This window comes from Gekko japonicus, unplaced genomic scaffold (genome assembly GCF_001447785.1).
Source record: "Gekko japonicus isolate JY-2015 unplaced genomic scaffold, Gekko_japonicus_V1.1 scaffold824, whole genome shotgun sequence".
Taxonomy (NCBI): Eukaryota; Metazoa; Chordata; class Lepidosauria; order Squamata; family Gekkonidae; genus Gekko; species Gekko japonicus.
Genome location: NW_015171528.1, coordinates 701,657 through 773,745, shown reverse-complemented (window position 1 = coordinate 773,745; position 72,089 = coordinate 701,657).

The following is a 72,089-nucleotide window of genomic DNA, read 5'->3' as shown; positions in this document are numbered from 1 at the left end:
GAGGGTGGGGCTGGGAGACTGTTGCTTAGCTCCTTGGTCTTTGATCTGTGGGGCCCAGCAATCTGTTTCTTGGCACAAGTCAAGTTGTTGGTGATGTTACCCAAATGGGTCTGTTGCCTAGTGTGCCAAAGTCCAATAATGAACACAGCCAGTTGGGATTTCCAAAAGCAGACAAAAACCTTTATTGCAATGAAGGGAGACCCTCTGGGCAGCAAAGGACTCCAACAGTCTGTAGCTTTGTGTTAACATTCACTTCTTAAAGCCATTCTTGGGCATGCGCAGATGCCCCATTACATCATAGTCATTTGATTTCCCTTATATCTAATTATGGATTAACCTTTGCTAAGCAAATGCAGTGGCAAGCATACATTTTACCATATATGCACTTTTGACCTTTTAATTCTTAGAAATTCCCAGTGCCTTAAATATCTTCTTCTAAATAATCGTCTATATCGCTGGTACCAGACTTGTGGTTTTGCTGCAAGCTCACAAGCCTTGCAGCTTGCGGTTAGCATATCCTGATTTCTTCATACACTTACTGTGCAGAGAAACTGAAAATAACTTGAGATACCATGGTCAGTTAGCAATTTCAGTCAGCAGCTGGCATAAGCTGTAATTTCTAATGTGTAACATGTCATGGCATAAATACTATTAATATTAGACCCCATTACCTTGGTAGACCTCGCTACCTGGTCTATCAGTAATGACCTTTAAAGACCTTCATGGCTCGGGAACACCATAACTGAAGGACCATCTAATCTCTTATGAACCTGCCCGACCATTGTGGTCATCTTCAAATGTGCTCCAGCCTTCTGAAATTAAGTGGGTGGCAACCCAGGAGAAAACCATCTTGGTTGTGGCACCAAAACTCTGGAACTCTGTTCCAGGGAGCCTCGCCTGTCCCCTTCAGTCGCTGTCTGCTACCAGCTGGTGAAGACTTTTGTTTCATTTGGTGGTCCTTCAGTGACCCCTCCTTCCTGTCTTGTTTTTAATTGTTGGTTTTATGTATGTGTATTTCATTGTACACTATGTGTATTTGAACTTTGTTTCAATTGTTTGAATGATGTGTTTTTGTTGTAATGGTTTTTAAGTTGTGTTTTTATTACGTATGTTTTTAAACTGTTAGCCACCTTGGTGACCCTGATGAGGGCTGGTTATAAATTTTGTAAATAAAATAAGATATTTCATGTTTAAAAATTATTACATTGTGGTAAAGCAAAGAACTCCCTTCTCATTTCAGATCCCTGTGATGAATTTGAAAAAACCTGGCTGATTAGAATTTGGTAAACAATTCAGCAGTTCATATCCTTCCAAGAGAGGTAATTCGTTCTTCACTTTTTCATGAAACGTAAGAATGGCTTTATATTCCTTGGTCAGATACAGGAGCTGTCAGTTTTAAATAAATGGCTCTGTGGTTTCATTTTAGATCTTCTCTGCAGAAAATGAACCATACATTCTGATAGAAATCTGCCTATTTGCAGGGCTATTTTTGGGCAGGAACGCACAGGAACAGAGTTCCGGCTGGCTCCCAAATTGGCCACACCCAGCAGGAACTTATTAGCATAACAGGCCACACCCAACAGCAGGAACTCATTAGGATTGGCTACATTAGGGGTGTGTGACCTAACATGCAAAGGAGTTCCTGCTCCAAAAAAAGCCCTGGGTTTTGACAACAAACAAGGTACACAGAATAAGAAGCAAAATGTGGGTGTGTCTGGATGACCAAACCTGGTAAGATGGGGTGTGTGGCCTAATATGCTAATGAGATGTGTGCTGTCATGGGTGTGGCATAATATGCTAATGAGTTCCTGCTGTTGGGTATGGCCTATTATGCTAATAAGTTCCTGCTGGGCTTTAAAAAAGCCCTGCCTATTTGTATTGGATTTTTTTTTACTGTGAGTGCTGCTGAACGTAATTCCATGACTTCTTTACAGAGACTCTGCATTCTTTTGTTGTCAATCTTTAGCAATGGTTTTTTAAAAAATCATTTGTCTATCCATCTTTACTCTCCTTCTTCTGGGTTGCAAGTAAAACTGAATTTCTCTGAACAGGCCCTTTCTTCTTTCCCTATCTTCTCTGCCAACTCCTAGTTGTCTAATGCCAGTAGATGATATGCTCTGAGATTATGTTGGGACTTGGCAGGCTCAGGATGCTTGGCCCCTCCAGCTGTTGCTGGCATAGCTATTCTGATCTCATTGGCAAAAAGGGGGCTGGGCAGTCGAGCAAAGTAACTAAAAGGCGATCTTAGATGTTGAATTGTTTGAATTAGTTCATGACTTTTGGTAAATTTCACGAGAATATCCTGAGCGTCATGTTCTGCATACATTATTAGAAACCGTTTCCATTTTCAACACAAATGATCAAAATGAATGTGAACTAATGAACCCAACTGGTAAATGGTATCCAATTGTGGATAAATTAACCTTTGAATCTTTCGATTGGAAAGCGATTAGTACAGCAAAATACTCATTGTTATTAATAAGCTAGCAAACTTCTATCAGTATTTGATTAAGTTAACTTGGAAGTCTGTATACTCACTGACATTTACATGAAAAATTGTTAAAATGTTGTTTGAGAACCTGTATTTATTTGTTATGTTCTAAGTTAAAATCCAATAAAATATTATGGTAAAAAAAAATGTTCTGCATACATTAATACCATAGTCAGGAAGTGTTTTGTGGCATAAGGCAGGCAAGGAGACAGCACAAGGCAGGATTCCTAACATCAGGTTTTATTCTTCTGTTGCTCTTATAGCCGCCTGCTCTATCTTTGTCCCTCCATTCTACTCTGCTTTCCTCCCTCAGTATAAAAGGTCCCAGGCTGTCCAGCGACAAACTGTGGTCACCCTAATGGGACAAACTTCTAAACTTCAACAATGAGATAACTTGTAAAATAATTAAAACACAACAAAGTGTTACCTGTCTCTGTGGGTGCAAAACAAAGTGGTTTCCAGGCCTTTCAAAATAGACAAGGAGGTAATATTTTGTATGTTTACATGCATTTAAAACATTTATGTGCTCCGGGTGAACATGGCTGCTCGCTTGAAGCACTCTGTGCTTTGTCTCTACCCCACTGAGGACGTTTTGCCATAAATGTTGGAAGGAGGCATCTTCAACCCCCCTCCCCTTCTAAGGAAGGGCTTCAACATGTGGGCTCATCTGGATTTCTTCCAGAACAGCTCTGATAATATCAAGACCATGGAGAAAGGGAGGTGTAATCTGCCAGGTAGAACCCACTTTTCATCACTCCCCTTTTGGACTTTCTCTGGCTTTTCCTATACCCTCCCTTATTAGGTCTTTTCCACCCACTTCCCCCCCCCCCTCTTTGTGTACAACAAGAATATCATAAAGCCATAAGTAAAGCGATTTAATGAAGAGCTACTCCCCCCATCCATTTTGTCTCATCTCCTTACTATGATGAATTGTACTATCCTGAAAGGGAAATATTTTTCTTTGGCTGGCGATGTAAAGAACCTGTAAAACCTTTTGAACTGAGGGGGAAGAGAACCAGATTAATGAGGCTGCTATCTTTAGTTAAAGCTTGCAACACAAATGAATGAATATTTTTAATGAACTTTCAATGCTTCGTTTTCTCAAGTATGCCTGATATCAGTTTGATCTTGGAAATACAGATATAAACAGACATAAAAAGTTGGTTCTACTTTCAAGATGACTACCCATCTTTAAGCATTTGATATTGCTACTTTTTATTGGACTATTGTGAATAAGCCAAAAATTGCATAATAGAATAAAAACCTGAACTTGCATCTTACAGGACCTGAAGGATTCCCCCCCCCCTCTTTATCTGTGGAAATACCTTGTCTTGTCTTTCTAATTTATCGACTGCATATATTACACTTACTCCTACCTGTGCTGACTGGATATTTTCTGGTCTGGATTAGACCCATATAAGGATTAAATTGAATTTTTCACCTTTATTTTGCTACTGGTGGTTCTCCATCTTTTCTGGGATAATAGCTTTGGCTCCTTGCCAAAACTCAAGATTGCAAGCAACACAACGAACATACTGAACTAACGAACACTGAAGACACCTACCGGCCAAGTGTTATTTGCATCCTGATCTTTTATTTTTTCCCAATTGACAGCTGGACAAATTTTGATACCCTCCTCTCTATAATATACTAATATTTAAAATGTGTAAATGTTGTGTCAATGTTTAAAAAGGCAAAGCTAACTCTCTAAATGTATAAATGAAAGAAATAACATGATATATTTAAAGGAAGAAAAAGGCTCAGGAAATTTAGAATGGTGGCTACCCATTTGAAGGATAAGAAAAAAACAGAAACTAGATGATGACCCTAATGTCCTTGACTATAGAATAAATAGGGCATAGTTTTCTGTCCTGAAAAACACAAAATGCTTTACATCTTACAACAGCACTACAGATAAAATTAGAATTTCAACAGCCAATCCATATGCAAAAGGACCTCCTCAGGAAAGCTCCTCCATTAGCATGTCACAGCCTGGGAAACTCCTAGAAGATGATGACTCAGCCCTACCTCACCTTCCTGAGTAGATACAAATTATCTGCCTACCATTTTTCTTCTCACATCAACACAGAGAGTACTCCATCTTTCTGTGTTATGCCTCTGAGGATGCCAGTCACAGCTGCTGGTGAAACGTTAGGTACTACAGTGCCAAGACCATGACCATACAGCCCGGAAAATCTACAACACCTAATGAACTCCAGCCGTGTAAGCCTTTGACTATATGGAGAGACTTTCAGAGTCAGTCTCTCAACAAATGCAAACACTTACTCAACAAATGCAAGCTATCACTCTTCAAATACAGCAATCTGAGCAAAATACACAAAACAAATTCAAACAAGAAATTAAGCAAGAAGCAGCAAACCTCAGACAAGAAATTGAGACAGGCCTTGCAGAAATTAAGATTCAGCTCCAAGAACACACTCAAGAAATTGGTCAAATTAAGGATGGTATCACCTATGTAGAGAAAGAAATTCAAGAACAATTTGAACTCCTCCCCCCAAAAAACTATATAAAAATATCCTTTAACAGTAAATGGAATGGATGAATATATTAAAGAAGCCTTAACTTGTAAATTTTCAAATGAAGATAGAGAAATTTTGAATCAAAGCATTTCCATTCAAGAGGTCTCACAAACCATCAAGAAACCAAAAAAGGATAAGGCACCAGGACCAGATGGACTAACAGCAATTTACTACAAAACTTTTGAAGAGAAGATAATTTGGTCCTTACAAAAAGTTATGAATGATGTAAGTGAAAATAATATATTGTCACCATCCTGGCAAGAATCTCATATAACATTACTATATAAAAAGAATAACGACCCAATGTTGCTGCAATCATATACTTATTTGCATATGCAAATGACCTCTGTGTTCCGAGGCAAAGGCCAATGAGACTGCATATGCAAATAACCTCTGTGTTCTGACTGACTATGGGGGGGGGAGGAACAGCAAAATGTTTAGAATGTTGGAGGTAGGACTCAGGCAAAGCAGCCAGTGGATAGGGAGACCCTCTGAATGACAGATCAGAGAGCAAACTGATTTTGGAGCGTGTGGAATGTTCTAGAGAAGTGCCACCATCATTCGGCTTTTATTTATAACGGAGATGTGCGTGTTTTATGGGGTAGTGTGCAAGGCATGCTGTAGTCATGTGACTCTTTTGATTGATAGTAATTGCAAATATGGCTTACCGGGAGCCATAGAATACGTACCAGTGCTTTAACAGAATAAAAGATAATTAAAAGAGAGCTATGCAATACAACTGAAATGTTTTTAAGGTCTCCAAGGTACTTTATAGTCCTATGAATTTAAGCAGGGCATTTCTTTTAAATGACACACAACTGCCTCCAACATTCTGAGCTTCCTTGAGCTTGCTCAGTCCTCATCTGGCTCTTTCTCACTTACTTATTTGCTTACTTACTTACTTATTATTCACAAAGTCATCTTCTATGCATAGCTGTGGAAACCCCTTCTTTGGCTGTGGTTGACCTTTTTGCACTGCCTTACTGCAGGTACCAACCGAGACAGTTACACATAGGGGTTTTTAAAAGGTTTTTATTTCTTTAATATTTAACATAGTTCAACAACATCAATAACATCAATAACATAATCCTTTTACAGCAGAGCATGTCTTTGATATTAATGTTTAAGTACACATAGTTGAGAAAGGCCTTGGAAAAATGGGCCTTCAACTTGACACTCTTTTGTTACAGTCCTTTGATCAGGTTAAATCTTTGGTTAAGCAAAGGAACTGTGACACGGAATGCCAGCAAGATTTAACAAAGTCTCTCAATTATAAAGGTTTATAAAGGATTCTTCATACTATAAGGTTAAAAAATGCATTTCTTTGTATTTGTTTCTTGTCCAATCATAAAAAGGGATCCATAGCCCAGCGGAATCTTCTTTCCTTTACCTTCTTAGCATCAAAATCAATTTTCCATGATCTTCACTGATACATCTTGTTCAACATATATTATTGGAGGGTTTTTTTTTTTTAAAAAAAATTACCAATAAAATTCTAATTACTATTATCATCTAAATCATAAATTATCTTTGGTTTTTGTCAAAATCATCTATTACAGAGTTCAAAAAGATAGAATTCTGATCTAAAAGGTAATAAAATCTACAAAGCTGTCTCATATAACCAGCAACTAATTAGCTTATCTTTATACATTTTGTGTAATCTATCTAATGTTAAATACCATCTGTAGAACCTCCTTTGCTAGTTCTCTTTCAAAAGAACCAATTTAGTCATTTTCAGGTTCACTCTCCATAATTTACTCCACTGTGAAAAAACAATATTACAGTCTAAGTTTTACATCCAATTAATCATGCAATCTTTAATCAGATCTTCTTCCATTTTACAGCATGTTTTATAAATTTTACATATATCTTATAAGTAAGTTGAATTGGCTCTATAAATCAAATCAATTTCTCTTACAATCTCCTCAACTTTTCTCCCTCTTCCAAGGCTTCATCTTCCATTTTACTGTATGCTTTATAGATTTCATATGGACCTCCCTTGGCAGATTATTTTTCTTTGTATATGTTGTATTGGTTCTATCAATCAAGTCAATTTCTCTTACAATCTCCTCAAACACCTCTTCCTCTGTGAAGGTTTCCATAATCACTGTTATCCAATCTTCTCCTTTTTCCTCAGAACCATTCTGAAATCTCAGCACATATGCTGCTCTCTCCATTTCTTCAACTCCCATTTCTACTGGTTAGATTTGAAAAAAACATTCATTTCCCTTTTCAATTCCATAACTTCTGTGTTTAAATTTTTAATTTGCTCTGTCAGCTGAGCCAAAACATTGTAAGTTTGTCCAATAGCTGACTGAAACATAGATGGCAAATTGTTTTGTAGGTCTGTCAGTGCTTCTTATAAAGGCGTACTTGCTGTTATTTTAAAGCAGGGAAGTCCAGAGTTAAAGGCTCCGGTATTAAACACAAATATGCATCGTTTCTTAGCAACGAGTCTCTCTGTCTAGTCTAAACAAAATAGTGGTGATTAACCACCACGGACCTTGCAGGGTCACAAAGAAAATTTCTTTTAAATTTGCCTTTATAGTCCCAAGCTCACAATTCCATTTAAAATAGTGGAAAGAGGGAGAAAGGAACTGTTAAAAATATATATTCTGCAATCCAGCACATAAGCAAGGTAACAGATCTTCAAAGCCAAGGAAGGTACTTACTTCTGATAAAATGAATCTAGAGGGATATGCAAAAATGTCCAAAAAACAAATCCTCTTTCTGTTTACTCTCTTCTTCTGAGCAACTATATCCAAATAATACTCCAATTTGGCTAATTCTGTCTCTGTACTCAGAATTCATGTGAGAGACACTCTTGGGGGGGTCATCTCCCCCTCCAAATCCTCTCTAGCTGTGCAGCTGGGACCACAATTAAAACAAAGCCAGAAGAGCTTATCTTAGGTAATAACTCACAGTTCAAAGCTGAGAAGTTAGAACCAGAATGCAGTTTTCAATCTGAAAGTCCACACTGTTACATTCCGGAGCCAGAGCTAACTGCTATGAATCATGGCATCTGCTTCTGCAGGGGGAAAGGGTTCTCTTCAGAGCATTCAACTCCTGGCTGCAACCAAGAGGAACGCCCCAAAAAAGGCACCCCAAAGCTTCCGAGACGCCCTCCAAGGGTCTCTTTAGGGTTTGGTAGATTCCAGACCTGCCCAACACAGAGTGGCTCAGCCCATCTTCAGGAGTTTTCTCGAGACACAGCTGATGGCACCACAGCAGACCATAAAAATGCATCTCACTGTGCTTTAAATAGTATGTGTACTTACCAGTTTTAATTGTTTGAATGATGTGTTTTGCTTAGTTTTAATGGTTTTTAAGATGTGTTCCTATTATGTGTGTTTTTAATCTGCTAGCCACTGCCATGGTGGCCCTGATGAAGGCTGAAAGGCAGGGTATAAATCCTGTAAAATAAATAAATTATTATAATGATCACCTGTGGACTATTTGTATGCCCCATTGGGACTGTTTTCAGGGGCAGTGGTGGTTTCCCCCCTCTATGGGTTAATTTACATTGTATTATTTTTTTCAGCCTGTGTGGAAGGTCACCCATGTATATAGAGACCATTACCATGTTGGTCAGTGGCCCTGTTGAATGGCATCCTTCATCCCCAAAGTGACCAGCTGGTATTGGAAAGATGGATGCTATGTGTATTGGCAAATTGCTGCTTTTTAATAGTATCCCAAAATGTAAGGAGGTAAGTTTTTTAGGTGAGTCAGCTCAATGATGCCTAATGACTGGTCCCAGTTTGAGCAGTTATGGAAAGACATCTCAAGGATGTGTGTTGCATCATTTTGTTCATTTGGCTCTTCCAGATCCTAGTTTGACACTTTAACCGCTATACCACACTGGTTCTCCACATGACTCAGAGTGCATTGTCACAGTCTCTGATAATGCTAGCCAGTCTTTTTGCAATGCAAACTAAGTGGAACTCATCTGTTTTCCAGTGTGGTTATATTATGCCTCTTTCACAATTTTGATTATTGGATTTTCAAAAAAGAAATAATGAAGGAATGTAATTGTACTTACACTTTGCCCTGCTGGACATGAAGGATGTTAATCGCAAGAGCAGTGTATACACCTAAAACCTTTCCATTGCAAAACCATTGCAAACCTAGGAGAGGCAAAAATCTCCAAATGTCCAATGACAGTTTGAAAAAAGGATGGTTATTGATTTTCAAGCATCTCCTTTCAAATGGTTATTTCTCGTCAAGCGAGTCCAACTGCTGTAGGTCACTAACGTGCTACTAGCAGAAAACTGAACAGCATTGTTCAGGCAGGGTCACTCTCTGGTATCTGTTAGGTTCACATACTAGCTGGGTGGGACTCAGCTGGAAAACATCAGGTTTTTGTTAACAAGCAATTGCCAATATTGAAACATACAGTATTTATGTCTGGCAGGGCCATTCATTTTGTGGGTGGCAAACTTTCCTCTGAGAATATATCAGGCAAAGTTTCTTGAGTTGTATTTGGTAAAGGGGATAAGGAGGAAGATTTTTTAAAAAAATCTTCAGTTCATGTATGTTTTGAAACACTTAATTGTTTGACTTGATCCTAGAAGATAGGGTGGAATAAAAATAGAATGTTATAATGAAGGGAATACTGGAAGGTTAAAACATCCCTGGAGCAAACAGAGCCAAGTGGCTCCTGAAGTGCAGGCGGTGCCACGGGACTGCTCAGTGCATAACAATTTTCATAGTTGCTGCAGCCCAGATCCAAGCTAAGTGGCTTTTGTGGGACTGTTAGCACTACAGCTAGGCTCAGCTTGTTCCTGTCACCAAAAGGTTCTCCAGGGCAGTAGCACACCAGAAACATTTCCAGGAAGTTAAAGGGCAGGATCCACCCCAGATTTCTAGACTACCCCAACAATGTTAGGCTTATCAGTCAGATGAGTTTTAAATCTGAGTCTTCCAAACATGCAGTAGATACTGCCTGCAAGAAAAAAAGTCTAGTTAAACCAGCAAAGAATTTCTTGGCATAAGTATCTTCACTGACCTTTTCCCGTCACTGGTCAACAAGCATACGATCAAAGATGTTATGTCTTTTCTGGGGTTGAGGAGGCACAGAGGGCAGAAAAAGAATGGTAACTGGGCCATCTGGGATGTTAAAACAGTCCTGGGATAACTGGTTAAGTAGTGGCTAGAGTGTTGGACTAGAAATGTGAGCTCTGAGTTCAGATCCCCACTCTACCATGAAGCTTTGGGCCAGTCAGTCTTCCTCAGCCTAGCTTACTTCATGGGGTTAATTGTGAGAATAAATGGCGAAGTAAAAACTGTGGGTGCCACCATGAACCCACTGGAAGAAGGGGCAGGAGAAATATGCAGAGAGAGGGAGAGAGAGAATTGACATGGGACTCTGGGCAACAGATGAATTTTTTCCCATCGCATGTCCTCGCACAGCGATGAGGTAAATTTACCCACAATGTTTTCCTGTCATCAACATCAGTGATGTGGGGTGAGGAAAGACATACCATGTTATGCCTTAAAGGACTGTGCACAGCACATATCATTGTCATGGCTCATGTGCAGAGAATAACAAACCGTATCACCAACAATAATTGGGTGTTTTCCCAAGCCTGGTATTTGCTTCTCAAATGGTAAACTACAGATTAGAGTTAAGTCATGGGGGAAGAGACTGTAGGGGCTACCAATCTGGAACAGTTCTTTGGTGTAGAGTAAGGCTCTGAAAGGAATGGAGACCCCTGGTTTACAGCATAAGATGATGGAGTGAGGGACTGTGGCTTGTCTGAGACTCTGCGCAAGGCAGAGATGAGATTTGAACTAGAGCCTTTACTGTTTGTTAGTCAGTGTTCCATGGTTATAACTTTTTTATGTCCATTAAAGTAAATGGGTTTAGAAGGGTATAATTCTGTTTAGGACTGCATTGTTTGGCTTTAAAAGGTGGTTAGACAGATTCATGGAGGATAGATCCATTGATGGCTACTAGCCAGGGTGAGAAAAGGGACTTCCATATACAGAGGCAGAAAACCTATGAATACCAGCGTGAGGAGGCAGCATAAGGGAAGGTGGCCTCTGTGACTTGTTTGGTCCTCCAGGGTAACTGATTTGGTGGGCCTTTGGTCTGATCCAGCAGGGATCTTCTGATGTTTGCCCCTAGGCTACGGTAATTCACAAAGCATATAAATCTTACCTATGCAATGTACATGAATGCTCACTCTCTGGAAGAGAACAATAGCTTTGTTGATGGCAAAGAATATATGTATGGCTGCTATGAGGAGAAACAGCAGTCTCCGCATGAGGGCCCATGAGACCTTCTTCACTCCAAAATGGCCACAGCTCTCACACTTTGCTTGTGCAGTGAACCAGTAGCAGTGGCAGCACAAAGAGCCATCCCCACCTGCTCTCTTCCTGTTTCTGAATGAATGTGAGGGGAGACGACAGGCAATGGCAGCAGTGGTGCAATTAGATAAGAAGGCCACCAGAGGGTAATTTGCTTGGGCCCTCAATCCTTGAAGCCAATCCTTGAAAACTATACAAGAAAATAATCATTTGAATTTGACAATATGATGGGCTTTTACATCCGCCTATTATTTTTCTATCATGACCTTCATCCAAAGAGCTCATGGAAACAGTCTTATACCACAACCCTGAGAGAGAATGGCTGGCCCAAGGTCATCAAGTGAGCTTCCAAAAAAGCATGGACATTTGAACCTGGGTCTCCCAGATTCACACAGCTTTCTAACAGTTTGTCGATAATCTTCCTTTGTTTGAATAATGCAATGCACAATAGGGGTATGTAAAAAAAAACTGGAAGTTTTTCAGGTTCAGGTGTATTGAACCTGAAAAATATCAATATTTCTCAATATTCTTGAGTCCCAATACTGGCATAGTATTTGGATTTGGGATTTTTCAGGAATCCCTCATTTTTTTTTTGCTCCATTATACCCTATGGTTGGGGACCATTATAGTCAACAGTCCCCCATAGATATCCAGGGGTATCCAAGGGGTGGGGTGGGGGCTGCTGGTGCCTCTCCTCAAAAGAACTCCCAAGGCTCAAAAAGATTGGACCAGGGGGTCCAGTTCTATGGGCCTGCAAACAAGGTTTCCCCATCCTCCATTGTCTCAAATGGAGGGGGGAAAGGCATTTAAAGGGATCGTGGTCTCTTTAAACACCTCCTGCAAGCTGTGAGTGGTCCTTTTAACTGCCTTTTCCAAGCTGAGAGATAACTCCAAAGGCATTTAAAGGGATGGAGAGCCCTTTAAATGACCTTTAACTGTGGCTATCCCAGGATTCCCAGATAATCCCCAATATTTTTGGGATTACCTGGAACAGATATATTGGATAGCCAAAAATACACTCCAATTTGTATTCAGCTGAGAAAATACCGAAAAAATACCAATAAGGTTTTTTGGTGGCATTTTTTCCAACTCGGATACAGTCAAATGCACATTCCTAATTAACTATACTAAAATAGGTTTAGGAAAAAAAATATCGGAGAACATTGCTTCACAACTTTTGTAATGAGTCAAAATCTTTCATCATCTGTAGTTCGTTTTAAAAGATTTGAATAATCTTCCAAAGCCCTGTGCAGCATGTCCATTTTATCATAGCTTGTTATTTCCAGCCACTTGGTTATTTGCTAATCCTCTCTAACATCTTCCTCAGGGTGACCTATTTGAATGTGTACATCTGGACCTTATTAGAATTGGTTGAGATCTACATATACTGGTTTCTAATCTCATTGTAAACCATGGACCGTGTTGTGGTCACTAGACCTTTTGCTGTGTAAATGTTCTCTAATTTGATTATCTTACATTAATCACCACCTACCAGATGTAGAAAAGGAGGCAAGGAAAAATCCCAGAAGGTTCATAAAGTGATTTAGAACAGGAAACCATACTTCAGTACATTCGTCATTCTTCTTCTCCTTACACCAAATGACTTTTACTAAAAACCAGGACAAAGAAAGACACCTCATCCACAGTGATTTTGGAAGCATCCAGTTAAATTCTTCCCTGAAACATTGATGCCACTCCTCTTGGTGAATTATTGTTGAACAAGTTGGGACACATTGTACATCTCCTGTGCACTATGGTTTAAAAAAATGTCAAGGGCAGGAGCCTTCTCTTCCAGTTCATTCTGACACAGAGGGGACCTCCAAAGGCATTCAAATGTGCATTTCCATTCTGCTTCAGCCAGGAGTACTTCAGTTGTTCTGGATGCACTGCAATGTATGCATCCATGGTAATAACATAATCTCCTCCTGTCCCTAACATCCAGTTATACAGCTATCTTCTCTTCTTTAGTCCCCAACAAATTGGTTGGGATTGCATAAATTCATTCCACTAACAGAGGCACTTTCCTCCTGCAGAAGAAGCCTTCCTCTGAAGCAAGACATCTTGTGTCAGGCAAATCATCTTTATTTAGGGTTGCCAACTTCCAGGTGGTGTCTGGAGATCTGGAATTATGGCTAATCTCCAGACTACAGCACTTAGTTCCCCTGGAGAAAATGGCAGCTTTAGAGGGCTAATAGGTCCCTCCCATCCCCAAACCCCACTCTCCACCCTCTCTGATCTGCAAGAACTTCCCAACATGGAACTGGCAAACCACCCTTTATTGGTGGAATGGATTTGCAGGAGCTGGCCCATACTCAATTTTGTGAAGATAGATTGTGATCACATCACTCTGGTAGGAGGTTTTGTAATGCGAAAACTTTAGGATTTATTTAAAATACTGATTCTGATCTGCTTCAGTCAAATAATCTTTCCTACTCTGAATTATTACAAGTCTACGATGGTCTCTATAACATGACAACAAGGGGCGGGGGTTTAAGCTATACCCCCTATTAGAATCTGTGCCAGAATCACAGTTCTTGGGAAGAGGAAGTATGATGAAACAGGCCTGACTTGCAGACCCTGCTCTGCCCACTCCCTCTTTTGGGTTGCCACCTCCTGGAGGGAGCTATTCCTCTTCCTTCCACTAGGGTATTCACAGTCGTCATTTTAGGAGTTCCTGCTGTCCTGCTGAGAGGAACAGGACTCTCAGTTCCCCTTCCCAGTTCTGAGGCCTGGCTTCAAGGTCTCTTGCTACCCAGTGCCTCGTTACCACAGAGACCAAATGCTGCTTTGGAGCTCCCCTGTAGAGTTGGCCACTAGCACACTGACCATTTCCTTGCTCCCTGGAGGTCCCTCTTACAAAATAGTATGTTCAAAAGCAGTTGGGGGAAATATGGGGTGCAGAGATCCACTACCAGGATCAAAAGATTAAAATATTTATTAAAAGGGAAAGGTTACAAGCATATTTTAGCACAACACCAGATCAGCAAACAGAGGAACAAAGGAAATTTGGCTAGAAATGCATCCTTTTCCCCCTACATAAGAACATAAGAGAAGCCAATGTTGAATCAGGCCAATGGCCCATCCAGTCCAACACTCTGTATCACACAGTGGCCAAAAATACCAGGTGCCATCAGGAGGTCCAGCTGTGGAGCCAGGACACTAGAAGCCCTCCCACTGTTGCCCCCTCCCAAGCACCAAGAATACAGAGCATCACTTGCCCCAGAATTCCTATCTATACCTTGTGGCTAATAGCCACTAATGGACCTCTGCTCCATATGCTTATCTAATTCCCTCTTGAAGCCATCCATGCTTGTAGCCACCACCACCTCCTGTGGCAGTGAATTCCATGTGTTAATCAGTCTTTGGGTGAAGAAGTACTTCCTTTTATCTGTTCTAATCTGACTGTTCAGCAATTTCATTTAGTGCCCACAAGTTCTTGTATTGTGAGAAAGAGAATTCTACATGTGCCCTAGATAGATGTTACAAGGACTAGAGCGGGCATTTAAATCTTACTAAGTTGCAGGACTGTTCCCTTGTTGTTCCATTTACCTGGACAGCTGCATAGTCTGGAAAAGATGGCCACCACGGCTGACCATAGCTCAGAGGTCTGCCCCCTTCAAAGAAGCAGCACCAAACCCCCTTCTTCCTCGAGTGGGGATATTTAAAAATGCTGCTCCCTGCAGGGCCAGCCCGAGGTGCTTCTGCACCCTAGGCGAGGCGCAGATGCCAACCTCCCGGTGGGGCCTGGAGACCTCCCCAGCTCCTTGCCCACCCTCTCCTACTTGTCACCCTCCCCGGCACAGATGAAGCCCTGCTCACCTCTTGCTCCCTCCGGCTTCTTCAGTGCTCCAGGCGCTGTGGGGCGAGGGAGAAAGCTGGGCCGGGGTGGCACCAGGCATGCAGGAGGCAGGAGGACAGGGAGGCAAGGCTGAAAGGGGAACTTTCTTTTATGAGCCTGGCCGATGAGCAGCAGCGGTGGTGGCGGCGGCAATGGCTGCCACAGGGGGAAGAAGCCAAGTCTGGCAGAAGAGCAGGGAAGCAGCTCCTTTCTTGCTCATGTGCTCCCCCCCGTCTGTCTCTGTGCTCCAGGCAATGGCGGCGGCATGGCAGCAGTCTCTTCCCCTCTCCTGCACTTCCCCCGCTGCTGAGCCCTGGAGCCGCCAGCTTGGCTCCATTCGGTACCGGCCTTGAGTGTGGAGGTGCCCTGCGGGAGGAGGAGGAAGAGGAGAGGGCAGACGGCATCTGGAGGTGGGTGCCCGGCATGCGCCAGAGGAGGACCTGCTCAGCTGCGGCGGTGCCGCTGTTGCCACCGCCTGGATGCCAGAGGCTCCTCGGGAGCCGGCGTTCGTGGGTGCTCCTCCAGAGAAGACAGGAGGAAAACGAGGAGGAGTGGGAGAAGCTCCTGGGCGTTGAGGGGGGGGGGTGCTGCAGCCGGCCGGCTATGGCCTCCAATTTTAACAACATTTGGCGGGGGAAGGCACAGTTCAGTGCGGCACCCCATCCATGGCCTGCTGCCCCATCCAGGGCCCGGTGCTCTAGGCGAATGCCTAGTTTGCCTAGCGGGTGACCCGGCCCTGGCTTCCTGCCCAGGAACTGGTCACAGCACCCTTCTGAGCACCACTGAGAAATCTCCCAAACATGCCTGGGAGCTTCCTCCCTTCTTCCTGTCTCCCTAACAAGCAAATGAATCCTTCTCTGTGGTTAAGAAGGGGAGGGGGGGAGAAGAGAGCTTCCCACCTTAGTGAGCTGTAATCCCTTGCCTGGCAAATGTAAGTCCCCCCTCCCGTTTCCAGCCCACAGGAAAAAGAACCGCCAGCAACTTTTAAAATCGGACTCCCCAGCCTCAAAAGGGGAGCATTTCTAAGCAGGCCTATGGCCCCTTGATTTTGCAGTGGATTCTGGATGAAAGGCGAATTTTTGTACAGAAGGGAGAAAAGTAATTTTTTTAATATCCCTCCCTGCCTCAGAGCTCTTGGAACATACAAAATGGAAAGTCTTGCTCATCTGTGCTTGAATTAAGAACTTGAGGATATTAAAGGAATATGTGTCTATGACAATTGAAATGAGGGTTGTGGGTGGGGATATAGGGGGGCACAACACTGTCTGCAGTATCATATCACCTCTGGTAAACAATGGAAGTTACACGGTTAGCTCTAGGAATTGCCAGAATCTGTATGATAAAACCACAGAATTTCCAGCAATTCCTGGAGCTACCCTTTATCCTTTCCATATTTTTTTAACCAGAAGTGACATGATGCCACAGCTGGCATTGTTGTTGTTGTTGTTGTTGTTTAATCGTGGCAGCAGGCAACAGGAGCAGGGGTCAACCAGGGAGCCTGGCAACCCTTGAATGTATGCACATGTGTGTGCCCATGCACACAGCCACACTAACATCTCAGTATAGTGAGGCATATATCAGTTATAATAATAATTTGGATAAGTGTAAAGAAGCCAGTATGACTTCCTGCAACCATTTCAGAGTTCTGCCAAAGCAGAATGAAATCATTCCATGCCCTGCAAAAGCTTAGCACAGTCGAAACCAGTGATCCTATTCACCTCTGGTGGTGGCAAGTGTCATCAAGTGTCAGTCAACTTACAGCAACCCCATAGGGCTTTCAAGGCAAGACACATTCAGAGGTGGTTTGCCATTGCCTGCCCCTGGGTAGTGACCTTGGACTTCCTTCATAGTCTCCCATTCAAATATTAACCAGGGCTCGCCCTGCTTTGCTTCCAGAATCTAGTCTGGGCTGTCCAGGTCCGGGCATTCATCCCTACCAGAGATCAATTATCCAAGACCTTATCATTTTCTGGCATTTTTTTACCCTTCTCCCTCAACCTCAGGTGCACAAGGCAGCTTTTAACAATTCTAACAATGGCATAATAAAAGAATCAAAAAATTGTAAAGGATAAAATTAGCTGCATAAAGCTAGCAATAGAGAAGGCCACATCATAAAAACTATTTAACTGGCAAATTAACAAACAGTCCATGCCAATAAGCAGAGCAATGTACTAAATCCATTACAGAACCATTATTGAGCAAAAGTAGAAGCTAGTTTATGAACAACCCGGGCCAAAATAAGGAGATTAACTATAGAGCAAACTACTAAGAAATGCTTCAGAAATGCTAAGGAGTGTCTCACACCTATGTTGAGTGAAATGAGTACTCCTGTGGACTGGGTCTTGTTTTGAACCAGCATCTCTTTGTAACATCTCCCCAGCCTTTCTCTTCTGTATCTAAATTGGCCATGCTGGATTTACGCTCCAGTTAAGTGGTTAAGACGCTGAATTGCAGGCTGTGGAAGGTCAGTAGTTCAGCAGTTCGAGACCTGAGTTGCCGCATGATGGAGTGAGCTCCCATCTTTACCATGAGCTCTGACTCATGAAATGTTATGATGGAATGAATTTTGGTAGTATTTAAGGCGCTACCAGTCTCCTGTTGTATTCACAAAATACAAATGTCTTTACCTGGTGCAGGTGTCCCCCAGCTTGTTGAAGCTATTGGCACCTTTGTGATTATGACAATAAATAGTGCATGCCTTGAAATAGTGAGGGCAAGGCTCACAATGATCCCAAAATGGATGCCATGGTGTTTGCATCCAATCACAAAACATGAGGAGGTTCCAAAAATTGTTAGGAGGTTCTAAGATAGGCATGACGGATACTCCTAATAGACATAAAGGTGATGCTTCCTGGGCTCCTCTGAAGTACCTCCTACTTCAGTAGAGTGAGGAAATCTAGGACTGGCTCTTTGCTTTGAAGAAGAAATGCTTTGTGGAAGAAATGGGGATCAGGAAACACACAAGTGGGTGTTTTGATGACATCCATGGACACCACATTGGGATTTATTTGTTACTTCACTTATATCCCACCTTCCTCCCCAATGGAGGGACTTAAAGTAGTTTGCATCATTCTCCTCTCCTCCATTTTATCCTCACAAACAACCCTGTGAGGCAGGTTAGGTTGAGAGTATGTAACTGGCCCAAGGTCACCCAGCAAACTTCCATGGAAGAGTAGGGATTTGAAGAGTATCCTAATCTGACACTAGCCACTATACCACACTGGCTCTAGATCATTGACTTGAAGCCTAAAATTCAGCAACAGGGGTGCTAAAGGTAAATTAATATTATTTGTTTCCTTTCCTGTTTATACACATTTATATTTTTGTCAAAGGGCTTGATTGCTGATACTTTGCTGGTGGTTTTATAGGTTCATTTGTATTATGTCCATAAGTAGCCTGTTTTTATGTGCAAGGTAGATGACATTTATCCATACCAACTGCATCTTTTATATGTAATAATATAAGGAATAATGGTAAGTTATTGATGTACATGTAACATTAAAAATGTTTACATTTTATGAGAAAAATGTAGTGAAGGGAAATAGTATGTGGCTTGAAAATGGGATTAACTTGTGCAAAAGTGAAGCAGGATTGCCGGTGCCATCCTTTTTTTTTTTGGCCCCCCCGAAGGGGATTTTTAAATTGTATTTTCTATAACTAAACACTACATGAAAAAATAAGGGATGGTCTACAAACTATAGGGATACAGAAAGGAAACCTCTAAAAACCCAAGAGTGGGTGTCATACAAATTGCTTTAACAAGGTTACAAGCTTATATAGCTAGGTATTCATATAAAATCATTGAACATGTTCATCATCTTTCCATTAAACTTCCACTCAAAATTAAATATCGTCTACTATGACTTCATAAAAAGCCCAAGAAAGCTTATTTTAAACATTTTTTAACTTCAGAGTTATAACAACATATAATGTTTTCTCCTTTGGCTTCCTCAATTTATAGCCTCGTTTTGAGGCCATTGCCCCCAAGCTTGAGTCCGCTCCATCGCTGTCATCCTTCTTGGGGCTGTCTTTTTCTTCTTCTTTTCCTTCTGCTGGACGACTATGAAGATGCAGGAATTCATTTGCTTTTTCCACAGTGTCAATTTTTTTCCATTCACAAACTTCAGGTAGAATCCATCTGTAGACAATTTGTTTCTTTTGTAGAAATGCGACCAAGTCTTTATATTTGCGTCTTCTCTTCCTTATTTCAAATGGAATATCCTTTAAAACCTTTATCGCTTTGCCCTTGATTTTCAGGGTAACTCCATTAGCCACTTTATGAATTTTATCTCTGATGTTCCTTCTGCAGAATCTCACCATCACTTCTCCTGGCAGGTTATTATTCCTTGTAAATTCTGTATACGATCTGTAGACCATATCAATATCGTTTTGCAAAGTATCTGCTTTAATATCTGCCATTTGCTCCAATGCTTCAAACATTGTCTGTGTGAGATTCTCCCCCTTTTCTTAAGAAATCTCCTGAAACCTTAGGACATAGCTTGCCTTTTCCATTTGTAACTGTAGCAGTTGGGACTCGTCTGTTTGTCACTTCTTCTCCATTGTCTGCATTTGTTTTTGCAGCTTTTTGGTGTTGGTGTCCTTTAAGTTGCTGGTCCGTTTGGTCTATTTTTTTGACAGTCTCGTTAATTTGAGCTTGCTGCATATCCAGCTTTTGATTTATCTCCATCACTTGTTCCAGCAGAGGGCGTAGTGCTTCATTTAATATCCTTTGAAGGTCTGAGTTTGTGTCCTGTCTGGGCACAACACTCGCTGGGCTGGCACTTCCTGTAGCCTTAGCTTTCACTATCTTCTCCTTCTCCTCTTTCCTCGTAGGAGGCACCATTTTTGAGGAATTGTTTACTTTTCGTCAAAAGTTATCACAGTCTCTAAAGTTCTTAGTTATGCTTGGTAAGTTCTTAAAAGTCTTTTATTTCAGTCTTTTTCGCTTTGAAAGCCTGCCCCCCGCCGCTTTAACAATAGAATTCGCTTTAAGTCTGTCTTATTGGAGGAGAGTCCCCCCCCCCTGCTTCCCGCAGGGTGGCTTTAGCTCTTTTCGGTGTTCTCACTTCAACTTAACTCACAGTTCAATGATTAGAAGATTTCCATTTTGCTTATGTTGCCAAATCGCCCCCGGATTAAATTTGCTTCTATTCACCGCCCTTCCAAATGAGGTGGTATCGCCTTTCCGGATCTCCACACAGATTTCTCTGCAACTGTTCTGTCCAACCTGGTGCGTCAATACCACTCATCAGTCTCCTTGGACTGGGCACTCTTGGAAGAGAGACTTCTCCCTTCTGGTTCATTCAAAGAAGCTACGTGGTCTACCTCCCTTAAACTTGACTGCAAGAATACAAAAAAACCCCTTTTCTGCGTGCAACATTGTTGGTTTGGCTATAAGATTTGCCACCCAAACTCCCTTCTGACCACCTTTATGGGTCAATCGTGGTTCCCCCCGGCTACAGACCACCATTCATTCCGCATATGGAGACAAGCAAGGATCACTCGTATTATAGATGTTGTCTTTAAGGGCAGGATAGCCCCGAAACAGACACCGGAGGCACAATTCAACGTTACGCTGCCTTGGTTCAAGTATCTCCAACTGCAGCATACGCTTGGCCCCTTGGATGGAATCTCTTACTTTAAAAGGCCTCTAACTTATTTTGAGAAGCTCCTTTCAAAACAGAGACCACTGAAAGGATGCATTGCCCGTGTGTACTCCAGTTTAGTTACCTTGGACTCAGACACACTTCACACTTACCAAACGGCATGGCACAAGGACTTGAATTGATCTTTTACCGAGGATCAGTGGGACCACATCTGGAAAATGAATGCCAAAGTTTCCAGATCACTGACGGTTTGTGCAGTGGCTCAGACGGTTTTGTTCAGATGGTACATGACTCCAGTCAAGCTCTCTTATATTTCAGCCCGTGCCTCACCTTTCTGTTGGAAAAACTGCGGCAATAAAGTCACTTTCTTCCATAATTGGTGGGAATGTCATCACGTACAGCAATTCTGGTCGTCAATTATACGCCTCATTTATACGATAACTGGAGTGGACTTACCTTTAGACCCGGTGTTGCTCCTTCTTAGCCTCTGGTCATCAGACAAACCTCCTGTAATGAAAAGAGAGTTAATTAACGTTCTGCTCACAGCTGCCAAATAATCTATAGCTTGATTTTGGAAGAACGCTAACCTGTCTACGGCTGCCTCTTGGCTCTCTGTTTTCTGGGACTATTTCATGTTGGAAAAATGTACTGTTTATTTCGATGCTTCTCGGAGTGAGAGGGAATTGTATAGTTCCTTAGATAAATGGTCCTTATTTCTGGAAAAGGTGGAACAAGGGGAGTTGATTGTTTAAGTGGGTCATGGGAGGGTGTCATTCTATGTCCCCATGTTATACTGATTTCATTCTTTACTTGACCATAGTGATTTGTACGACTGTCTCAAGATTTATTGTTCATGGCTTTTGAAAAAGTAATAAAAGTTTTTTAAAAATGTTGCCAACTCACTAGATCACCCAGCGCTTGATCCGGTGTGCACTTCTAATTCCATCTGGAAACTCCACGGCAGGACCATCGGGGTATGGATGGCCCCCCCTTCACCAGCAGGATTGCCGGTGGAGAAGCCATCTAGTGCCCCATGGCTTGGAACCCATCAGCTAGGGTTCCATGGAGGTTGCAGACAATCGCACCCCCTCCTTGCCATGGGTTCTGGCAATTGTCTCCCGGGGGTCTAGGAGAGTGACTGCCATAGCGAATGCCAAAACCGGAACCTTGGTGCCATCCTAAACAGAGTTACTACTCTTCTAAGCCCATTAACTTTATTCAACTTAGAAGGGTTAACAATGTTTATTAACTGGCACTTTGAATCAGGATGTTGTGGACTGAAAACAGCAGATGTGCAAAATTTAAAATCATCCCTACCAGGTGGCTGATGAACCAGTGTGAAGGAGAAAATTCCAAAGACAAGACACAGCTGAAAAAAGTCTGGCTTTTGATACCCTCTAAATTTACCTCTAAAACGGGGTCCAATTACACAAATGAAAGCTGCCTAAAGAGGTACCCTTTCCCCCGTGAAGTGATTGCTCATTGCCTGCCCAGGGCGTAGACTTTCCAATTTCCGGGGGGTGGGGGGAGCTGGCCTCCCAGCCAAGTGCAGCCCACGAAGCATGGCAGTCTCAGACGGGGGGAGGGTCCTCTTAGTGTAGATGCCCCCCAGCCCCGGAGATGCCCGGCGCAGCCCCCTCACAGGTCAAGGCCTGCCTGCAGCCTCCCCCCCCTTCCAGGTCTGCCAGAATGACTCATGCATCCCTGCCTGGACAGACACCAGGCCTGGAAAGTGACCAATCAAGCCTGCCTGCCTGCCCAGCTTCCTCACATCAGCCCAGCGCTAGGAAGGGGGAATGCAGCCATGCGTGGGTCTGGGACATGTGCAGTTGGTGGCCAGTGCTGTGCCTCAGGTAGGATGGTGGGAGCTGCCTCGCTGCTGCTGAGGGTGAAGTAGCTTCTGGGCAGGGAGGGGGGAGGATGCCTGGCCCCGCAAGATTCGGCTCCACGCCTCTGACCTGCGCCCCCAGGCTGGCAAGGCCCAAGGGTCCCTGTGCTCCCCGCCCTGCCCACTGCAGGTCTGCGAGGTGAGGAGAGCCCCCCCACTGGGCACCACCCACAGAGGGTCTCCGCATGCTCCCCACTGCTTGTGCTGCAAGATACCAAGAAGAGCCCCCCGGAGGCGGATCAGGTGCCTGGGAAGCCGCCCCACTGTTTGCACTGCTGCCTCGTCTGCTAATCTTTGCTGCATGGAGCTGAATGGGGCTCCGGACATCAACCCTCCCAAAAATTTCAGGAGGGCTTGCGCACCGCAGCTCCCCTGTAGATTACGCCTATGTCGCCTGCCTCTCAAATTCAAGCATTGCTTTAGAAAAACAGTGCCATAATAATAATAAAATGTGGGGATGGGAGCCTTCCCTTCATTCTACTCTGTTTGTACACAGTCCTATTCATGAGGTAAATATTTAGAAGAATCTATCTTGGTTCACAAAAAGAACATGAATCAGAAGCATTTTCCAATCAGAAAAAGGAGTGGGCTGTTTAAAAAGCTGATTATCTGCCTCAAATGTTAAATAGTCATTTCCAATGTGAGTACATATCTAAACCATTTACATTCCTGGAAAGCATGGTGAGTAAGCTGAAGTGGAGGGGGAATGTACAGAATGAATAAACTGTTAGAAAACTAGTCATCTAAAGAAAACACAGCTATACGAATGTGGACCTTATAATTTATTTATTTTTTTAGCTATAAAAAGGTTCCCACTTGGGAGTGCTTGGGAACACTCATTGCTTCAGGAGATGCCTTTGAAACCTTGTTTCCTTTCAGCCTGACACATTTATTTTGCTAGAAAGAGAAGGGTGTGGAGGGCTCCTTTTTGCCCTCCAGTTATAACAGTCTTCCCACTTTAAATGATGTGGTTCATTCTCTATTGCATGTAAGAACATAAGAAGAGCCCTACTGGATCAGAACAGTAGTCCATCTAGTCCAGCATCCTGTTTCACAATGTGGCCAAGCAGATAATCTGGAGGGCCAAAAAGCAGAGTATAGCTGCCAAGTCCTGGCCCCGATGTTGCCTCCTAGTTGCAGAGGTTTACTGCCTCTGAGTATGGAGGATCCTTTTACTCACCATGGATTGATTGACCTATCCATCAATTCTGAATCTTAATTCTGCATTCTGAATCTTAATCTTTGTTCCTAAACCAATTTACAAACTCAGAGGTAATTTTGACTAACTCAACCCTCTGCATGTTCTTAGTCCCTCCCAGTTTTATTTAATTGACACTTACAGGAGGGGCCCACAGGGACTCACATGGGAAGATAAATTCCATTTCTTTGATGCCCCCCCCCCCATGGTTCCACTTCTCTTTCAGTGTCAGGTAGAGCTTTAGGGTACTACAGCTCCCCAAAATGTGACCCATGTTATGTGTGTATTTGTGATAGCTGTGCATTTACAGACATTATTCTTAATGTTCCTTGGGTTTTTTAATTCCCATGTGTTTTGTCTTTACAAGGGTTTTTTGTTGTGTTGTTGTTTTGTAAACTTGGGTTTGCAGAACCTAAATTGCACTCATAGCTGGCCCTGTTGTGCAGTCTTTGGTCATTAAATATAAGGATTCTATATAGATAATTTCTTTCTTTCTTTCTTTCTTTCTTTCTTTCTTTCTTTCTTTCTTTCTTTCTTTCTTTCTTTCTTTCTTTCTCTTTCTTTCTTTCTTTCTTTCTTTCTTTCTTTCTTTCTTTCTTTCTTTCTTTCTTTCTTTCTTTCTAAGGTTTAAGACCAAGTCTAGAATGAAGCGCCAAAGGGTACCCTTTATTCCTGCATCTATTTTGGTACCAGTTCAATATGATTTGATTGTGGCTTGAGTGTACTTGAAAAGGGAAAGAATTTCTGGATCAAGTGGTCACAACCTTTGAATGAGTGAGGCCTCTTTGAAAGCAAAAATGCCCCAGCAGCCAAGCAAAATTTAATTCTAAAATCTATAGTTTTGATGTAAACAAATGAAGCACAAAGACATGTGGGTTCATTCCTTACTGGGAGGTACAATGGAAAGAGGCATGTGGTGACCTGTTCCTGGCACTCTCTTCTGTTTATTCTTGCACTGGCTTTAACTCTTATTTCTATTTGTTTCTCTACCAATCACTCTGAGTGAAGTAGTCCAGTATTTACTTCAGGATCTATAACCAAGGCACGCTTGCCTTTGTTGAGAGAGGAGCTGAAATCGTAGCTGCAGCCTGACATGTGGTTTATTTTTGTTGGAAGGCCCTCCTGTTCCATCATCAAATTTGTCATCCCAAAGTTACAGCATCCCAAAGTTATAGCAGTCATCTCTTTGGTCTCTGGTTTTTTTTCTTCCTGTGATAAGGGGGGGGTACTTTGGAGAGTGGAGGACTGGTAAATGATCTAACCCTTGCAGACTAATCCCTGCCATATCCCAGCTAAAGAGAGCCCATTTGGTGTAGTCTTTAAGAGCGGCAGACTCTAATCTGGAGAATCTCACTTATGAACAGGAAAGAAGCAAAGAAGGAGCCATGTCAGTTGCCCAACTTCTCAAAATTTCAGGAGAAGAGCAGAATAGAGATTCAGGACAGACAAAAGGAAATACTTTACTCAATGAGTAAATAGATTGTGGAATTAACCAGCAATGGACATAGTAATAGTCATTTGAGCACAGATGGCTTTGAAAGAGGGTTAGGCAGATTCATGGAAGAGAGGTCCATTGATGACAATTAGCCATGGTGACTAAAGGGAACTTCCATATTCAGGCACAGTAACCCTGTGAATCAGTGCTGGGGGGAGGCAACAACAAGGAAAGACTTTGGCCCCTATACCCTATTTGTTGGAACTGTACTAGATGGTACACTTGTCTGATCCAACAGGGCTCTTTTTATGGATAATTGAAATGGAACTGCATTCAGAATGTGGTTTGTAACTGCATTAACAGTGCCATCCTAAGCAGAATTACACCCTTCTGAGCCTATTGACTCTGGTTAAGATAGCATTTGTAAGTGTGTTTGAACATTTTTCCAAGGATCAACTGTACATTTCTGTGACCTTTGTGTGAATGCACATATGAGGGATGTAATTTATATCTGATGCATGTTGCAATCCATACTTATTTTATTAATTTAAAAACTTTTATTCCCCAAAAGGACTCAAGGTGGCTTGAGGCATAGTTATAATGCATACCAGTACCACAGCTGGAGAGACATCAATGTGAAATAAATGGAAATAGCATGTATAGAGTGTCATGGACTGGCACAGTGTATTTCATGAAGTATTCCTGTAGGGCATCTCTTGTTACAAGGCACCCATAATAGTCAGTTTACACAATCAATTGTATCATTGTAAACTTTTATCAGATTGAACCACTTGGAGCTACAGGTGTGCACATGTGAAGGGCTGTGGCTCAGTGGTACAGCATCTGCTTGGCATGCAGAATATCCCAGGTTCAACCCCCAGCATCTTCATTTAAAAGGATCAGGTAGGAGAGACTGCCTACAACCCCATAGAACTGTTGCCAATCTGAGTAGACAACACTAACTATGATGGACCAGTGGTCTGATTCAGTATAAAGCAGTATAAAGGGCTCTTGCCCTGTGGCATTAAGCCTGCGAATTGGGCCTGGGGATCCCATAAATAGTTAAGGAAATGTATACATTGTTTTGCTTTACCCTTTTTTGCTCAGGTAGCCATTTGATCATTTCTCTACGTTTCAGGGTACATCAACACACCAAGGTATTTCTAGGTGTAAGAATTCGCTTGGGAAGTGATGATGAATGCTCATGGACCATTTCCAGTCACCTGTGGGGAGTGCACCATGTTTGTCTTCCTCCCTGAGGACAAGATGGACTATACTTGTCAGAAGTATAAGTTGATAGGACTCTTAGAGTTAAAGGTTCAGAGCCTGGAGGGAAAGATTACTATTCTCCATGAAATCAAGGAAGGGGAGGAGTTCATTAACAGAAGACTTGATGTCTTGCATAGGGAAGGAGAGACTAGTCAAAAGGACAACAGTGTGGTCGACTGCTTTGATGAGACTCCTCAGAGTGATACAGCCTGACCCCAGAAGTGTTGAGTGAGACAGCACTCAGTGCCATTAGAACTAAGGAATTAATTCCAGGCCCTTGCAGTGGAGGCAGAGGTGGAAACACTGCCAGCAGAAGTATCACAAACACAAGGAAGACAGAGGGAGGTGGACAGGGAGATACGAAGAAATGGCACAGGGAGGGAAAGGAAGGTGTTGGACATAGGTGACTCCCTGCTGAGGGGTATGGAATGTCATGTGTTCAGGCCTGACCTCCTGGCTTGAAAGGTGTGTGGCTTGCCAGGGGTGAAAATTAAAGATATTATAGACAGGATGTCAAAACTCATCAAACCTATCCATTCATGATGGTCTGTGTAGGAACCAACAACATGGCCATGAACACCATTGAAAGCATTAAGACTGACTATGAAGCTTTCAGGAGGAAGCTGAAGGGAATGGGAGCACAGGTGGTGTTCTCCTCAATCCTTCCTGTCATAGAAAGGGGAATATAACAGGAGCAGATGATAATAGAGTTGAACCACCGGCTGTGTTGGTGGTGCCGGCAGGAGCTATTTGGATCCTGGTACCACGGGCTAGAGTTTCTGGATGACAACCTAGTAGCATGCGATGAACTTCACCTGTCAAGGTCGGTGTTATATACCCAGGGAAATCCGTGCATGCGGTTGGGGCAACACGTGGTCAGGCAAAGGGCCCGAGCTTCATCTCCAAAGACAATAGCCAGAACGGATCCTAGCACGCACCTATCAGGAGGCTAGGATCTTATAAGGGACCTATGGGTCTAAGGGTACACTGTAAATACCTATCATGGGTGTGTGTGTGTGGTGTGTGATTTGGGAATATAAGCCGGCCTGCAAGCTGGCTAAATCATCTCAAGATCTTAATGTAACTATTTAAAGAATGAGCTGTAATCACTCTTCAACACAGACTCAGTACTTTATAGTCAAGGAAGAATATGTTTGGCAGAAAACTGGAGAGATTAATCAAGAAGGCTTTAAACTGACACCACAAGAGGAAGGAGACAACCAACATAGGGATTTAAATGAAGGACAAGAAACAACAGAAGCCCACCTGGGAGGGCCATGTCTAATGGAGCCAAAGGTGTGGGGCTTCAGGTATCTATGTACCAATGCCCAAAGCTTGGGCAATAAGAAGAAAGGAGATTCTAATGCAGACACAGGGATGTGATTTAGTAGGCATTACAGAGACTTGGTGGGATGATTCCCATAACTGGAATGTAGTAGTGGATGGATATGAGGAGTTCAAGAAAAACTGAAAGGGTTGAAGATGAGGTGGAGTGAGGAGAAGGCTTGTTTGTCAGGAGATACTGGAGGAGGAGGGCAACAGCCCAGTGGACAGTATCTGGGTGAGAATAAGGGAAGGAAGAACAAACAGTACTGTGGTTGGAGTCTGCCACCGACCTCCAGACTAGGATGAAGAGGTGGATCCTGCCCTCCTTGAACAGCTTGGCAGGGTGTCCAAACAACATGACCTGGTAGTGATGGGTGACTTCAACTTCCCTGATGTGCGCTGGGAGACAAGCTCTGCAAAGCGTCCACAGTCTCAGACATTCTTGACCTGTCTGGCTGACAACTTCCTTCATCAAATGGTGGAGGAAGCTGTGAGGGGCTCAGCCATACTCGATTTAATATTGACCAACAGGCAAGAGATGGTAGATGGAATGAAGGTGGTGGGGACCTTAGTGGGAAGTGACCATGTCCTGCTAGAATTCCTTTTGCTGTGGGGGACCAAGGAAGTTCGTAGCCACATGTGTATGTTAGATTTCAGTAGGGAAGACTTTAGTAGGGAAGGCATGATGAGAAGCATTCCATGGGCAAGATTGCTGGAAGGGAAAGGAGCAAGTGAAGAGTGGACTCTCCTAAAACAGGAGCTCTTGCAAGCTCAAGCCATCACTATTACAACAAGAAGGAAACCTGGTAGGGAATCCAAGGGCGCGATCACATGCACAATTAGTTGCACCATAGGTGCGAATGCCGGGCTGATTTAAAGGGCACGATCAGACACGAACATCTGGGAAGCACCCTGCACCTGCTGGCAATCCGTTTTGCTCCACCACAAAAGTGGAGTAAAAAGACACCAGGGAAACCGGTAGCAAACAGGTTGCTATGGGCCACAGATGGACTTTCTCCTGTCTGATTGCTGCAGCACACTCTCATGGTGTTGGGATGGTCTCATCAAGCCATTCCAACTCTGTGCCATTGTTTTTCCCCCTTCTCAGTATGCGCATCATCGCATACTCCATAGGGAGCCCTTAGTGCTGAGATGTGATTAATCAATTCCCCATTTAAGCGCATCGTGAACAAATGGCAAAACCCCCCAAACAACCCACCCATGATTGCATTCTTGGCAGCTTGCTGACAGGACTGTGTGATCCCACAAATGCGGGTCAAATTCCTGCAGAGCAAATAGCCTCGCTCCCCCCCCCCCGCGTTATCTCACGCATGTGACCGCCACCCAAGAAACCAATGTGGATGAACAGAGAACTGTGTGATGTACTAAGGGGAAAAAAAGCAATGTTCAAGAAATGGAGGCAAGGATATACCTCTAAGGAAGAGTAGGCACTGTAGGTCAGCCATCATGTTCAAGAAATGGAGACAAGGACATACCTCTAAAGAAGAGTAGGCACTGTAGGTCAGCTATCAGAGAGGCCAAAACTCACAGTGAGCTAAAGCTGGCCAGAGAGGCTACAACAACAAAAAAATCTTCTTCAGATATGTGAGGAGCAAAAGTAAGATAGACGTGATGGGCCCACTGTTGGGTGAAAATGGAGAAACTCGGACAGGGGACAGAGAGAAGGAAGAAAGGCTCAATGCCCATTTTGCCTCAGGTTTTTTCCCCTGAAGAAGAAAGGCTCATCTAGAGATGGTAGTAGGCAAGGAACAGCATCTGGGCTGCTGGTTGACATGGAGTGCAGTGGAGAGGTAGTTGAGAAGCACCTGGCTGCATTGAATGAGTACAAACCTCTTGGGCCAGATAGTATGCACCCAATAGTGCTCAAAGAGAGCTTGCAGAGCCTTTGTTCATTATCTTCTAGACCTCTTGGAGGATAGGAGATGTGCCACAAGACTGGAGGAGGGCAGATGTTATCCCAATTTTCAAAAAAGCGAGGAGGAATGACCCAGGAAAGTACAGGCCAGTCAGTCTGACCTCCTTCCCAGGGAAGATACTGATTTCAAAGGGATCAATCTGCAAGCATCTAAAGGACAACATGGTGATCTGGGGAAGTCAGCATAGATTTGTCCCCAACAGGTCCTGCCGGACTAACCTAATTTCCTTCTTTGGTTGAGTGTCAAGCTTACTGGATCAAGGGTATGCTGTTGATGTTGTTTACCTGGATTTCAGTAAAGCTTTTGACATGGTTCCCCATGAGGTTCTGATGGGTAAACTAGAGGACTGTCAACTGGACTCCGGGATAGTTAGGTGGAGAGGGAACTGGTTGGAGAACTGCACTCAAAGAGCAGTTGTCAATGGCATTTCATCTGAATGGAGGGAGGTGTCCAGTGGGGTGCCACAGGGCTCGTTTCTGGGCCCGGTACTTTTCAATATTTTTATAAATGATCTGGATGAGGGTGTGGAGGAGCTACTCATTAAATTTGCAGATTACACCAAATTGGGAGGAGCAGCAAACACGCCAGAAGGTAGAAATAGAATTCAATGAGAACTGAACACACTGGAAAATTGGGTGGATGAGAACAAGATGCAATTTAACAAGGATGAGTGCCGAGTTCTACATCTAGGTAACAAAAATGAGTAATACACATACTGGATGGGGAAGACACTTCTGGGTAGCTGTGTGTGAACAAGATCTTGGGGTACGGGTGGACTGTAAGTTAAATAGGAACAGCCACTGTAATGCAGCAACAAAAAGGCTAATGCAATTTTAAGGTGTAGCAATAGAGGCATAACTACCAAATCACAAGATGTGATTGTCCCTCTGTACACTGCATTAGTCAGGCTGCACCTGGAGTATTGTGTGCAGTTCTGGAGGCCTCACTTCAAGAAGTGTTGTGTATTAACCGCGGACTGCGCACGCGGTCGGGTTTGCACGCAGTCATGCAAAATAGCCAAGCTTTGCTAACTAGAACAATAGCTGGCTAGAATCCTGAAATGGACTGATCGGTCAGCCCGGATGCTGGACTCGACCTATGGGTGTTGGTACACTGTAAATAGCCTATCATGGGATATGTGTGTGTGTGTGTGGGGATGGCGGGGTGTTTTGGGGATTTAAGCAGGACACTGGCCCTGTTAGTTTGTCTTCAGTCTTGAGTGCTAAATCAACTATGAGCTTAGTTCACTATTCAATGCATCTGAACCCAGTATATTACAAGAAGGATGTGGACAGAATGGAGCACGTGCAGAGGAAAGCAACGAGGATGATCGGGGGCCTGGAGACCAAGCCCTATGAGGAAAGGTGCGGGACTTGGGAATGTTCAGTCTTGAGAAGAGGAGGACGAGGGGGGCATGATTGCTCTCATTAAGTATTTGAAGGGCTGTCACTTAGAGGAGGGCAGGGAGCTGTTTCCGTTGGCAGCAGAGGATCGGACTTGCAAGAATGGGTTTAGATTACTGGTGGGAAGGTACCAGCTGGATATTACAGAACACTTTTTTACAGTAAGAATTGTGCAACAGTGGAATCAGCTGACTAGGGAGGTGGTGAGCTCCTCCTCACTGGCAGTCTTTAAGCAGTGCCTAGACAAACACTTGTCAGGGATGCTCTAGGCTGATCCTGCATTGAGCTGGAGGTTGGACTGCATGGCCTGTATGGCCCTTTCCAGCTCTGTGATTCTATGATTCCATGTGTTCATGTGAGAGCTTGCCATAGAAAACAAACATGTGGGACAGAAAAGCTGATGCCAAGTCCCTGGCATACAAATTTTGAGAGTGGTAATGGGAGCTCTTCTAGATCACCCAAAAATCCATCTAACTAAACTTTGTAACCTTACTCACTCTAACTGAATGGATCAGCATATTTGCTTAGTTTTATGAAAAAGAGGGAGTTTTCTGAATGTCCCAGTGCAACATATGATCATGATATTACTCATTCTGCGCAAACATCTTATACAGGATGAAGCTAATAAGATCATATTCTGCTTTCCTGTTTCACACACTTCATCCTGTGGTCTGTTTATGTGGGTGAGGAAGCTAAAGTGAAAGGAAGAAAGCCATTTCTTCATTGCTAACTCCACCACCTAACATCAGGAATAAATTATATTTCTTTTTCTGTTTTGTTTTTAAAAACAGAATGATGTCACCTATTTACCAGCATAGCCCAGCAGATTAAATGCATTCCAGGTTCTCTTTTAATATAATGTGCTGTATTTCATTAAAGGGAGGGAAAGTGTCATAGTATACCCTGATCTTCTCAGATCTCGGAAGCTAAGCAGGGTCAGCACTTGGATGGGAGACCACCAAGGATGACTCTGCAGAGGAAGGCAATGCAATGACAAACTACCTCTGCTTCTCACCTGCCTTGAAAGCCCCTTGCTGGGGTCGACATAAGTTGACTGTGACTTGACAGCACTTCACACACAGAAAGACATTTAATTAGAAAGGTATTTCTAAGGCTAGTAGATTATGTGGACCATTTAGATGATCACATTGCAGTGGTGAACCTTGGGTCACTTGATCTTGAAAATGGAAACCTTGTGAATCTGGCTACTCTACCACTGTGGAATGCGAACTACACATTGTTATCTTTCCTTATATATAATTGAGTAGTGGGGTGGCACTTTGTGAACATTCCACATGCTCCTAAATCAGTTAGCTCCATGATGTGTCACTCAGAAGCTGTCCCTATCCACTGGCTGCGTTGCCTGAGTCCCGCCAACAGTGTGCTCCATCAGCCATTGGCCCATCAGCCGTCACTCAAGAGTACTTACATGCCATTGGCCCCCAACCCCCATGGCAGCATAGCTGACACTGAACAACAACAAATGCTATATTTGGACTGGGTGACAAAACAAAACCACCTTTTATTATAGGAAGGATTCAGAATGGTAATTACTGCCTGCTGTTTCAAGTCAAAACAACCATGAAAATTGTAATTGGAAGTAATAAAAACAAAACACCAAGCTTGTGTGCCTCACTGATAGTCTGAACAACCACCAGTTAGCAAAATAAAATAAGAAAAAAGGAGGGATAAGTTTGTCATTTAAGTGAAAGCCCCCACCCCCAGTCAACCAGCCTAGTCAGAAGGAATGGAGTATGGCTCGGCGTTTCAAGGAGAGGAGGGTGAAATTGTTCAAGCCGAACAGAGTCAGCTACCCTCAAAACAGAAACTGAATTCAGAGGAACCAGTCTCTAAAGAATCCAAAGAACCTCCAAAGAAAATAAAACCAAGATAAACCAAGATACTTAGCAATAAAACAAAATCCTTCAGACCAGCAACTACACGTGACTGAACCACCACCCAGCCCAACCGGAAGTCTCAAATCTGAAGTATCATATTTACTGTAGTGAACTATCCATTGCCATTGTAATTGATCTGCTTCCTGGACATCTCATGGATTAGGGCATGGAACTTGTGAATCTTCCTGGCCCTGTTTCAGATTCCTGGTGCTAAGCACTCACAACATGATGGTGCTGATTTGCATGGCAAATGCTTCCAAATGTTACGGTGGTGATGGAAGCAGTTTTCAGTAGGCTCTTTCTTTCTCTTCCCTCCCACCCACTTGCCTGGCTTTTACTGCAGTTTCCACAGTCTGTCACCATCCTCTGTACCCACCACCACCTGTAATCAGCTCAGGCTTCAGGAGCATGTAGAAATCCTTGAGAGTGCAACATCTTGTTGTGTTAGGATCAGTTTCCCTCTTCCTTTCACCTTATAAAGCTCCTGCCCCTTTGGCCCTTAGTCCATGGCTCACAGCCTGTGTCTTTCAACAAGTCAGACAGTAAGTCCAGGTCAGGCCCAATATACAGTTGTTTTTGCTTTGTTTGTTGTTTGCTGTTTACGGATTTAATTATACAGTGCTTTTGGTTGTTGAAAGCCAATTTTGGACCCTTTGGGGGGAAATCAGGGTACAAATATTTAATTTAAATTAATAGGTTTCCAATATTTAGAACTGAGCTTGGAAAGGAACAAACTATTTTACAGGGTTTTCCCCCACAGGAAAATCCCTTGTTTTGCTAGACACCAGAAGAACAAAAGAAGAACCCTGCTGGATCAGACCGGTCAGTAGGCATGGACATGTACCGGCTCATGAACTAAAATTTGTCACAAATTTTGGCTGCTTCGTGAAGCAAGGTTTGTAGAGGCTCTGTTGCCACCAATTTTCACAAAGTGTGGTTCATGACTAGAGACAGACTGGCACTGATCAATTAAACCAGGGGTCATTTCCTGCGGGAGCGCAGAGGAATGGAGCTCCGGCAGTAAGGAGTCCAGGGGGTGGGTACATGCAACAAACCCCACCCCCTGCTCCCAGCAGCTCTCAGTCAGGCCACAAGGAGCAAGAAGCAGCCAGGTAACTTGCAGAGGCCCCCCGGCCCGCTTTCAGGTACAAGCTCTCCCTCCTCTGTGAGGGCAGATCTGCACGTCCTCCCCCCCAACAGCTAGCAATCCAAAACAGTCCAGTGGAGCCTGAGTGGTGGGTATTGCCTTCTGACACACTTCCAGTGATGTCAGGGGGTGTGGCATATGCAAATAAGTTATGCTAATGAGCTCCTGCACCTTTTTTTCTACAAAATGACCCCTGAATTAAACTATTTACAAAACTCCAAAGAAACAGTGGGGATGGAATTCTCCAGCCTTAGAAACACCAATAGGAGCCTTCCAAAGCTTGACAAGCACTGTTGGCTGCTAGTAACAGGGTTCCCATTGTGGTTTATGGGCTCAGAAGGCTATATATTGAGTGAGCTTTCCTCCCTCACCTTCTTTGTTGTATGTTGAAGCAAAAGAGAGGCGTGGAGCTAGCAGAGCTGATTCATTGCTTTGCATTCTGTTTGCTTGATCTGCCGTCTGTTGCTGGGATTTGGGATTTAGGGTGTAGTGGTGGACTCTGGGCTCTGACTTTAATCACAGGGGCTTAGCTATTGTGCCTTCTCTCCCCCCACCTCTCCTGCTAGTGATCTGCTCTGCTGTATGCTATGGGAGTTTGAGAGTTTTCTGGAACCAGGGATTTGGTTCTGCTCTTCCTATGCTCATGCTGAGCACAGGGACTTAGCTATTGGGTGCCTTTCTGTCCCTCACCCTGCCTCTCCTGCTAGTGATCTTGCCTGCTGTCTGTCATTGGGGTTTGGGAGGATTCTCGAATCAGGGATTGGATTGGCATCTTGTTCCTGTGGTCATGCTGAGCACAGGGGCTCAGTGAACACCATGAGGGTGAAAGTGGGTGGAAGGGGTGCTTCTTGTGGGGGGAAGAAGCCTCCCACCCACAGAAAACCAGAGGCCCCTGACCCTGAGCACAACATCCAGCACCCCCCCCCCCAGAGTCCTTCCCCAGCAGGTCATTACCAGGGGTTTTGAAGTCTTCTTCCCCTGCTTGGGGCTTTCCCAAGAGGAAACAGAGATGTCCAGATGTCCAGACACCAGCAGTTGTTAGAACTCTTTAAAGAGGAATTTTCTGACAGCAGTGGTTCAGAGGCTGGGGGGAAGCATCTTCCCCTCCCAGGTCACAACTCCTCCTGCTCCCATTGCCCCACTCCCTCCTGCTTCTGCTGCTCGCTGGCGCCTCCCAGCCCCATGTAATAAAGCAGCTGTGCCTAGTCCCACCTGCTCAAACCGTGGGGCCCCGTTTCTAGTCCAACCTGTGGAAACATTTCCTCACCTTCCCCAGTGACACCTGTGTGGCAGGGATGCCTTGCCCATGAACACCCAATACTTGTCTTCTTCTGTTCTCCACAGGCAAAGGGTGCACCCCACTTTGTTGCTGCTGGAGGAAGGATTGATGGGCAGTGGGAGAAGGAAGAGGCCCACTCCTTCTCAGCAGGGACAATCAGAGTGGGAGCAGGTGGCGCCTCTGAGAAAGGCTCCCCATGCCCTGGGTGCTGTGGTTGGGACCCCAAGGCAGGCCACCCTCCAAGAGGTCATGCTCCTGACAGTGCCAACTAAAATGGCAAGGGGGAGGGCTAAGGAAGAACTCACTCACCTCATCAGTGAAATGATTACCATGGATGGCCAACCCTCCTCCCTTCTGGAAGATGTAGCCTTTTGCCAGCTGATGCACCACCTTGCTCCCTGGTACTCTGTCCCCTCACAGAGGACCATAAGCCAACGAGTCTTGCCCACCATGCATCCATCTGCAGTGGCATTGGTCAAGGCCAAGCTCTCCAGAGCAAAAGGCCAAACTGTCCATTTCACCATGGACCTCTGGAGCAGCTGAAAGCATGGCTACCTGTTTCTCACTGCCCACTGGTGGCAACCAGAAGACCTCACAATCCGGACTGTTGAACCCAGGCCCTAGGAGAGGACAGTCCTGCCACCTGGCTACAAAGCGGTTCTGCTCCATGCACAGGGAATGGATGCAGACCATACAATGGCAAATATCACTGCCATGATTCAGAGTAGGCTGAGGGAGTGGTTGGGCAACAGCAACATCTTCGATGGCTACATGGCCACAGACACTGGGGACAACAAGCTGGCAGTGGTGAAGGCTGCATGCCTCAAGGGCATTGTCTGCTTGATGCACATGCTTCACCTGGTGGTGAAGGATGCTCTGGGGCTGGGAAGTACTGTGAGGCCCACCTGGGATGCTGCCACCCTTGAGCTGCAGTCCCTGCTGGAGACCTGCTGGCACCTAGCTGCCCACTTCTCACACAGCATCATTTCTGCCCATCTGGTGCACGAGAGGCAGGGGGAGGGGAATGAACTGAAATACCAGCTCATCCTGGATGTGCCCACCTGTTGGAACTCCATGCCATGATAGCACCTTTGGTGGAGCAGAAGATTGCAGTGAAGGATGTCATCTCCTCTGTGATCATCCTGCATGGGAAAGAGGAGCTCAGCATCAGCTCCAATGACTGGCTGACCTTCTCCCAAATGGTGTATGTCCTGAAGCCCTTCCAGGACACCACCAACATGTTTTGTGCCCACATGGCCAGCCTGGGGCAATTCATCCCCCTGATTCAAGGGCTCGACAGGGTGCTGGCCTCCATACTGCAGCCAGGCCCTGACTCACAGGTCCGGTCCTTGATAGAGTGGTTGCAGGTGGGCATCTCCACCAGGCTACATCCTCTCCGCAAAAAATGGGAGTACAAGCTGGCCTGTATCTGTGACCTGTGTATCAAAGGCAACATAGCTCTCCATAGTGCAGAGCTCATGGAGTGGAAGCGTGAGTTCTGCAGAGAAGTGTGAAGGCTTCAGGCCAACAGCCATGGCCCCCCTTGATAATTTTGTCTTTTGGAATTGTTCCTGTTTTTTAAATGTATGGCTATTGGGTGGCAGCGATTACTAGTGCTTTTGAAATGTTATAAGTATGTAAGCATGTTTTTATTACTTTATATGGTGGTCTCCTCCTTATGGTAATTCTGCCTTTGAAAATTGATTTTGTCTCTTTAAAGTGCAAGGCTTATGGGCAGTGCCTTAACCTTTCCTCATAGGGAAAGTGTTCCAACCCTTTTATCATTCGAGTTGACCTTTTCTGAACTTTTTCCAAAGCTATAATATCCTTTTTAAGGTGTGGTGACCAGAATCGCACACAGTATTCCAAATGAGGTCGCACCATTGATTTATATAGGGGCATTATGATATTGGCTGATCTGTTTTCAATACCCTTCCTAATAATCCCCAGCATAGCATTGGCCTTCTTTATTTAAGTCACACACTGTCTCGACATTTTCAGTGAGTTATCTACAACTCCAAGATCTCTCTCTTGATCAGTCTCTGCCAGTTCAGACCCCATCAACGTGTATTTATATTTAGGATTTTTGGCTCCAATGTGCATCACCTTGCACTTGGCCACATTGAACCCCATTTGCCACGTTGATGCCCACTTGCCCATCTTTGACAGATCCCTTTGGAGTGCCTCACAATCCTCACTGGTTTTCACCACCCTGAACAACTTTGTATCATCCGCAAATTTAGCCACTTCACTGCTTACTCCCAACTCCAAATCATTAATGAACAAGTTAAAAAGCAGTGGACCAAGTACTGATCCCTGCGGTACCCCACTGCTTACCACCCTCCACTGAGAGAACTGCCCATTTATACTCACTCTCTGTTTTCTATTAATTAGCCAGTTTTTGATCCATAAAAGGAGGAGGAGGAGGAGATTGGATTTATACCCCGCCCTTCACTACCCAAGGAACTCTCAGAGTGACTTACAAACTCCTTTCCCTTCCCCTCCCCATAACAGACACCCTGTGAGGTAGGTGGGTCTGAGAGAGCTCTGACAGAAACTGCTCTTTTTCAAGAACAGCTATGCCAGAACTATGACTTGCCCAAGGTCATCCAGCAGGTGCAAGTGGAGGAGTGGGGAGTAGGGAATCAAACCCGGTTCTCCCAGATTAGAGTCCGCGCACTTAACCACTACACCAAACTGATAAGGAGCTTCACCCTGTATATCTGAGCAGGAAACTCCTGCCCAAAGAACAAACATTTTGTACCCTGGAAAAGTAGGACCTGGCTCTGATTTGGGCCCTTAGCAAGCTGAAGCCATATCTAAAGTAAAGGTAAAGGTTCCCTTCTTCGAAAGCCGGTCATCAATAACACATCTAATGAACCAAATCCAGGAATATGGTAATCTAGCTGGACTAAAAATAAACTTGAAGAAAACTAAAATTATAACAAAAAACTGCACCAAAAAAGAAATAAACGAACTTCAAATAAATACCAAGATGGAGGTAACAAATAAAGTGAAATACTTAGGTATTAACCTGACAAACAACAACTCGCAATTATACGAAAACAATTATAGAATTCTAATAGAAGAAATTTAAAAAGACTTGAAAAGATGGCAGGACCTCCGTATCTCAATGATGGGTAAAACTGCCACTATAAAAATGAACATTCTACCAAGATTCTTGTTTCTAGCACAAACAATACCGGTATTAAAAAATTTCAAAATATGCGAAGAGTTAGATAAAATTAAAAGGAGATTTATATGGCAAGCAAAGAGAGCTCGCATCAGACTAAAACTGTTACACGACAAAAAAGAAAGAGGAGGCTTGGGACTTCCAGATTGGAAATTATACTATAGAGCAGCAGCAATGGGTTGGATTCAGGACTGGATACTTTTAGAGGACAAAAGAACTTTAAAATTGGAGGGCTACGACCTACACATGGGCTGGCATGCCTATGTGTGGTACGATGAAGAGAAAAAGCAAAGACACTTCAATAAACACATTCTGAGAGACTCGTTGATAAAAGAATGGAGAATGGCAAAGGAAAAATTTTATGAAAAAATACCGAAATGGGTTTCTCTGCTGGAAGCTTTTATAATGCCAAATTTAATGACGGAAGATAAAATAGCCAGTTATGAAACATTACTCACAAAAAAAACGATCTGAAGGATTTTAAATCTTTACAAGAAATGAACTTTCTAGCTGGGAGAAGATACAATTAAAATCAAGATTTGCTAAAGACAAAATAAGAGGTTTTATAAAAACAAATACAAATCTAGATAAAATTTGGCTATCCTCTGCAGACAAAATGATACAAAAAATATATAATTATCTATTAGACGACGATATGCAAATAGGAAAAATAAAACCAAGTATGAAGGCATGGGAAAAAGATATAGGAAGTAACTTAGGTCCAGAAAAATGGGCAAAAATGTGGAACTCAACAAAAGTACTCAGAGCTACATCATACAAAGAAAATATCTTCAAAATGTTCCATAGGTGGCATTGGACGCCAGACAAAGCACTAAAATGCTACAAGAATGTATCAGGGAATTGTTGGAGATGTGAAAGAAACGTTGGCTCCTATTATCACATCTGGTGGAGATGTGAAAAAGTAACAAAATTTTGGGAAAAAACAAAACAACTTATTCTGGAAATAGTAAAAATAAATTTACCATTAAACCCAGAAATATACTTGCTAAACATACTACCTGAGAATATAAACTATAATGATGCACGCTTGATACTCTATATCCTCACAAGTGCTAGATTAGCTATAGCAAGATGTTGGAAATCTGAAAAATTACCAAAAAGACAAGAATTAATTATAAAAATCATGGACATCAAAGAAATGGACAAAATTAATATGTTACTTGCGGGAAAATATGACAGTGTGTTTAAGAAAAGATGGCAGAAATTAGACAGATGGTTAGAAATATTCAGATAGGATGCTCCAAATAGTGCTGTAAAAATAATTTAAATGTTTTGTATTACTAAATGATGTAAAAAATCAAAATAAAAAAATACTACTACAAAAAAAGAAAGCCGGTCGAGTCCGACTCTAGGGTGGCAGTGCTCATCTCCGTTTCAAAGCCGAAGAGCCAGCGCTGTCCGAAGACATTTCCATGGTCATGTAGCCGGCATGACTAAACACCAAGGTGCACGGAATGCTGTTACCTTCCCAATGAAGTGGTACCTATTTATCTACTTGCAATTTCTTGCTTTCGAACTGCTAGGTTGGCAGGAGGTGGAACTAGAGACGGGAGCTCACTCCGTCATGTGGCAACTCGGGTCTCGAACTGGTCCAGTTGCTTTGGGACATGGAGGTTTATGTGGGGAGAAGCTCCCAAAGCTACTCTGAAAATTTGGAGCCTATCCCTCAAACCCCCTCTCCCTCAGAGCCACTAACAGCACCGTGGGGAAAAAGTAACTTTTCCCCACCATAGAGAACAATGGAGGGATGGGGGCAACCTGTTTGGGGGGCGGCAGAATTGGACCCCCTGGTCAAATGTTCTTGAAACCTGGTGGGTATCTTGGGGAGAGGCTTCAGCAGCTACCCTGTGAGTTTGCAGCCTCTCCCTCAACCCCCCCCTCCATCCCCCAGAATAAACCCTATGTTTTTACTATTGACTTCAATGGCCCATCGGATATAATGGGGCCGAATTGCCGCCGAAATTTCGCGGCAATTCAGCAGCAAGCCGACTCAGATCAGAGAATCTGAATCAGCCCACAGCAGCCCAAATAGGAAGAGAGTTAGGTTGACTGACCCATAATTTCCTGGTTCCCCTCTGGGTTCCTTTTTAAAAACTGGTGAAACAGTTGCTACTCTCCAGTCTTCTGATATAGCAGCTGCATTTAGTGATAGGTTACATATCTGTATTAGTAGAGCATTTGTCTCACATTTGAGCTCCCTAAGAACTCTAGGGTGTATGCCATCAGGACCTGGAGACTTATCGGTTTTTAATTTCCCCAATAAGTCTACAACTTCATCTCTCATCATCTCAGTTTGTCTCAGTTCTTCAGACTCCCTTGCTGAAAATAGGGGCTGTGGCTTGGGTACATACCCCACACTTTCCACAGTGAACACAGCAGCAAAAAAAATCATTGAGCTTTTCTGCCATCTCCTGATTCCTCCCCTGTATTCCTTGGTCATACAAAGGCCCAACTGCTTCTTTGGCTGGTTTTCTGCTCCATATATATGTTTAAAGAAATGTTTATTGTTTGTCTTGATGCTTTTAGCAACCTACTGCTCAAATTCTCTTTTTCCATACCTAATTATTGACTTCCATTTATTTTGCCTGTGGTCCCTTCTATTCAATTCACTGGGGGCAGCCTTCCACTTTTTAAAAGAAGCCTCTTTACTTTTCATAGCTTCCTTGACTTGTGTTATTAACCATGTAGACATTCTTTTAGACTTGGCAGTGCCTTTCCTAACCTGGGGAATGCATTCTATCTGGGCCTTCATTAGTGTGGTTTTAAATAGCTTCAAACATCTTCTACAGATTTGACTCTCTTGTATTTCCCTTTTAGTTTCTTTTTAACGGGTTCATTCTGGATTAACTATTCCATTCTGGATTGACCAGATGAGGTCATTTATCAGTATTGATAAATGATCTGGAGTTAGGTGTAAGCGGTGAGTTAGCTAAACTTGAGGATTTCACCAAATTATTCAAGTTGGCACATCCCAAGGAGACTGAGGAGAGTACCAAGAAGGTTTCTTAAAATACAGCAGGAAGCAGAATAGCAAATGAGGTAGTATACAAGTTTATTTATTTATTTATTATATTTATATCCTGCTCATCCCGTGAACGGGCTCAGGGTGGATAACATCATATTATAATAAATACAATTCAAATTTAAAACACAGTATAAACATTAAAATCAGCGGTTACAGCTTAAAAACAAAAATCAGCTGGCTATGAGAGATTCTGGCCCATTGGTACAGATGAAGTAATGGCTAGTTATCAGTGGGTGGGTGACAGTAACCTCAGGGAGGCCATATATGGGCGCCCGCTGCCTCAGCCAAAGGCCTGGTGGAACAGCTCCATCTTGCAGGCTCTGCAGAACTAAAGAAGATCCTGCAGGGCCCTGATCTCAATAGGGAGCCTGTTCCACCAGGCAGGGCCCAAGGCAGAGAAAGCTGTGGCCCTGGTTGAGGCAAGACGGACATGTTGGTCCTTACAGCGTAGTACTCTTTGAGGCATGTATGGGGACAGTTCTGTGGTAAAGGGACATATGCCATGGTTGTTAGAATAGATTGTTGCATATTTTCCCATAGCTTGGTAACTTTTTTATATGCAGTCATTCTTGTGGTAGAAGTTAGTGAGAACTTCACAATGTTCAAAATTCTAACACCTGATGTTGACGGTTCTTGGATTTTGTTGCATCCTGTTCTGGCAGTTCATGTTCATGCTGTTTCTTAGAGAAATTGGTTCAAAGATATTAAGTCATTTGAAGGCCATGCCAAGAACTTACGTTTGACCTGGTATGTACAATGGAAAATATAAGATTCTGATTGTTCACTGGACTGAAGTGTTCTGTGTCACAATCTGGCATTACACCCTGAGATATTCTGTAACTGTTATGTCAGTGGTGTAACTCTATGGGCAACTTTACAGGAAGATGAATGAGTATTGTTCTGGAGAATGAGTGGTCATTAGGAACAGTTGCCACATTACAGATTTTGTTCTATTGCAACCTAATTGCAGTTTGTCAACGTCATGTAGAAGATCCTGTGGTCTATTAGGCAAATTAGATTAGTCACAATTGGCATAAACATTTCTGGAGTCTATCAAAGAAGTAAGTTAGTATTTGAACTTTGTTTTCAAAATACTGCAGAACAAACCCATATGGGATAATCTCTTCCTATCCCCAGGCATCTAGCTACTGCTTCTTTGTTTAGTAACTTTTTTTTTTTTTTTTGCATTTATACTAGCTGTCTGGCAGGTCAGTGGGAACAGAGGTAGAACCAGAGTCGGCAACACTACTGCCCCACAGGCAAACTTGGGTGGTGTCTGTTTATTCCATTTATTTATTTATTTTATTCATTCATTCATTTATGAGCTCAACAAACTTCCTGAGGTGATTAGAAGATGATAGAGACACCCAGCAATAAAAACACATGTAGATCAAAGCAGCCTAGATGTTTTCCCTTTAATACGAATATTATAGAAATAAAATTACAAACTTTCAAAATACTTACTTTTTGGTATTTAACACCTCAAAAATTATCGCATATAACGTCTGCTGTTTCTCCTGCATGTTGGAAGAAATGCGGAGGTGTGGGAAATTATGTTCATTGTTGGCTTGAATGCCCGAAACTAGAGCTGTTTTGGAAAGAAATAACAACTCAGGTTAAAAATATAACTGGTTATGAATTACAATGCACAGTGGAACATATACTATTAAATAGATGGCAAATGCATATACAATCTAGTAGTACTATGAAAAGAATAGCCATTTTGTTGGCAGCAGCCAAAAATGCAGTAGCCTTATTTTGGAAAGACACTAAAAGTCCTCAACAACATCATTGGCATTCTAAACTTTGGAAGTTCTATATAATGTCAAAAATAACAGAAAATGTAGATGGATGTATACAAATCTTTAGATCATGCTATGATTTGGTTCCCTATTGTGAATTATTTAATGGATCAGGGTGAAATCCCTACTACTGTTAATGACTTAAACCTATGGTAAGATGTGAATGTCTCATTGATCTGAAAAATGTAACCCGATAATGTAACTTTGAAAATGTAATACTCTTTTTAGCAACTCTAGCACTCTTTTCCTGTATACTCCAACTTACCTGTTTTGTTAATTGCTACTTTTCTTTGCATTTATTAATAAAATGTTATTTAAAAAAATAAAAAGCAGCCTAGATGTGAGAGATCACTTACTTGAGAAAGAACTCCTGATTCAGGATCTCTCTAAATCCTGTTATTTCATATAATGGGCACTAAGCAACCCTAATTTGGGCTCAATGCAAATTGCCGCTACATAGCATCTATTAACCTCAGTTGAGAGAAAGACAAACACAGCTCCTATTCATGTATGAAGCAAGTGAGAGTAGGATATTTATTTTAAAATAAAATCATGAGAATCAAGATGCTCAGGCATTTGTAGGCTCAACTTATGCTCCTACCTCAGGTTGTGAGCCAGGAGTCAAACCTATGACAGGATGTTTGGCTACTTGTGAAGAACCTGAGCCTTTTCAGTTCACCTGCTAACACACAGACCTACCACTGTCACTGCTCAGCAGGGCCCCCATGCCCTCCCTCTTTCCCCTAGAGACCTACCACTGCTCATGATTCAGCTTCTGCCCAAGGCCAACCGCAGAAAGGTGAGCAGATCTGCAGCTTGGCCCCTGGGCTGTTCCAGCAGTTTTGCACCATGAGCTTGCCTGCTGAGCCTACCTGCTGTGAGGTTTGCAGTATCCTTATAGGAAGTAAGTCTCCCCCCCTTGCCCACACACTCGATTTCTGCAAAAAAACCCACTACAACCCCACCCAGACACCTCCCCATCTGCCACTTCTAGGAAAGGAAACTCCCCATGGCAAATCAGGCCTTCTGGTATCTTCTGTGTGAGTGAGAATAATGTTTGCCTACAGAACAGGAACCCCTTTCCCTTTTTTCCCCCTGTCAAGCCACATCTGACATGGCAATGCCATTGGTTTTCAAGGCAAGGGACATTCAGAAGTGGTTTGCCATTGCTTGCCTCTGCATCCTGACCCTGGACTTTCTTGGTGGTTTCCCATCCAAATACTAACCAAGGCTGACCCTGCTTAGTTTCTGAGATCTGACAAGATCAGGCCAGCTTGGGCTGTCCAATTTGTTAAGGAGGATCCGTAGGTGAGTTGAGCAATCTGAAAATTTCATCCATGTTTGCAGGGGAGATTTATACCTGGAAATATATTTCCCATTGAAATGAAAGGAAACAGCTGTTGGATTAACTTTCATCCAATGGTAAAGTAGAACTAAGGTTTATAAAAAGAAATACAAACCAACTTTGAATGCGTATGTCAAATGTATGGATATTATAGCTGCTCTGACTGTCTGCCAGTATGCACAAGAAGAGCCTTTGCCTCTGTCCAGCAGATCAGGCGCTGTGGCAGCCTTTATCCCCTTCCCCTCCTCAGTCTGCTAAACACCTGAGCTGACTATCACTGCTGGTGGAGGGCAGCTGAGAGGCTGCTTAGCATTTGCAAAGCCCTAAGTAATGCAATGCCTTCAGCAGCCATGATTCGTGCTTATATCCAATCAGAAAGCCCTCCCAAAGCCAGTGATTGGTGGAGTTAGTGCGGTGTAGTGGTTAGATTGTTGGTATAGGCTGTGAGAGAGGAAGTTCAAATCCCCATCTTGCCATAGAAACTCACAGGGTGACATTGGACTCATCACCCTCAGCCTAATCTACCTTACAGAGTTGTTGTGAGGATAAAATGAAGGAGGATGAACTTGCCCCAGTTGTCCCTCTCTGAGATAGAATCATTCTTCCCTCTGGTTCTCCAGGACTTTCTATCTCCTGTTGGCTGGAATCCAAAGAGTAGTGAAGAGTCAGAATTAATGCCAGATCTGAAGGCTTCCACTCCTGGTCTGAATCCATGTGGTGACTGGACTCCTCTCAATGCTTTTTCCTTGCTGTGCTGTCCTAGAGAACTGTGCAATTTTCTTTACCCTGTTTTTTTTCCTAGCTGTTTAGGGATAGCTTGCCAGGAGAGGAGGAAAAACCTACATTACTGTGCTATGAAAGCTGTTTTGTTTCAGGGAGTGTTCTGATGGCTTGTTGATGGGATCTTGCATGGGGGCTACTTTTTTCTCCTTGTCAAGCGGCATTTGGGTATTTATTTTTAAAAAAACACAAAAGTAGTTTGTTGGGGTATATTTTCTTTTATGTTGGTGCACTGTAAATGCAAGCCAGCCCAAGTCCCTGTTTGGTGGGGGGAATGTTTTAAACAAATTAATAAAATTGAGACTTGGAGCGTTTCCTGTATTTCTGAATGGACCATGGATTGGGTCAGATCACAGCAGGGGAAGTTCTGACCACAGAAACTCAGAACTGTCTACATGGTCTCTTTTCCCTCTATTTTGTCATCATAATAACCCTGTGAAGAAGAGGAGGCTTCTACAGGGCAGTCGGCTTCAGGGTTTGGATGTCCATTATAGCTACTGGCTGGGCAGGTAGCCGGGCTCTAGGATGCCTCTTCCTCCCTCTTTTGGGGAGATAGGGCAGGGTGGGCTAGGGGATGGTGCCATCCCCCCCCTCCAGTCCACCCCAATTGGCCCAGAGTCATTCTGAGCTTCATGTCTGAGTATGGGTTTGAACCCAGGTCTAACACTCTAATTATTATATCACACTGGCACAGTCTGTTACAATTGTCTTTTCTGTGCCCCTGCTAAAGGTACAGAAGCCTGGTCCCCCTTTGTATCTAGTGATTGTTGTCTATAAATGATTCTCAGCAGTAGTTTTTGTAGGTGAAAGCTAAGAAGGCCTGTGTAGAGTGAGAGGATTGTACTGCTTGACATTAAAACAAACAGCATGCACTGTTCCCTGTGGAATTCTGATAACAGATCATCTGGTGTATGTACATGAGGCCTGTAGGCAATGCTTCCAATTTGTCTGTGCATCCCACCACCAGCACATTAATCTAGCGTCTTGTCCATCATCTGGAACTGATCTCTTCCTTGCTGGAGGATGAGCTGATGGTTTAATAGGTCTTTTACATGTCTGACTTCTACATGTAGCGGTAGATGTTGGATGGATAGCCCATTAGTTCGCAATAATTGGAGTATGCCCTAGTACATGAAAGATAACAGCCACCTGGTTGTCATGGGCAAGTTGGCTTTTATTATTCCAGATGCTGAGTCTTGGTCAAAAGGAAGACCAATTCCTTTCCCCCATCCGCTACCCTTTGCTTTTCTGTGAAGAGTAGTATGTGCACAGAAGGACAAGTTATAATCATTTCCCATACTTGTCTTTGACCTGGAAAGAAAGGAAGAGGTGAAAACAGAGGACTGAGATGTTTCTGTCTAGCGATCATTTTAATCCTACTCTTTCTCCAGTGAGCTGAGAGGGGAATGCACGGACGTTCCCTCTGTTCTCTGTATCCTTAGGTTAGGTTGAGAGAGAGCAACTGGCCTAAGGTTAGCCAATGAACTTCTTAGTGAAGTGGGGATTTGAACCTATATTTCCCTGATCTTAGTCCAGCCACCATAACAGCCTGGCTGTTCAGGGTTTGCCCATAAGGTATTTTGAGTTAATCTACTCAGCTTCTTAATGGCTTGGGAAACAGGAGAAGGGGAGAAGGCTTCTGAAGGAACAGTAGGTCTTCCTCTCTCTCCCTCTCCCTCTCCCCCCCCAGATCTTCTACCCAGCTCTAGGCTAAGAGTAGAAAGACAAGAGCACTTTGGCTGCTGCACTTCTGCTCATACCCCTTGCCAGGCCTTAAGTACCTGCAAGCAGAGAAGAAACAAACTCAGCCAGATCTTATTGAACTGCTCCTAGCTAACCACTAGGCTGTTCCCTGCTTCCTCCCATGCTAGGCAGAACTATGCTGTCTTGCAGACCTATTGATCTGGCCAGCCCAGCTGTTTACACCGTGGCAGTTCTGTCTATTTTGTGTATCTGTTTAACTTCTTGAAGCACAGTGCCCTTGTGTTGGCATGCCCCCCTGCTAATGCACCTGGCTCTTTGTTCTGAGGAACTGAAGGGATTCATAATAATGTGAACAGCAGGACCTGCCTCTCCTCATCAGAGAGTCCTCACTCTGCTAACATTGTCATTTAGTTTGAAAACTGAACAAGAAAGAAAAAAACAAAAGGAGAAGAAATCCAACCAGGGCTACAAGGTGGGTACTAAGAGGTTTGAATATAACAAACTTAACATTATAACAAAGTATTTATTACATGGTGTAACAATTAACAATTAAAAATAAGAAATCCTAAAATCCAATCTATAGAATGTGCACTTCAACTGAACATGTATCACATATGTGAAAATCTCATAAAAAGCCACTAGACCAGATGCATTTCGGCTCACAGAGCCTTCTTCAGGTGCCTAAAACCAAATAGCACATACTTAAAACCATTCACATCAATTAAGGGCCAAGCAGGCTTGTAGTATTTCAGTGTAAGTGGAGGCTTCACAGAAAAATATAATTCTTTCCCCCCAAAAAATGTTTATTGTATGTAATACAAGCAGTACAGTTAAAATCCAACATAGATAATAAAACAAAACTTAGCAGATGGGAAAAAAACAAGTTAATCACAAACAGTAAAAGAGAGCAAATTAATCTATGCTTATTTAGCCTATCACAACTAGCAACACCAAGAAATCTGTGGGAATTCAATGAAGTATTAGCATTGCATGTAATATGCTGCGGTCTATCTTTAATTTTAAATCAGCTAGGATTTATAGATATAACAATTTATGATATATTTGTTTTGATGGGAGAAAATCTTGTGTAATCATGTAATCTAGTACTGGAGCCCAAATACGTACAAATTTGGAGTAGATTGGAAAAGAGGGAGTATGTGCTCTATTTATACAATCTGTTATCTTAGCCATTATGAATTGGTCCCAGATTTTGTCTTGCCAGGCGAGGAGTGTTGGTGGTGATGAGGACTTCCAGGCCGCGGCAATGGCAATGGTATAACAATACTGCTGGCAACAATACTGTTGCCAGCAGTATTGTTATAAGTTCCTTAGTGTCACTTCTCCTGGGGTTACTCCAGAGATTCAATAAAGCTATTTCTGGTATGCATGGGATTGATTGGTTTGTGATTAAGTTGATATGAATAATCACTTTCTTCCAGAATTCAAGGACCGCCGGACAGGTCCACCCACAATGAATGTAGGTGCCTATTTGACCGCAATTTCCCCAACAGGTTGGGTGGTTAGCTGACTTCATTTTATGTAAAAGATTCAGGGTAATGTACCATCTTGATATTAACTTGAAAAATTGCAGGCGTATATTGACTATTGAAGAGTTGTTCGCTGCTGAGGCCCATACAGAATTCCACTGAGAATCCTGCAGATCTAAATTGAGCTCTTCCACCCACCTGTGTTGATATTTAAGTTTAGTGTTCTTGTTGTCTTCAAACAGCAAAATTTTATAAAGTCTTGAGAGGACACCTTTTGGCGCACTAGGGTAAGTAAGGATAATTTTTTCCAGTTTCTTCAGTCCCCTTCCAGTCCCCACGTCAGCTATCCAATCTATAAGATTCTTAAGTTGCAGGTATTGGTAGCAAGGGACTTGTTGACCTATTTTTTGGTCAAGAAAGTTCTTATCTTGAATTTTGCCTTTATTCACAAGGTCACAAGGACGTCTCAAATCTGCTTTGATCCAGCTGTTAAATGCATTTGGGACCATGCCTGGGGAAAACCAATCTTGATGAGTGTAGGTGGCTAGTTGGGAGATCCCAATTGGAAGGAGATTTTTCCTTTGGTCCCACACTTTGATTGAAGCTGATAATAACATGTTAGTTTTTACAGACAGTGGTCTATGGTTAGGTAGAATCCAGAATAATTCTTGAAGAGAGAATGGTTTGGAGAATTTTTCTTCAATCAACATCCAAGGGTTCAGGTGGACCGCCGTTAACATTTAGGTTACTTGAGAGAGAATTGAGGCTTGGTAATAAGATTGTAGTTGCGGAAAGTCTAGTCTGCCTAAGCACGAGGGTCTGTGTAATACGTTCCAATTAATTCTTGACTTTTCCCGCTCCAGAGAAAACAGGTTATAAAATTCTGCCATGTGTTAAAGTCTTTGTTAGTTATTGAGATTGGCAATGCATGGAAAAGGAAGAGGAATTTGGGTACAATAAAGCTCTTGATTAAATGAAGCCTGTCAGGTAATGAGAAATGTAAAGACTCCCAGCTATTGAGCTGAGATTTTACTCTGTGGTACAGCTTGAGGAAATTATATTTGTATAGGTCTTTTAGGTTCAAAGGTATATATATTCCTAGGTGCCTCCATTCTTCCATAACCCACCTATAAGGAAAATTGTTCTGAATATGGTTTGATGTTATCTGAGTGAGGTTTATAGGGTAAATTTCTGATTTGGAAGAGTTGATGAGTAGGCCTGAGATGGCTCCAAAGCAATTTAGAGTGTGTTGTATTGCATCTAAGGAGTGGGTAGTATTCGATATGTAAAGGGTTAAATCACCTGCATATAAAATTACTTTGTGCTCTTGATTTCCAATATTGATTTCAGCAAAGAGGGGATTGGACCTGAGGTCTTCGGCAAGCAGTTCCATTGCTGGGACAAATAACAAAGGGGAAAGAGGACAACCTTGTCTTTTTCCCCATGTCAGATGAAAGGCTGGGGAGATGCTGCCATTCATCCTTACCTGGCTTTATTATATGCGTAGAGTTTGTGTATCACCTGCAGAAAGTTATTTCCAAATCCTAATTTTTTGAAAAGCGTCATCATACATTGAACCTCAACGGAATCGAACGCTTTCTCAAAAACCAAAGCTAGGATTAAGGATTCCTTTATTGTTTTTTTCTTGTGGGCAATTATATATATATATATTTAATCCCCTGAAGATAGGGTAGCTTTATTACTTTTTTGTTACACCTACAGACTAACAGAAAAGAAAGGGAAGGGAAAAAGATACCCCAGGGTAAAAAAAGACAAGAAAATTAAACCCACACTATGACTAAAACCCCAAGAAGGAAAGTCTTTAACAGTTAGTATTCAATTAGAATTTGAACTTATAACTTTTCATTTAAATCAATGAATTAAAGAATTAGTCAGTCCATGTTAGTATTACATCCAGCTTGACATGTGTGCATCGAGTCTCTTTCATCATCTTCATCATTTGCGAGTCTCTATATTGTAAAGGGTTATTTTGGTCCTCTATGCCGCAAGTCATATGTCTCTCTGACCGAAGCACCTCCCGCTGCACCTTGGTCGTCATCCATCTCTTCTTCAATGCCTGCTCTGCCACCTCCTTTCTGTTGCTCCTCTTCCTTTGATTCGAAGTACCGCTTCAACCATTCTTCCGCTTTCATAACCGAGTCGATTTTTTTCCTTTTATCTCCGTATTTGAACACGATACCTTCAGGAAAGTTCCAAGAATACGAAATCTGGTTGATCAGCAGGGTTGAAATCAGGTCTTTATACGGTTTCCTTTTCTGACGAACTTCAAATGGAGTGTCCTTTAGGACCCTGACGACTGCAGTTCCCAGCTGCAGGGGACTAGCCGCTGTTGCTTTAAGGATGTCATCCCTCATCTGTCTTCTGAGAAACTTGACAACAATTTCACCCGGCAGGTTATTCCGCTTAATATATTTTGAGTATGATCGATAAATCACCTCAATTTCTGCTTCAACTTCTGCCGTTGAGACCCCCACCACCGGGACGATAAGCTCTGCCATAATCGCTTTCAAGTTTTCTCCTTGCGCTTCAGCTTTCCCCTGAAACCTAAGTGTCTTATTTGCTTTCTCCATTTGTAAGTTCAGCAATCTTCTTTCCTGAAAGTCTTGTCTTTGTTCCAACAGACCAATCTTCTTTTTGACTCTTTTGGTGTCGTGTGCAGTCTCTTTCAGCTTTTCGTCTGTCTGCGACGATTTCTTAAATAGCTTGGTGATCTTCTGTTGCTGCTTTGCCAGGCTCTGGTTTAAAGCGGTCATTTGATGGTTAATATCATTGAGTCTTTCGTTTATTGGCTTGAGCAGCTCCGATAGCATGGAGAAGACGTCGGCTGTCTCTTCCACTCTTGGACTTTGACCGCCACGCCCCACAACTTTGACTAGTTTTCCTCGCGCGCCGGCCATTTTCAACTTTGTTTACACTAGAGGAACCTCTCTCACCCTTCTTCAAAGAGTGTCTTTTTTCTATCGCAAACGCAGTTAAGTCTCTTACACACTTTATTGCTTCTCTTCTCTCCTTCCCCCTCCGTTTATATAGCACAGTTCAGTTTGTTTATGTCCGGGATTCCCTCCCGACCCCGCATTCCATAGGGGGGGGGGAGAACTCACTTTTAAAACTTTTCCGCTTGTCTCCTTCTCCAATTCATTGCCGGTCTGTACTCAGACCTCTTGTAGCTTCGTTGAAATTCACTGACTTTCTTTGCTTGTCCCGGTCGGCTTCAGCTATGCTCAGTGTAAAGCTGAGCCTCACAGGGGATGGACCGATTGGGGCAAAAAGGAGCGCCTCAATTCTCCGGCATTACGCCATCGAAGAGGTTGCCCCCCCCAGCACCCCCAGCTTGGAGCCTTTCACTAAGGCTCACCTGGGGGTGCCACTTGAGGCGGCACCCCTCCTTTTCCCACTGGAGCGCGGATCTTCTCCCCAGGGATAGGAGAGAGCATCCGCCATCACCGAGCCACAAACCGGAAGTCCCTCGTGGGCAATTATATTGATGGACCTGCATGTGCATTTGGACACTCAAGGCCCAGCAGATAGAAACTTAGCCTGCATTTTATGTAAGTTTGATGTTTTGTTAAAAATCTCCTTGTAAGCAAACCTGAATCTAGTGTATGGTTCCCTCGGAATTTCTGTGAACTTGAGAGCTCCTGACTGGGGCTCATCACATGATCCAGTAGGAAACATGTGCTATGCCTTCCTCAAGTTAGCCTAGACTTCAGTACCCCAAACAGGGGTGCTCCATTACTCACTGATCATCATAGTACTGTGTTACTTGCTTTAGCCATTCCAACACCAAAGTCTGTGGATGACTATGCTTTCTATGCAGATTGGAAGAGGATAGAACTATAGATGCTCTAGCCCACAAAAGCCTATGCTAGACTCCTTTTTGTTCTACAACTAGAAGAACCTGTTGTCTCCCTGTTTCTTGTAAGTGCAGAAGTTTGGCAAAATATATATAGTAGGATATGTTTTTAATGTTAGTGGGAAAGGGAATATGATTATATTAATATGTGATTAAACTGCTCAGAAAAGTGATTTATTTTATTTCTACTTTTTGTTTTAGAGATTCCAGCTTGTAATGAAGGCCACAGACATGACAGGAAACTTCTGTTGGGGAAAGCTGATGGTCAGTATTCAAGATCTAAACAATGAAAGCCCTGAATTTGAGTAAAAAACTGATTTCTTTCCATGAAGTAAGCAAATAACAAGAGTAAGGTTAAAGATGGGAAAAGTAAGAAATTCAGATTGGTGCTGTGTTAAATGATAGCCTTTGTTACTGATACTCTAGCTAATTCTTATGGGTCCAAAGTATGCCCACCAGTAGGTCAAGCTGGCTGTCTCTTGGAATAGCAAAGAGAACATGATACCGTGAATGAACAACAGTGTATGTGGAAGACCCAGCTCATGTTCAGAGGGAGTCATTGATACTGGGACTGAGGGCTGAGAGAGGGGCTCTTCCAGAAAAAGCACTGCGGTCACAGTGGAAGCATGGCACAATCTGGCCACACCTCTATTTGTGGTGATTTAAATAGTTGTGGGAAGTTTTGATCAGGCATCCCACCCTGAACTGGCTTCACTGCTCGCTCACCTTAGATTGTTGCGGCATTTTCTTGTTATGTCTTTCACCCATGCACATAAGCATGTATATGAAGCTACAGCTCCTTTTTGACAGCTCCACAATCCCTCTGCCAAGTACTGCAGCCCCTCTCAGTCTCCTTCCTGTCAAATACATGGGGGGGGGGTAAAGTGCAGATTTACATGAGAGTAGTGCCATTGACGCGAGTGCATTTATATTTCTGTCAGTCATGGGATGCTCTCAAACCTCAACTCTGTTGCGGAAACAGGAGAGAGGGGGTTGGGGGGGATTTGCCACTTAAAAACAACTCCCCCGGTGAGTCCTGATCCAGAATGAGTACTTGACCACAGTGATTGGCAACACCAGGGGTGATCATGTGCTTATACACATATAGCTACCTGATTCAAAAAACAAAACAAAACGAAGGAGGTAGAAACAGAAGGGAAGGTTCAGACTTCCCAAATAGCTTGACTTCACAACAGGGGGGTTCAGATGTTGGGATATGTGGGGTGGAAGTGCTGGCATACATAAAGATTGAACAATACTGCAACTCTTTTTGTAGGAATGTCAAGTGTTTGTTATTGGAATTTTTGCATTTTCTTGTATGATTTGTTATAGAAAATAAATAAAGAGAAATTTGTAAAGATTGGACTTTCCCTGGTGTTGGCAGACTCTGCTTCCAGGACATGCTGGACTCGGGTGACGATGACTGAGGCACAGAAGGTAAATATTGTTGTCTGATCATGCTCTTTACATCCGCAAAGATACTGTGACAATAATACTGCTCATGTGACCACAGCCTATGTGATCTGGGAGAGTACCCTTCTTTTTAAAGTACACAGCTCTTTTACTTATGCATAAAGCTGTCATATTTTTTTAAGTGAACATACCAGCTGTGCCTTTAGGAAGCGTGTAGCAGTAAGCAGGTGAGGCTTTCCCCTTTATTACATCTCTGTGCTGAACAGTCTCCATGTGTGCTTCGCATCCAGCAGCTAAAAGTACTCCACCTCATTGTATAAAGGAGGAGAGCAGCTTGAATGATATAACTGCTGAGCACGAGAATTTCACCTACTACTTCTAGTGTAAAGGAAGCTTCCTGGAGTTTGCGGTTTGGCCTAAATTGCCCCTTCTGTGTTACCTAAGGCAGGTGTTTGTCAACTTGTCTGCACCAACAGCCCAGATCTTGTGTGAATTTTGGCCAGTGCAGTTGGGGCTATGCATAATGTGCTTAAATTATACATTACAATGTTGAAGCATAATCCCAAAATTTAACATTTCTTTAAAAGGGCATGCTCCTTAAGAGATCTTTAGTTGGTTGCAGATCTATTAATCCAAAGTTGTTTTTTTATAATGTGTGAAACAGTCACATTCTATGCATTTACTTGTTGGAATACCAAGTCTGGGCTTTTTATGCCCTGGCCCCTGCCTGGTGAGACTTGCACCCTATTGAGATCAAAGCCCTGTTGGATCTTCTTCAGTTCCACAGGGCCTTTTTAAAACATGGGACAAATTTAAAAATACTTAAATACCTTAGGGTACTCCAATTATCACATACTTCGGACAATTTTGGTTTAAACCAGGCTATAACCCAGAAAGCTTCCCAAGATGGAGGACTGCGAATCTAACCAGGTTTTGTGACATAACCAAACATGGAATAATAAAAGAAAAAGCAACGTTGGAACAATCTAATCATATTAATCTGCCATGGTTTGAATATTTGCAAATATCACATTTGTTACAGTCACTATGACTGAAATTTCTAAATTTTATTTTGGCTCAATTAGAAGAATATCCTGATTCCCTAAAGATCCTTATTCTTCTTGATAACCCAAACCTTGAGATAATGGAAACTGTTGCTAAATTTCTTCTTGGTGCCATTTCTATTCGTCCTTTATTTAATTAATGGGTATACTTACTTGGTAATTTCTCGTTTCTGTATTTTGCAAGTATTATTCTATGCTGTGGTTGTTGTTGTTTTTTGTTGTATATGGGTTTGCAAGGGTTACAGGCCAATAAAGGTACCTGGATTGATGATGATTTGTTACAGTCACAAAAATATATATATATATATATAATTTGATAGACCATTACATTATTTTGAAAGACTTCTGACTACTAAATCCTTTATTAAGAAAGGTATAATATCACAAATATATAAATCTCTGATATTGGAACCACAATTTAAACTTACACCATCTCAAAAAGTATGGAACAAAGATTTAAATAGAACTCTTTCAGAAAAACAATGGAAGCAAATTTGGGGATCCACAGTCTATAATTCATGATCTGTTCCTATTCAGACACAAGCAACCAAAATTCTACTTAGATGGTATTTAACACCAAACAAACTGGCACACTTGTTACCATCTCAATCTCCGTTATGTTGGAAATTATGTAGCAACCACAGATCCTTCTTTCACTGCTGGTGGCAGTGCCTACACGTTAGTAACTTATGGTCAGAATTTCTCAAAGAAATTAAAAAGGTTATGGGATACTTTATTCAGAAAGATCCTGCCTTAATCTTGTTAAATCTATGGCCCAAATCTCAGATTAACAACAGAGAAAGAGAACTAATCTCAATCCTGTTTACTGTCACCAAAAATGTTATTGCTATGAAATGGAAAGACAAAACCATAACTACAACTGAACTATGGTATAGAAAAGTGTGGGAGTACTTCCTATTTGACAAAATCTCAGATTGGACAACTCAATACGAAACAACAACCGAACAAAAGAGTGCAATGTTCAAATGGACTCGATTTATAGAAACACAAAATGTTATAATAAATAATGTTAAGCAAACTAGTTGGGTAGATCAATCTGCTTTGTTACTGTTTCATTAAGCTAAAATAAACCCAAAAAAGGGAGGAAAAAAGAAAAAGATTACAGTAGTAATAGAACACTACGAAATTACACAAAAATTGTACAAATCTTACAGTTGTCCAAACTTTATGTATTATATGTCATGTACTGTATATTTCATGTTATAATTCTTTGATTCTTGTATTTTGTTCTAATTTTCATAAAATAAACAAGGTACTAATAAAAAAGGGGGGGGGGTTCCACAGGGCCTGCAAGACAGAGCTGTTCTACCAGGCTTTCAGCTAAGGTAGCGGGCATCCATTTATGGCTTCCCTAAGGTTGTTGTGACCCACCCACTGATAATTGGACATTATTCATCTGTACCAACAGGCCACAGAATCTCTTGCAGCCAGTTGATTTTTGTTTTGAGCTGTAACCACTGATTTTAATGTTTATTATTCTGTTTTAAATTTTTAACTGTATTTATTGTATTGTTTGATATGATGTTATCCACCCTGAGCCCGCTTGTGGGATGGGCAGGCTATAAATATGAAATAAATAAATACTGAGCTGTAGCTTGGACCACTTCCTTCAGATTTTTGGAATGTGACTGAAAAAGAGCACGTTAGAAATTCTATCACCACAGTAAAAGCAGTGGATCGGGATATGAACAGCACATTACCTACACATTTGCAAAGCCACATCTGTGTTTGGCGTGGATCCAAGTAAGTTTTGATCTTTATACTATTTTAGTATTGCACACTGTAAAAGTGTCTGAAGGTTCAATTCTTTACAGCATTCCCTTCTTGAAATGTTGATTTATTTTAAGCACCCATACCACCCTCTCTATGAAGTGCCTAGTTACTGTGTATACTCAAATGCTTTATATAAGCACCGTGGGAAATCTGGGTATAGCCATCTTGTAAGACTGGATATGCTTTTCAAAATTCATCTCACCTGGGGGACTGCAAATCTGAGCCATAAACCCCAGCTCAGGGGAAATAATATTACACCTGTATATTTGAAACAAAGAGTGCAATACAGAAATCAGGTGTTTCCTGATGGATCAGTTTTTAAAATGCATTTCAAGATGGGGTGCAAATAGTTACAATTGAACAAAAACTTAACTGAGTTGCTTGATATCTTAGCCCCCACCCCCTTTTAATTATCAGGATCACTTGTATGTACATGTATGCAACATATCAGTCTTGGGTTGGTACCAACAGTTCCATTCCACTATGGATGGTGTCTTCCTTAACTACAAGGAATTTTGCTGCACTACACTGACAGCCAATGCAGTGGTTAAGAGTGTTGGACTAGTGTCTGGAAGAGCCAGGTTTGAATCCCCACTCATACCATAGAAGCTTGCTGGGTGACCTTGGGCCAGTCACACCCTCTCAGCCTAATCTACCTCACAAGGTTGTTGTGATGATGAAATGGAGGAGAGGAGAATGATGTGAGAGGGAGGGAGGGAGGGAGGAAGGAAGGAAGGAAGGAAGGAAGGAAGGAAGGAAGGAAGGAAGGAAGGAAGGAAGGAGTGTTCAACCAGATGAAGGCTTTGCTGTTAGTGGGACAGATTCATAAGGTCCAACCCCTTGATTCATACAAAGCATTCTGTGTGTGGTTTTATGGAAGCATTGTGTGACCCTAGTACCTCACTGCATTTAGAACCTCTATGTTGGAGTGTAAAGCGAAATGGCCCCATTTTGTCTCAGGAAATTACCATCTGTATTTTCTCACATGGCATCACATCTTGAACCTGCACCTTCACAGAGGCATAATTACGAAAATTACTTTTGTATGATGATTTGCTACAGATTTGCAGATTTGAGACTGAATTATTTTGAAACAGAATTCTTTTGAAACAGAAATGAAACAGAATTCTTTTGAAACAGAAATGAAACAGAATTCTTTTGAAACAGAAATTGTGTGGCACAATTACCCTTTTGGAACCTTTGGATTCAGACAGTATTAAACACATCAGAGTCCATCAACTGGAACTTGAGGCAAGTGATTATGGAAACATTGACACAGCCTCTTATATATATAATGATCTTTGTACAGGAGTTAAACGACAACCCAGAGTGTGATCCAAGTTTTTCTAAAGGAGTAGGCAAGTTGATGTTGGTTAGAAAACAATGAACAACGTTAAGCACAATCCAGGTAAAAGTCAGCACTTTTAAACCTTATTGTGAGAGCTCAACATGTGAAATGGGCTTAGAGGCTAGATCACCATTGGTCTGATGGATCAAGTATACTGACTAAGAGCTACCTGGAACAATTTAATTAACACTTGTAAAAAAATTAGGATAAAGCCCGTTTAGTGTTAGATTTCTGTCTTCTGCACCCTATAATCTATGAAATTACATTTCTGTAAACTAGATACCCCCATTTGACCAGGGGGCAGCCCTTGGGGCTATGGAAAAGTTCTGAGCTTGATTCTATAAACTGATTACTCAGGGCTGGCTCATAACAACTGTATCTAAATCTGCATTAGAACCCTTGGGTGGGCAACCTCTTATACAGACTGTCAGCAATAGAACTGTGACCTCCATAGGATCCTGCTCCCTTACTCTTGATCTCTTATCAAACTTTCAAGACTGTGCTAAGCAAACCATGCACCTTTGCTCAGTCATAGGTGTGCCATGCTAAGTATATATGTATGTGTTTATATGTGCGTATTTGAGGAGAATAGCTGTCGTTTAATTGGTTTTGTAGATCTAGGGAGAGGCATTGTGATCAAGTTTGGGTTCCTGAATTAGCAGGATGAATGACTGCAATTGTAGTGCTACAACAAAATGGTGTAGTGCTATGGTTTCAGTGCAAAAAACCAAAAATGTACAGTTGCAGATGCCTTGAATGTTATATCTTGCAGGATTCATTGCACTTGGAACTTCGTCATGAGCATGCTCAATGGTGTTACAGATCCCTGGAGTCCTGGAGGTATTCCATGGTGTGATGGACTGCACTTTAAAAGCTCATAAGTCCTGTATAAACAAGCTGTGAAGGGTTAATGCCTCATAGAACTAGAGAGCCTTGAGCGACAGGTTGCTCGAAGGAATTTGATTAGTTAGCATCAGTTGAGCAGAAGGAAACTGACTGCTGGAGAGAACTCATTTTGAGTTTAGCCCTGACTGTGGAAAGTATAACTCTGACTGAAAACAGTTTCATACTGACTGAGGACCGGGTTGGCAAGGAGGAGTGGGTGGATCAGTGAAGACCCCCATTTAGGTCAGGAAAAGCAATAGGTCTTCTAGTTAGAGAGAAGAAATCCTCTGCCCAGTTGATAAGGGAGATAGCTCAAAGATTGGAGTGATCCCTGGAGTATCCAGAGAAGGAATGTGGGCACTTCATAGTGTATCCCTGCTTTCTGAAACTTGAAGAGTCAGTTAAGCTCAAGAAAGTGAACTGGAGTGTTTAGGAAACACTGAAACCAAAGCTTCTCACCTCTAAGATGCTAAGACTTTGTGAAAAGCTTTAAATTCTCACCTGCTCGAACTATATGAATGTGCAATTACTGTTACCTCAGAGTTCATTACTAATTTACCTCAGACATATTACCCCTGTTTTCAACTGACCTTTCCCCCTCTACATTGAATAAAATATTTTGTTTGTTTTTCAATTTTAAGAAGCGTCTTGTGTGCAGGTTTCAGAAGTTTAAAGAACAGTGAGCTTGCCTTTTCCCTCAAGTTCCTGCGCTGAACCAGCAGCAATATATAATTAAGGGACAAGATGGGACATCTATAGAGAGATAAAGGGGCTGCTCAGTCAGAAAGGAAGAAAAGGAGGGAAAATTCTGCATCTGACTGAGAGAATGGGGCTAGGTCATCATACAGGGCAAGGTAAGTTTAATGCTGCAGTTTCAGTGATACAACAAAGGAATTTTTTTTAATCTTTGATGAAGTCCCCTTGTCTTGATTTCCTAAATTTGGAAAATAACCCAAGCCCATCGCCACACTGTCCCATGAGCTGAGAGCCAGTTTGGTGTAGCGGTTAGGAGCACAGACTCCTATCTGGGAGAATTGGGTTTGGTTCCCCACACCTCCACATGCAGCTGCTGGTGTGACCTTAGGTCAGTCTTAAGATCTTTCTCTCAAGGGCAGTTCTTGAAAAAGCTCTCTCAACCTCACCTACTTTACAGGGTGTCTGTTGTGGGGAGGGGAAGGGAAAGGAATTTTAAGCCACTCTGAGCCTCCTTCAGGTAGTGAAGAGCATGGTATAAATCCAATCTCCTCCTCCTCAAAAATGTAGCTGGTAGCATCAGTGACCAATAGGCCTCTCTGCATTCCATTCCTCCCTGGTACCTGTAATGCTAAACAGAGACATTCAGAGGCAGAGACCCTGGGGAAGTATCTTCCAGGGTTCATGAGTATTCAAGTAGGACATTAGGTAGTCTGAAAAAGCTACAATCCCCAGGGCTTCTTGTGTCTGTGGCACTACTGAGCATGCTCATGACAGAGTCACAAGAGCAAGAAACTCTGAAATATTTCATTTCCAAGCCATTTGTCATCCTTGACAACTATACAGGTGACTTGGAAAACTACTTGACCCAGCGCCCTTTGCTGGCCTCTGCATGCTCACATACTAAGTTAACATTTTGATCTAGAGAGCTTTCTGTGAAATGGCATGCCCTTGTAGCATAGCCAAACATTGTCAGGTGAAGAAATTAATATTCCAGACCATATAATAAATACTTCTGGCAACCTCATTACAACAAAGCATGAAAGGGATGTGTATGACCATTAAAACAATTACACATGCAAATAGTCTCTGAACTGCAGGCTGTGGAAGGTCGGTAGTTCAGCAGTTCGAGACCTGAGTGTGCTGCATGACAGAGTGAGCTCCCGTCTCTAGTTCCAGCTCCTGCCAACCTAGCAGTTCGAAAGCAAGAAATTGCAAGTAGATAAATAGGTACCCCTTCAGTGGGAAGGTAACAGTGTTCTGTGCGCCTTGGTGTTTAGTCATGCCGGCCACATGACCACGGAAATGTCTTTGGACAGCGCTGGCTCTTCGGCTTTGAAACTGAGATGAGCACCACAACCCTAGAGTAGGATTCGACTGGCTTTCGAGCAAGGGAACCTTTACCTTTACCTTTAGAGCTACTTCAACAGCTTGGGCTTCAGTTACGGGGAAGATCTGTAGAACTAGTGGAGAGACAAATTCAGAGAGAACTGATACAGACATTTTGTTTTGGATGTTGGGCAGTCTTGTCATCTGTCTTACTATTGCAAAATGTGGATGATCCCATGACTTGGAAATGGTCCCAATGAAGAAAAAAAAGCTTCCTCTATTTGTGGGAAAATGTCCATGAACTGGGAACATTTGGCTTGGGAGCATCCTTCCTGCCCATTCTGAATAGGGTTCAGGAAATATAAATATCATCACTATCAGCTAGCATACTTGAAAATTGTTCCAGATAGAGCAGTAGATTTTGAACAGTTACTATGAATCTGCAAATAAAAGAAAAAGTGGCACTGTTGTGTAAAATGTTGAGCAGTTAAGCAAACTGCACTAAATAAGTAAGGATCTAGAACAGCAAGGTAGTCAGTGATTGCAGTATGATGAACATTTGGATGTGACAGACACTACAGTGGTTCAGTTCAGACAAAATATGAAGTCCTAGTTTAGTTTAAATATGGGTAGGTTGTGAAACCAGGTTTCAGTTCAATTCACAGATGACCATTCCACATCCTGGTTTGCATCCTGAAATGTTAGTTTCATTACCGACCTCCTGCAACTGGGGAACAATCCAGGATCAGACTGGAACATCTGTGTTCACAGCACATGAAACAATAGTTAAGGTCAACTGGACCAGAAATTATTACCAGTGAAACACCACTTGGCATATGATTGCATCTTTGGAGGCTGCATTTGTACTTTTATTCTGTGCCTAGTGTTTTCATTTTGGAACAACTTTTTTCTGGTCCTTCTTGTATTTATAGTATATGTCTGTATGATTGTACTGTACTGTTATATAAGCCAATATGTTCCTCGCTGTGTTTGTCCTCTAAAGAAGGCCTATGCAGGCCGAAACGCATCAGGTCAAGTCCATTAGCCCTTGTGTGTTAAATTCTGGTATTTTTACATGAGGTGTGATTGGGCCCTTATATATTTTTAAAAATGCTTTGTTAATAAATACATGCATCTTTTGATATACTGTATATATTAAGCTTTTATTGTTGGCCCTCTTTTCTATTGGACTAACCTTTTCAGGATCTGGATAGCTGGTATTTAGACCATAGTTAGCTTAATTCAACACCATGTCTGAACTGAAGCATTAGCTAGGTAGTTTCATAGAGTGCTTTCCTCAGTAGAGTTGCACACTTCTATGTCCACTGGAGTCATCACTGTGAGCTTTTCACCCAGGATCAGTGAGTGCCTGCTCTGTGTGCCTGGAACTGGGGAATAATGCGCCATAACCCAAACGATCATGCAACTTGGAATATCCACTTTTATGGATATGTGGCTTGAACGTTGCAATGCAATTTTTTTTGTTGAAGTAAAAGTACCGATTGGAACAACTGAGAAGGTTTTGTATATCCTTAATACTGAACATTCTGCCACATATCCTTCCAAAACTGGCTCTGAGAAACTTAGGAGGAGTGAGACATTCCAGTGGAGGATGGTGAGCCAGAAGCTGAGGGGGAATGGGGAATATTCAAGACCCTGATGCCTCCCAACATGTTGGGGCTGCAAAAGCTGGGAAAGTTCAGAGTCTGGTGTGGGTGGAGTGCTGGGGAGTAACATTTATTTTTGCCTGGGGTGCAAAAAATGCTGAAGGGTTGCTCTACTTACAAACATCTGTTTTTCTTGTCTAGCTGGGAAATCTTGTGAGGCAGGATTGAAAAGTGCTAAGCCCTGGCTTTCCAATGAGATTTAACTCAGTCTCATTAGAGAATAACCTCATTAGAGAATAGCCTAGCCCTGCTCAATTTTCCTTTCAGCTTGGAGGTTCTGCTTCGTCATTCCTTATATATTATGAAGTCAGTGGGGATGATCACCTGCCACTGGCTTGCATAAAAGACAGCAGAATCTTGCTACCAGGTCTGTGATACACAAAGCATACATGTTCAGATGGAAAGAAACAAAGACCTTTCCAGAATTCAAAGAAATAATTTATTGCTGTTAGACAAATACAACTTGTCTGACTTATTTTAATGGCTCTGGTTTGTTATTCCTATTACCCAGGCATTTCTGTATTGGTCCCTGAAACATTTCCAACTGCTGCAGCTGTCTACACAATTCTGGCAAAAGATCCAGACCCAGGCAAAGCAATTGAATTAAGTGGATAAGAGGTGTCCCAGAAAAGTTTTAGACAGTGAATGGAGAGCGAGTGCAGATTTGCCTCCCCAAAATTCTTGTTATTCTTTGAAGGTAACTGTATCAATCTAGGCCCATAATAAAGAATCGAAAGGCTTTCCTCCCCTTGTCACAGGAACTGCCATTTAGCACAGTACTAGTCTAGGGAGGGGTTCGAGTTTGCTCCGGACCCCCATAGGGTCTCTGTAGGAGACCCCCAGCCTGGGGAGCTGAGGAGAGCCTCTTCCAAGGGGACGCCCAAGGAATTGAGGCTCACCTTCTTCCCCAATAGGTATCATCGCCGCAGAGCCAGCATGGCGCCCAGAGATGACTGCCGGAGTAAGCGATCACAACCAAACTACTAAAAAGACTTCCAAAAGATCTCCAAGGCTACAAACTGTGAGTTAAGCAAAGCTCAGGTGAAAAATAAGCAAATGGAGCCTTGGTAGTAATGAAAGCGCCTAAGTTTGAAGCGCGGGGGGAGGAGATTTCAAGCCCCCCCCCATATGAGTAAACTGTAAAAATGGTTTTAAAGCTAAAATAAAGAGACTTTGAGCCAAACCAAGCGTATGAGAAGCTAAGTGAATTCAAAAGCTGCTAAAATATACGAAGCGGAATTAAAACACATAACTTTTGCTTTGTTTTGGAAAACTTACTTCTTCTTTTTTTTTGGTAAACAAATTTTTATTATTTTCCATAAGAGTTTTACAGTTAACCATTTCCAATTTTCCATTATTCACCTATATCCATTTCCTCCCCTCCCTCCTGTGGCTTCCCGCAATGCTTCCCCCTTACCCTCCACATTATTGTATATCATCGATTATATCATTTTTCTTATCATTACAGTTTTAAGATAACATCATTTGGCCTAATATTGATCTGAACATATTAAATTTTGTTTCACATCCCAGTTCTTTTCCAGATAAATTTTAAAGTCATTCCATTCTTCAAAAAATACGTTGTCTTCTTTGCCGTTCAACTTTTTTGTGATTTTGTCCATTTTAGCCATGAACAGAACTTTTTGTATCTTCTTGATGATATTATGGCTGGGAGAGGACGGAGAGCGCCAGAGAAAAAACTGGTGACTGGAAATAACATACCAACAACTCCCTCCCAGAACCAGGAAGCCTCTACAGACTTCTCTTCATTGTTAGCAAATGCACTGCGCCCTCTAATGGATCAGATGACTACTCGAAAAGAGCGGGTGTGCAGAGCGGTGGTTTGCTGGTAAAGGTGTAGTATGAATGGGACTATAAAGATTTCCCCCTTTTTGATTATTCATATTTCTCTGGTTTTTATAGATTTATTCTTTAAGTAATATTTTATTAGGATGTTAGAAAGGCCTGTTATATAGAAGGCTTTCCTCTTGTAGGTCTGATATTGTTAGCAGACAACATAATGGGTACAAAGTTCATGATTCTGTAGTTCTTAGGGCAAACCTTTCAATGACTGGGTCAGATAGGATTTTAGTCTCGTATCAGTAATGAATACTTTTGTTTGGGGAAGAACAAGCTTTAGCCGATATGCCTTAGGTCATGTCAAGTAAATATGTGACGCTATTGCATAGAAACACCTTACTTACATTTGACCAATAAGGAGATTTTTATGTAAATGTTTTTAAGCTTTTGTAACCAATTATGCTGTTTGAATATTATTCCCATGATGATGGTATGATGATGTCATTTTAAGTATTTAAGTTTATGTATTTCCTGAATATGTTCAGAATATGCTCAAGAAGAAGAAGATGAAGAAGAAAAAGAAGAAAGTTGTCAATTGTTGTTTAGCTATTTGGTCTTATTGTTTTCCTATTACTTGAAGCATGTTTCCTGATTATACTGAGAAGAAAGTAGTCCGTTTAGATGGGTTCTTTGGCCTAACTGTTTTCCATATTTAATTACAATAAAATACAAGAACTTCCTCCTCATTTGACTTCATTTTTGACATGGAATCTAATGTCTACAACAGGTTCAGGAGTGTATAGATGGATCCTGTGCAAGCTAGAAACACTAAACTTTCAGCATACCTCTGCCAGATTCCCTCCAGGTTTGGTGTCTCTAGCTTACACAGGATCTGTTCTATTTACTCCTGAACCTCCTGAACCTGTGCCTGCCAAAAATGAGATGTGGCAGGCAGTTATTTTGACAGGCCCAGGTTCAGGATGTTCAAGAGTGTATAGAACAGATCATGTGCAAGCTAGAGGCACCAAACATGCAAGGAATCTCTGGCTGACTCTTCTCTACATGCCCTCCAGGTTTGGTGAAGATTGGATTTACAGGGTCTCTGAGTTATGGCCCCCCAAAGAAGGTGCCCACAGGAAAGTGCTTTCTGGGAAAACTACAGGCCCTGCTGTTAGGCTGAAATGGCTGGAGCTCTTTTTCACTTCCTCCCACTTCAAAGCGGGGGGGGAGCAAAGTGGACAGGTTTAATGGCTGCCAGCCATTTAAACCTAACAGCTGACAGGCAGACTCACCATACTGTTAGGTTTGAATGGCTGGAAGCCATTTCAGTGCTCCATTTCATTTCCTTCCTCTTCGAAGTTGGGGGGAGTGAAATGGATGGGTTTAATGTCTCGCAGCCATTTAAACCTAACAACTGATGGTCAGACCCACCATGCTGTTAAATTTAAATGGCTGGCAGCCATTTCAGCACTCTGTTTTGCTCCCTCCACTTCAAAGTGGGAAAAGGCAAAATGGAGCGCTGATACGGCTGCCAGCCATTTAACCCTTCCTGGGTGATCCCCCCTTGCATTTAACCCTTCCCAGGGGATTCAAACTGTTCTGTTCATGCATTTTCTGGCTTGGTTCAGTTTGAGGTTTGGTTCAGGAACCATCCCAGCCCCCAAACCAAACCCGAATTTTTGAGTTTGTGTACTAGGCCACTCTCTGCTGAACTCCTCCCTCTCCTCCCTCCTTTCTGTAATTTTCTGTAAAAACAAGGAAAATTATTTTTTCTTCCCATTGTATCTGAGGAAGTGAGCTCTGATTCACAAAAACAGTGGAATAAATGTTGTTAGTCTTTAAGGTTCTGCTGAACTTCTGCTTTGTTTTACCTTTAAGACTAAACTAGTCGATTGCACCATAAGCTTTTGTGAGTTGTCTCACTTCTTCAGTTGCATAATATAAAATGGAAATGTTACATGAACATTTATGACTGCAGTCACAGGAGGGAAAGGGGGTGGGGAGAGGAGGAGTTGTGACACATAAAGTTTTATGGTCTGAATCATTCTGAAGAGTCTACATGTAAGGGACTGGAACATACACGATTGTTACGCTTAATTAATGGCAAGAGTGGCCACAGTTTCCAGCTTCTCATGTAGTACAGTTAAAGAAAGCTGCATGCAGAGAGATGGACAAAAAGTCTAAAAGCAATTCTCTTTCAGGAGGGTTCAGAGTGAGGCATCAGACAGGGAATACAGTGTGATACCTTCTTCTCTCCCATCGAAACAGGATAACATGCTCAGATTCTTTGGTGCTAGAATCAGTCTTATATCCAGATAGCCAATCCCCCCTTCTTTGATATGATGTATGATTCTTTTTAAGTACAACCACCTATATTTCTGATTGTCATTTATTTGGGTCCTCAGTCTTCCTTCCAAAATTGTGGTAGTGCTTCATCAGTTAGTCACAGACCCTTATTATTAATGTCGAGATCATTGCCTTGGGTTGCAGCCAGTATTATTATACAAGGCAGCAGCTCCATAGGAGAAGAGTGAGGGTTTGTGGAGAGGAAGATCACTTACTTACATCAAGCTATTTAGAGGTGGTATGGGCTCCAAAAGGAAATGGGCCATATTCAGTTTTTGGTGGCACAATAGTGGACATGACCCTGGTGAGCTCCCGGGGTCGTGATCCGAATGCCAGCGGATAGGAGGGGGGTGATTGTCCACTACCCCCCCTGGAGCCCTTGTGTTTGGGATCCTAGCCATGGGGCTTTTGAGGGATTGCCTCTTTTCTGGCTCGATGCCAGGGAATTGAGGCTTCCCTCCACCCTGAAGGTCCTACCGCTGTGCAACCGCATGGCTCTAGAGTCGCTGACTGGGACAAGAGTGTGAAGATAGTGCATTTTACATGTACCTGAGGCGGGTCCTAGGACCAACTGGGAAGGTCAGGAGAAGACGAAAAAGATGAAGACCCCGATAAAGAAAGTGGTGAAAACTCTTCTTCGACTACTGAGGAGGACTCTGATTAGGAGTTGGGGGTTGTGGCCCCCAAAAGAGATTATGATTTGAGGGGAAAAAATGCTAAGAAATGAGATGCAGAGGAACTCTGAATTCCACCTTTAAGAAGTTACATTTGATGCTTTTGTGATTGCCTTAAACAGTAACTGATATCAGGTTTTGGGGAATATTGGCTAGATTTAAACATTCAAGCTCATTGTATTAATAATAGATTAAATTAATCATTCTTATCTAATGATCTTCACTACTTGGGTTTTTAGTGGTTAACTTTCCTTTCTCCTGTAGATATTAGATTCCCTTTCCTATTTTCTTTGTAGTTTATAGAAAAGCAATTAAAAAATCCCCTTGGGGGGGGGGCAAAAAGAAAAGAAAAAGGAAATGGGCCGTATTCACACAGACATGTCCATCTGTCCTGACCACAAAATAACAGGGTAGCCAGAAACCTGTGCCTTGGGATGTGCATTTAGATATTTCTGGTCTGAATATATCTTCAAAAATACCTTATTGGTATTTTCCAGATATATTTGGCTATCTAGACAGTATCTGGGATTTTTCAGGGTACTGGGAAATGGGTCCTAAAATCCCAGAAATATTTGGGAGTAACCAGGAATATCGAGAGCCAGCATTTTAAGGCTCCCAGGATGGGGTTTCCCCCCCTTTCATTTTATTCTGCATCTGTGTTTTGCCAGCACTTAGTACCGGCTTGCCAGATTGGGTTGGCTTAGATTCTGTCCTTTGAAATTGGTTGTGTTGGTTTTGCAACATGGTGCTCTTTTCTCAAATTGGTTTGAGGTTTGCATTGGATTATCTGATTCAACATTGTTTCCTATTCTCAGGTTGTACATTGGTTCAGATTCTCTGATTTTACATTTGTTGGGCCTGCTACAGCCTTGTTAAATGGGTTTGTTTGAGAGGATTCTCTGGTTTGACATCTGTTGTGTTAGGCTCACCAAATTATTCTGTGCTTCTGTTGGGATTCCCTGGTTCTGTATTAGTTTTTCAGGCTGGTTGCTTTGCTTGCTGTTGTATCTTTGGCTATTCTTTGTGCCAGAGAAAGCAGGGAATCCCCCCCTCCCCCGTAGGAAACAACAGAGGATGAATGGATGCACCTTATTCAGGGGCCCATAGAATTGGATCTCTTGGTCCAATTTACTTGAAACTTGGGGGGTCTTAGTGGACAGCCAGCGCTAACTCTGCTGCAATTTTTGTGCCATTTGTGCACACACAACCCCCCCACCAGCCCCCTTCAGAAAGATTTCCCATAGGGCTAATCTGAATAATAATTCTGGAATCACAAAAAAAACCCCCAACACCCCAGATAACCAGGAATACCTTTTTTTCTGTGCTCCCTGACATTTGGATCTGAACAATAACAATTTTTAGGTGCACATCCCTGTCTGTGACAGGCCTTTTCTACCAACTGAAGAGACCCACACAGCCTCTTATGATTCTGGGGAACCAGGTTTGTTTTAAATTGTAAACCTTCCCTACAGTTACAGGATAGTTTTGTGGTGAGCAAGTAGAACATGGAGATCACTAAGGCAGGAGTTGTATGTAAATTAAAAAGATTTATTTATTTATGTGTTGGTTTCAAAGAACAGATCAGCAGCAAAGGTCTCCAGATAGTCAAAGGAGAAATCTGGCTGAGGCACATGCATTTAAACTAGTTATCCTTTCAGAGGGTGGCTATAACTGTCTTTAAGGCTTTCAGGTACAAATAGGCTTTCACTGACTAGCCACCAGATTGAATCCTCACACACACACACACACACACACAGGATTCCACCCACATCAGCCTGCCCTTTCCCAAGAGTCATACTAAGTGGTGCAAAGTCTGCTCATCAGCAGAGAGAGGCCTAACAACTGGGTACCCTGTCCTCTCCCACTTTGCCATGCTACCAGACACAGCTACCCTTCAAACTGTCTGCTTTTTTGCTGAGGCAGACCCAAAACTGACTGCAGTCTTTCTGAGGCAGATCTGGACTAACTCCTGGTGTGCTTTGCTCCAATTTTCCATCCCCCCTGAAAAGTGATTGGATGCTGGAGGAGCACTCTCATAGGCTCAGGGATGAAACAGCTGAGTGGCTTTTTCCTCTAATCAGGGACAGGATTTAAAGTATTAAATCCCATCCTAAATAAGAGAAGCATTTATCACTGGGTGACCATTCAACACTTGTTACTATAAGGATGCTTGAGTACCCACTGGCTCGACTCACATTTTGGTTGCTGGTAATAAACAAGGTTTTTACTTGAGCAATTTGACTGTGATGTGAACAACTAGAGCCTGTTTGGTCAGTTATCTTCCATGTATTCACAGTACATGCTAACTGGCAGCATTCGAACATGCTGATTTTCACACAGTCTGATGGGAGTCCTAGTTTCCCCCTTCACGCATCTGTCCTTGCTGTGCTCTGCTCCACAACCAGTTATTTAAATCAAGTATGAACAAATTTCTCAGTCAGTGATTTGTAAACTTTTTTTTTAAAAAAATCTTCTACTGTTTGGAATTCAGCTAATAGTGTTATTGACATTATTTCATGCATGCATGTTTTTACACAGTCTTATGGGAGTTCCAGCCCTCGCCTACATCATTTAATTACCTGACCTAACCATCTGTGACCCTAGACAAGAATCAATTTAACATACTGTATATTCAGAAGTGGCCACAATGCAAAAGGAAATAAAACTCCTCCACTGCTGCTACTGTGGAACTGAAAGTCTGTTTGTCAGCTGCTTGACACAAATGATCCTGGATGTAAAAATTAGAGCATTCTTCAAGCACAGATATTCTCCACAAAGTTTGCAGCACCTCTGTTTATGAAATGGAACAATCAATGGGTGTGATCACATGAGCAGTTTGGCATGACATAGTTACCCCTTCCCTCTGGATCAAATGGATGCGATTGGCATAGGGGTAGTGCATAAACACTTAGTTTATTTAAATGAACTACATCCTCGGGGCCAGATGAGCTGCATCCAAGGGACTCAATGATGTAATTTCTGAGCCTCTGCCCATTATTTTTGAGAATTCTTGGAGAACAGGTGAGGTGCCAGAAGATTGGAGGTGGGCAAATGTTCTCCTCATCTTCAAGAAGGGGAAAAAGGAGGATCCGGGTAACTAATGACAGGTCAGCTTTAAGGGTGTAGACTTTCCAATTTCCCAGGGGGGGGGCTGGGGCTTGCCTCCCAGCCAAGTGCAGCCCACAAAACATGGCAGTCTCAGATTGGGGGGAGGGTCCTCTTGGTGCAGCTGCCCCCCCAGCCCTGGAGATGTCTGGCCCTCCCAGGTCAGGCCTGCCTGCAGATGTCTGACCCTCCCAGGTCAGGCCTGCCTGCAGCCTCCCCCCCTTCCAGGTCTGCTCGATGGACTCACGCATCCCTGCCCAGACAGAAGGAGGGCTGCCAGGCCTGGAAACTGACTGATTGCACCTGCCTGCCCGTCCGCCCGCCTTCCGTGTAGCAGCCCAGCACCGGGAAGGGGAAGCACGGCTGTTTGTGGGTCTGGGACATGTGCAGTTGGTGGCCTCAGGTAGGATGGCAGGAGCCACCTTGCCACTGCTGAGGGTGAAGTGGCTTCTGGGCAGGGAGCGGGGAGGATGCCCGGCCCTGTGATATTCGGCTCCACGCCTCTGACCTGCAACCCAAAGCTGGCAAGACCCAACGGTTCCTGCACTCCCCGCTCCGCCTGCTGCAGGTCCACGAGGTGAGGAAAGTCCCCACACAGGGCACTGCCCACAGAGGGTCTCCGCACATTCCCCACTGCTTGTGCCTCAAGACGCCAAGAAGAGCCCCCCGGAGGCGAATCCCGGAGGCACCCGGGAAACCACCCCACTGTTTGCGCCGCCACCTCATCTGCCAAGCTTTGCCGTGTGGAGCTGAATGGGGCTGTGGACTTCAGCCCTCCCAAAAATTTTTGGGGGGAGGGCTCGTGCCCCCCAGCCTCCCCGTAGATTACACCTACGGTCAGCTTGATGTCTATACCTGGAAAAGATTTATAAAAAAATCATCAAACAGACAGTCCTTGAGCATTTAGAAAGGACAGCTGTGATCACTAAGAGCCAGCATGGGTTTCTCAAGAACAAGTCATTTTTTTGTTATCTCTTTTTTGAGAAAGTTACTACCTTTCTTGATCAGGGGACTGCTGTAGGCATAGCTTATCTTGATTTTAGTAAGGCTTTTGATAAAGATCCACATAATATTCTTGTTGACAAATGGGTAAAATGTGGTTTGGATCCTATTACTGTTAGGTGGATCTGAAACTGGTTGACAGATTGTACCCAAAGAGTGCTTGTGAAGGAGTGA